Source organism: Oreochromis niloticus, linkage group LG6 (genome assembly GCF_001858045.2).
Source record: "Oreochromis niloticus isolate F11D_XX linkage group LG6, O_niloticus_UMD_NMBU, whole genome shotgun sequence".
Taxonomy (NCBI): Eukaryota; Metazoa; Chordata; class Actinopteri; order Cichliformes; family Cichlidae; genus Oreochromis; species Oreochromis niloticus.
The window spans coordinates 14,789,404-14,859,026 of NC_031971.2; the positions used below are offsets into that span (position 1 = coordinate 14,789,404).

At 40.3% G+C, this 69,623-nt stretch overlaps 5 protein-coding genes across 17 annotated transcripts; 4 read left to right on the forward strand and 1 right to left on the reverse strand.

The window, feature by feature from the left end:
• Positions 1 to 7,797: 7,797 nt before the first annotated feature.
• frg1 (FSHD region gene 1) lies at positions 7,798 to 19,914 on the forward strand. The gene is made up of 9 exons (XM_003449694.5): positions 7,798 to 7,940; positions 8,947 to 9,014; positions 9,282 to 9,404; positions 13,280 to 13,337; positions 13,671 to 13,785; positions 15,930 to 16,034; positions 16,279 to 16,370; positions 18,998 to 19,108; positions 19,763 to 19,914. Exons 1-9 carry the CDS (start codon positions 7,882 to 7,884, stop codon positions 19,797 to 19,799), a joined length of 768 nt encoding a protein of 255 aa, XP_003449742.1. The 5' UTR covers positions 7,798 to 7,881; the 3' UTR covers positions 19,800 to 19,914.
• A 2,069-nt stretch (positions 19,915 to 21,983) lies between these two features.
• On the forward strand, positions 21,984 to 27,035 carry asah1b (N-acylsphingosine amidohydrolase (acid ceramidase) 1b). Its single transcript, XM_003449726.5, has 14 exons — positions 21,984 to 22,159; positions 22,311 to 22,357; positions 23,663 to 23,753; positions 23,848 to 23,934; positions 24,045 to 24,123; positions 24,210 to 24,284; positions 24,387 to 24,432; positions 24,516 to 24,660; positions 24,786 to 24,840; positions 24,922 to 25,003; positions 25,451 to 25,582; positions 26,009 to 26,132; positions 26,250 to 26,306; positions 26,412 to 27,035. The coding sequence occupies exons 1-14, from the start codon at positions 22,091 to 22,093 to the stop codon at positions 26,499 to 26,501; spliced, it is 1,179 nt and encodes a 392-aa protein (XP_003449774.1). The 5' UTR covers positions 21,984 to 22,090; the 3' UTR covers positions 26,502 to 27,035.
• A 1,308-nt stretch (positions 27,036 to 28,343) lies between these two features.
• Positions 28,344 to 50,168, reverse strand: pcm1 (pericentriolar material 1). 9 transcript variants are annotated; one of them, XM_013274109.3, is made up of 40 exons: positions 50,029 to 50,168; positions 48,698 to 48,812; positions 47,999 to 48,247; positions 47,059 to 47,385; positions 45,743 to 45,913; positions 45,168 to 45,287; positions 44,758 to 44,944; positions 44,308 to 44,417; positions 43,799 to 44,072; positions 43,562 to 43,709; positions 43,045 to 43,260; positions 42,694 to 42,860; positions 41,742 to 41,965; positions 40,935 to 41,077; positions 40,717 to 40,846; positions 40,139 to 40,309; positions 39,819 to 39,997; positions 39,426 to 39,638; positions 39,071 to 39,332; positions 38,794 to 38,939; positions 38,510 to 38,712; positions 37,884 to 38,064; positions 37,494 to 37,798; positions 37,124 to 37,285; positions 36,806 to 36,862; positions 36,425 to 36,597; positions 34,546 to 34,677; positions 33,862 to 33,991; positions 33,284 to 33,448; positions 33,059 to 33,156; positions 32,263 to 32,397; positions 31,957 to 32,160; positions 31,799 to 31,858; positions 31,557 to 31,707; positions 30,180 to 30,340; positions 30,027 to 30,090; positions 29,705 to 29,913; positions 29,498 to 29,590; positions 29,228 to 29,351; positions 28,344 to 29,032 (listed from the first exon to the last, which is right to left on the reverse strand). In XM_013274109.3, exons 2-40 carry the CDS (start codon positions 48,791 to 48,793, stop codon positions 29,007 to 29,009), a joined length of 6,366 nt encoding a protein of 2,121 aa, XP_013129563.1. In that variant the 5' UTR covers positions 48,794 to 48,812; positions 50,029 to 50,168; the 3' UTR covers positions 28,344 to 29,006. The 9 variants fall into 9 exon arrangements, with proteins under 9 accessions (XP_013129563.1, XP_013129567.1, XP_025763458.1 ...); XM_013274113.3 differs by having other exon boundaries at positions 39,071 to 39,329; positions 50,001 to 50,149; XM_025907673.1 differs by having other exon boundaries at positions 37,884 to 38,013; positions 50,001 to 50,149.
• Positions 50,169 to 50,248: 80 nt separating this feature from the next.
• On the forward strand, positions 50,249 to 53,085 carry sart1 (spliceosome associated factor 1, recruiter of U4/U6.U5 tri-snRNP). Its single transcript, XM_003449693.4, has 2 exons — positions 50,249 to 50,423; positions 50,588 to 53,085. Exon 2 carries the CDS (start codon positions 50,595 to 50,597, stop codon positions 52,902 to 52,904), a length of 2,310 nt encoding a protein of 769 aa, XP_003449741.1. The 5' UTR covers positions 50,249 to 50,423; positions 50,588 to 50,594; the 3' UTR covers positions 52,905 to 53,085.
• A 1,834-nt stretch (positions 53,086 to 54,919) lies between these two features.
• LOC100694073 (oxysterol-binding protein 1) lies at positions 54,920 to 64,673 on the forward strand. 5 transcript variants are annotated; one of them, XM_005469808.4, is made up of 18 exons: positions 54,920 to 55,070; positions 55,858 to 56,028; positions 56,294 to 56,502; positions 56,638 to 56,800; positions 56,890 to 57,001; positions 57,096 to 57,294; positions 57,407 to 57,521; positions 57,610 to 57,673; positions 57,787 to 57,954; positions 58,045 to 58,290; positions 58,542 to 58,662; positions 58,907 to 59,010; positions 59,147 to 59,242; positions 59,529 to 59,713; positions 59,836 to 60,065; positions 60,246 to 60,284; positions 60,466 to 60,513; positions 61,802 to 64,673. In XM_005469808.4, exons 2-18 carry the CDS (start codon positions 55,895 to 55,897, stop codon positions 61,942 to 61,944), a joined length of 2,376 nt encoding a protein of 791 aa, XP_005469865.1. In that variant the 5' UTR covers positions 54,920 to 55,070; positions 55,858 to 55,894; the 3' UTR covers positions 61,945 to 64,673. The 5 variants fall into 5 exon arrangements, with proteins under 5 accessions (XP_005469865.1, XP_005469867.1, XP_005469868.1 ...); XM_005469810.4 differs by having other exon boundaries at positions 57,610 to 57,667; XM_005469809.4 differs by lacking the exon at positions 54,920 to 55,070 and adding an exon at positions 55,089 to 55,260.
• The last annotated feature ends 4,950 nt before the right edge of the window (positions 64,674 to 69,623 follow it).

Genomic DNA, 69,623 nt, shown 5'->3' on the forward strand with positions numbered 1-69,623 from the left:
TTGTGGGGTGTGCCTTAAACAATGCCTTTTCTATTCACCCCAATCATACATATATATTACTCAAAAATATCTCATTTTGATTCATTATGGGATGTTGCCTGAAATTCTCATCGTCAAATGAGGCAAACAGTGGCGTGTGTGTGTGTGCGAGAGAGAGAGAGAGAGAGGTGCTGGGTGCATGTGTGTATGCTGCCACCTAGTGACAGCACGCAGAACAACGAGAGCAGATGAGTCATTCTTGCAGCCCGGACCGACTGCCTTTCCTCGGCGCTGCTGCAGAGGGACCCGGGTTAGGTCATAAATTAGTCTCTTTTAACATTCACAGCTGATGGAAGGCAATCTCAAGGTGTGTGAAGATGAGGTTGAAAGGATGTGTAGACGGTGAGCACAGAGCGGGGGAAAGCTGGGGAGGGGAGGTGGCAGCGGTGATGGTGACAGAAGGAGTGAAACATGGATATGTGGTGCTGTGAAGCAAGAATAAGAAGGCGTGAGCCAGTAGAGCAGGGCCATGGACAGCTAACCATTCAGAGCAACAAAAAAAAGGAGCTGTCATTGAACGGTCCTGCAGTGTTATTTCTGGAAAGAAAGAAAAACATTAAACCAAGAAGTTTTTTCAGTGGCTTTTTCTGGAAGTTTATAATTAGATAGACGTCAGAGCATTCTTTTTTTTTTTTTTTTTTCTTTTTTTCTTTTTTTAAAGAAACTGAAAGCAATTCTCAAGGCCAAGAGGCTGTAAAAATTTCAGCACCTATCTCTTTTCCCCCTCTATAACCTTGAAGAGCAGCATATGTTTGAAAGAGGTCACTGATAACAGGATTGTTTATGTCTTACAGACTTTTGTCTTCCCAAAGATCAAACTCTGCATAATTTAATATTCGGCATCGTATTTAGAGTACATTTATGTTGACAAAATTGACATTCAAAGCCGCTTTTGGCGCTGTTTAAGCGCACTGTGATTTAATCATGTCCCGAAGCCCCTACGTGCTAAATTAAGTCCCGTCAAAAGCAAATGTGTGTATTGAGGATTAAAGCAACGAAACGGCATAACATAGACGGATTTCCACTCAGAGGAGGCGTTAAAAATCTAGCAATAGAGGAGCAAAAAAGGAAAAAAAAAAAAAAATACCCAGTGTGGAAACAGTTACCTTGAACATTCTGCTGAAAGGAAATGTCACAGGTGTTTATCCATTCGCTGAACTCCTCTCTTCCATAACCTCCAGCGAAATTGCCATAAGACCTCTAAATGACTGTAGACTGTAGTCAATTTCCAGACCCAAAGCCCCATGAAGTCAAGTAATACCACAGTCCAGTCCAGCATGAAAAGTATTAAGGCAGGTGCTGAATTCATGTGAGGATAAATAGCCTTCCCTCCACTTTGTGAGTTAATCTTTTTAATTGTGTCTTTTGTTGATAAATGGTGTTTTTTTTTTTTTTGTTTTTGTTTTTTGTTTTTTTGTTTTTTGCATCCTTCATTTGGTAATACAAGAATAAATATGCATGTTAGGCCAATTTCCTTCTCACTCTGTGTTCAATCACAACTTGAGACACGGCATTCCATCCCATAATTACCACGTGACAGGTAATTTTAGTCAAGTAAAGCCTGGCTGTATTGATATTTTATTAAAAAACTGCTGTAAAGGGATGATGTATGCGGTTTAAAAACTGTCATTAATTACAGTCTGACATCGACCTTTATGTCCTTTTTCGCATCCTACCAAAATGCTGTCATCAATTTCAGTGAAATATAGAGTCACAATAAGCGTGCATTAAATGGCTTAAAGAGGCCATACGTTTAAATTCTCCCCCTGTCCAGCACATCGCTCTCCTCCCTGGAGTCACTCTCAGAAAATTACACCATTACAACATTTTTAACTAAGCAGCCTCGGGCCACCGAGCCACTTGACACATCCTCATCCGTCTCTCTCCCTCAGACGTCGTCCACATCATAAACTCTGGCAGTCTGCACAAACACGCGCCGAGGAAACGCGTCGTGAAGGAGCGGTGACATTGACGGAGTGAGAGCGCGGCCACAGTGCGATGTAACAGCACGCTGCCACTTATGAAAACACCTACTACACACTGTCAGCAACTTAACCTTCTATCACCTGAATCCCCCGCTGGAGGATTAAATGTGGCAGATGTAGGACGGGAGGAGGGGGATCAGGGGAAGGGAGTGACAGGGGTGAGGTGGAAGGTGGGAGTGACTTCATAAGTTTTGGGAGAAAAACAGCTGAAAGGTGGAAAAGAAGGGAAACCGAGCAAAGGTTATACATGAGAAGAATGAGAAAAGGTGGAAGAAGAATTGAAATAAGGCACTTGTTTATATGTGATGCCAAGCAATGGTGCCTGATGTCCACATTATACATATGCCTTTGTAACTAGCTGAGAAAATGTGGGGGCCACCAACAATATCTAAAGCACATTTTGTGCCAGTTCTTCCCGTATTAAGATCATTTTTATATAAAAGTATATTGGTAATAAATGTGAGTAATTAATGAATACATTTCTGATGAAAATCACCATAAACGGCAAATTAATTCATCATCCGTACTGCTTGGTAAACATCTGGACTGCAATCTTTCAAAAAAGCAAATGTAGAAATTTATTCAGTACATCTGTTTATGTTATGTGATAAAATCACAATATCATTATTCACCAGAGTCTTAGTGCATATTTAGAGCTTTAAATATCAATATTATCCTTCGCTTATATAAATTGGATCTGTGATGCTGTAATTAGGATTCATCATCTGGAGATGATGAATATATGTTGTCAAGATACAATATAACCACTTTATTTGGTACACCTTGCTAATACTAGGTTGAAGCCCCTTGCCGTCAGAACTGCATTCATTCTTCGTGGCCTCCAACAAGGTGCTGAAAACATTCCTCAGAGATTTTAGTCCATAGTGTCATGATAGCATCACATATGTCTGCGAATATACAATATACAAATGTCTGCACATGTGTGACTGTGGAGGCCATGCCTGGATCATCGGTTTACAGACCTCTGGGCAAAAATGTTTGGTTTGGTTGTTTTTATGGTCAGGCTTTTCTTTTCTTTTCTCAGTAGTCATACATCTCATACAAGTATGTGTAAACAGAAGGGTTTTATAGAGACTTTTTATGGAGCACTTTAACTTACTGAAAAAAAAGTGGTCAAGGCAGAGCACTGTTCCACTAAAATCTTTAAAGTGTCAGATATGAAATGGAAAATAAAACCTTTGTAAAGGAATAATAATATATCTCATTTAAGTCTATACACACACACACACACACACACACACACACGTTGTTGTCTCATCCCCGTCTCTACGTCTCCCTGACGATTTCCTCCTTTTCTTCCTTTCAGTGGTGCTTGCCAGTACCACTCCACTCCATCTGTTGTGCTTGTTCACAGTCCCACAACTGAATGAGTGCTTAAAAAATAATTAATGTGAAAGTAAATAGATTTGCCTTTTTTCATTTGTCAAAAATGTTTAAATCAAATTAAATAGACTAATGAATGGGCCCCCAACTGTGGTAAGCCCCTGCAGATGTGCCCAGAATGCAGAATCCAGCCCTGAGTACAGTGAACTCATCATGTTCAAGACACCAGTTTGAGATCCTCTGAGCCTTGCAACTTGGCGTGTTGTCCTCGGAGGATGGGTTCACTGTGGTTATTAAAGGATGAACATTACTCAGGTAGTCTGTGGTGTTTTAAATGATGCTCAGTTGGGGCCCAAAGCGTGCCCAGAAAATATCCTTTACACCATTACACCACAAGCAGGCTGGACCATTCATACAAGGCAGGATGGATCCATGTTTTCATGCTGGTTATGGCAAATTATGACCGTACCATCTAAATGTCACAGGAGACACCAAGACTCATCAGACCAGGCAACATTTTTCCTGTCTTTTGTTGTCCAGTGTTGTTTAGCCCATGTGAACTGTAGCCTAATTGCCTGTTCTTAGCGGACAGTAGTGGCACAGGGTGTGGTCTTCTGCTGCTGTGTTGCTTGATCAGAGATACTTCTGCATACTTTGGTGTTAGCAAGTAGTTACTTAAGTTACTTTTGCCTTCCTACCAGCAGGGCAGGGAACAGTAACTCAGAGAACTGCTGCTCACAGGATATTTTTTCCTTTCTTTTTTTTTTTTAGATGACTCTGCATAAAGCCTAGAGATGGTAGTGTGAGAAATTATCAGCAGATCAGCAGTTTCTGAAGTACTCAAACCATCTGACACCAACAACTAAATCGCCTTTCTTCCCCATTCTGATGCTCAGTTTGAACTTCAGCAGGTCATCCTGACCGTGTCTACATGCCTAAATACACTGATTTGCTGCCAAGTGATTGACTGATTAGGTATTCACATTAACTGCATCACTGGGGTGAACATCTATTCATGCAATCAGGCTCTCATAGTGAACATATTTGTGCAAATTTTCATGACACTACTACCACTTTCTGTTTGATCAAAGTGGTAAACAATAACTAATTAACTAAACAGAATAAAATAGGTAGCCTTAAATAAAAAGTAAATGTCCATGTCGGTAGTGTTAGGAGTTTTGTACAGTGCATACAAAGGATGATAAATGTGTCTTTTCACAGTTGAAAGGCAGCTAATGGAGCAAGCAGACTTGTTAGACAAAAGGCACTTTAACAAGGACACGAAAGACACATAAGGACACAGAAATGTGTCTGAATTAACTCATCCTTCACCAGATGAACATCAAAGATTTAGACTGTTATGTTTGTTGTAAAGTTTATTATCTTTAAATTAGTTGCATCATCTTATATATTCAGGAGTTTGAGGATTTTCAATCTTGTCTTGTTGATAGCAAAGCATGCCATCAACTTCCAAGCTGTGATATTGTCATGTATGTCTGAAGCAATAAATATACAGACAACAAATGGGTGACCAATGAGCCTTTTGATGATATTGATTAAGATCCTTTTTTTTTTTCGGACAAAGTTTGGTTGCAAACAAGTGTGGTCTGTGGCAAAAAATCTTTAATCAGCTACTCTGTGACCGCAGTCCTACATTTTCTGTGACTGTTTTGTGGTATAAACCAATTTATGTTTAGTCAATTAAATGTTTTGAATGAAAACCAACAGCACTTAGACTTCCACTTGTTCAGAGTTAAAATGCCAGTCTTCTCCACTAACAGCTAAAAGCCATACTTGAGAGGCAATTACAGAACTGGAACATGGATTTTGCTTTAAACAAGCTTTAAAGCAGGGAAGTGTCTATGGGTGGGCAAGGGTGGACACTGCCCACTAGGTGAAAAGTCTTGCCAACTCAGTAAAATCCTGTGTACATCCACCAAAAATGATACAATCACATGTTGCTAGGGACACATATATATTCACTGACTTGTTAACAGTGTTTCATGGAGGTTTATGACTGTTGCTTGATGAATTCAGTTTCAAAGTAAGTGCTGAACCAAAAACCTCCTTGTGATTCCTTTGGTTGTTAGCAGACTGCCACAGTTGGCTGTAGTTTTTAATGCTTACAAGAATTTGCAAACTACTAGCTCAGCTGTAGTAAAACTTCTCCGTTTCTGGTTTGCATTGCACTTTTCATAGTTTCATTACAGCTCAGAGAGTATCGGGTCAGTCTTTATAGATAAGTCCATCGCTTCCATGCAAACTGTGGGTATCCAGCAATACACTAGTGGTCAAAGCAATCAGAAGGAGACCTTTGATAACAGGTTGGGGAACATACATTTTTTCCCTAGCAACAGGTGATTACCAGGGGATTCCTGACTGGCCTGCAAACCTGCATGATTCGGAAACGAGCAGTCATTTTCCCAGAAACTGCCATCAACCTCCAGTAGCCACCCACAAATAGTTGGGGAATGCTCATGATCAGTGGTTTCCAGATGGTTGCGTACCAGTCTTAGCCTGTATGACTGTGACTGATTCATTTGATCCTACATTATAACGATGATTTTCACATGTTCATGTGAGTGCTGAAGTCTCCAAAGAGCTATGGAGGCCTCAGGCAGACCCTCTTCCAGGAAATTCACCAAAACACTCCAAGAAGGCCAGAAAAGGTCTGAAAAGCTGTTTGGCGTGTATGCACAGACAACAGTCTAAACCTTACCCTCCATGACTCAAAGTCATACAGAAGTGGCTCTCTCGCTGCTTCCGGGTCAGGAAACAGGGGACTCTTTCATAACCTCATTTTTGTTCTTGCCCTCCAAGACAATCCAAATACTCACCAAAAAATAAGATCTCAGCAAAATCTCTGCCCTAAATATTAAAAAACAATCCTAACTAAAAGCTTGATGGTCTGTTGATATGGAAAACACGATAATTCATGTATCTTTAAAAAATGACCACCAGAATGTTCTTCAATCTGGCAACCAAAACGATTTTCTTAATATTAAACTCTTATCAAGCTTTTTAGTGATTTTTTTTTTTTTTTTTTTTATCAAACCCCCCCCCCAAAAAACCCACCCACATATCTTCTTATGTATTAATATGTGGGACATTTGTGTTGCAGCAGCGTGCTGCAACTGGATGTTATTGTTACTTTTATGCTCGGGTCCTAAAGTATCAGTTAGTGTGTTACCATTTCATTTGACATCGTCCTTATTTACTTCATTTTAAGGACTTTAAGCTTAATCACTCAGCTCTCTCAGTACAACTTATGACTGTTTAATCCCATCAGCAGCAGGGATTGCTGTCAGAGTATTACTGAATTTGACAAATGACAGAAGCAGTACAACTGGGATTCACTTCTGGGTAAAATGTTGATTCATGATTTCTGAAAACCCTACTTTCCAACTTCCCTCAAGCTTACAGGACTTTGCTAAACAGATTAATCTTCCACACTCAAAATCAACTTTTCCTCAAGCGCAGCAACACAAGGAGTTTCACTGAGGCATTACAGCCATTTCACTATTGCATCAGTCAACAAGTTTTGTGCCCTGATGGCAAGTTAAGATGGTTGCAGAAGTTGTGTGTTCTACAGAGTTCTTGCCAGCTCAGTTTTATTGCATTAGGCAGATAGCACAAGATACTGTGTAATTTATTTTACTTCTTGACAGTATCCACAAATGATTTATTACTTCCTGTCATGGTCATTCCTGCTAATGAGGCATCATTAGCATACACAGTTACATAAGGACATCTGCCAGAGGTCAGCAGCACCAACCCAGTCAACCACGCCTCCTCCACCTACCCTGATTGGTGTCTTTTTATGAATTTGTGAGAAGGGTCTTATGGGTTTGACTCAGAGACCATTTAACATTTTCGTGTGTGTGTGTGTGTGTGTGTGTAAAAAAAGAGACAAATGCCACTTTTTCAGATCCTGACTGTGTATATAAAATTATATGGCATATAAAAAAAAGAATTTATTACCTAATAAATGACAAAGAGCAAAGTTTATTTAGTGTGATGTGAGTCTGGGAGAGATTTTATTAATGATGTTTCTAAAGTAGTTTAGCCTGACTGATTACTGAACTGTGATTATCTGTCAAAATGCTTCTGTACTAATTTGTATATTTGCAAATGTAGTACAGAATAAAAAAAAAATTATTTCATGTTAAATAATGCAATTTTATATACTAACATTCAAAAATTTTGAATGTCATACCATTACAACAGTATTGCTGTACTAATTGCACATTATATTCTGACCACACTCTACCTTTTTCTACAGAGTACTTATATATACTTAATTTAATTTGTTTTTCTATGATTAGTATTCTTGTACTTTAGATTAGTTGTATATATTTACTACGATAGCAGGTAGAAATATTTCATTCATTTGGATTTACAAGCTGTATGGGCTGAACGGTCAGGTTCAGAATGTTACTTCGCAGCCACCGTACTTTTCTGCACGGGAAACGGCGTTTGTTTGTTGTGTTACCTGTTAACATTAGCTAAAGACATGGCGGAATACACACACGTAAAATCTACCAAACTGGTTTTGAAAGGTCATAATAAAGGGTAAGGGCTATTTTTGCTTTGTGGCATTACCCGATGCCACCTCAACTACTTTTCGGGGCTTATTATGTGCTCTCTTCTCTGCTAGCTTTAATTAATTCGCTAGGCTAGGCTAACAGAAATGCTACAAAGAAGAAACTAACCTCTTAGCCCGTAGTTAACCAACATATCTACAATCTTTAAGGTTGGACAGGAACGTTTTTGAAAAGAGGGCTTTGCAAGTGAAATAATTACCAGTCAAAATAAACGGAAAGATTTAAAGATGGCGTGGTGTTAAACCGCCAACCTGAAGGCTATCCTAAAGCATAAATTAACTGGAGTAACATATACTAATCTGTTAGCAATGTTAAAGAAAGTGTAAGTGAGAGAGAAAGAACTACAAAGAAAAAAAACAAAAACACATTATGCAGCATGACACTACAAAAATATCATATTTATTATAAGGAACATAAATAACTTCATAGACTGAAAGCTCCAAGCTATAGCTAAGACGCACTCAAAAATATTCGGAAACATTTGACTTGTTTGTATTTTGTTACATTTGTAAAACCAAACTCGTTTTTGAATTTGGGTTAAAATTCACTAGAGCTGAATACTTTTATGGAGAAACAGAGTCCTGAAACCCTTTATCCATATTAAATAATAAATGATAATATTTATTTGGTATTGCTTAGTATTTGGTATATAGTATTTAGTATTATTCCAGGAGAATGGAAGTTGCATTTCAAGGAAAATGCTTGGATATTGCAAGGTCTGTTTTGTAATTAAATGTAGCTACTCTACAAATTAAGACATTTTTTATTTTTTTGTGTGGGAAAAAATAATAAAATACTAAAACAAAGCTGTCTGCCTATTTACTTGACACAAACATTTTCTTTACATAGGAATATGTATATATGTATTGTAATAACTTTGTAGCTGGCAGGGTAAAATATACCCACATTAATTTGTCTATTAAGTAGAGCTCATTAAGAAGCTGATCTTTTCCATCTTGATATTAATCTCACAGGAAAAAGAAGAAAAACAAAGATAAGAAAAGAAAAGCCACAGATGAAGAGGAAAGGCTTGATATTGTTGGTATGTATATCTTCTGTATTTTACGTTAGTATTTTGTCCACTAAGCAGTCAGTGTTCTTTGAGCATACAAACAGCTAAGATGATGTGTGTTTCAGATATAAAAAAAGAATAAATTAGAGGGGTCTGCTCAAACTCATTCAAACATTAACATTCGTGTTACATTCATGACTGAAGGAATATATTCTTCCCTACTGTTAATGTCTCTCAAATTCACAGTAGTGCCATGCATTATTTAAGCTCTGACATGGACCTTTTTTTTTTCACTAGGTGGCTGGTGGTCTGTAAGCGGCTTTGGAGAAATTACAGGAACAGTTGCCATAGAGATGCAGAACAACTCATACATCCATGCCCTGGATACCGGTCTCTTCACACTCGGTTCACCACACAGAGGTAAGAGGAGAGACTGGGGTTACATCAAAATTTAACTCAGTTTTTTTCAAAGGTTCAGCTATTTCTGCAGCTCATGGCTTATTCTAGAGACAGTGGAAGTTATCAGCTGATAAATAGTGTAAAACTATTTGAAGTCTATGTTCCTGTGCTGTATCTATACAGCATAGGGCTAAATTTCATTCAAGATTTTTTGGGGGGTTTGTTTGTTTTAAGCGACATGAGACATTATCATGAAATCTGAAGTCAGAATTTAGATTGCTTCCCTCTTTAATTATTACTGCCACCAGCCTGAAATTTTCCAGACATTAGATCAGATTTGATTTACTCCAGAGACAAAGTACATCAGCCATTGTGCAAAGAAACTTGGAAGTGCTTAGTGGATAGCGCTAGGCTAGCGGTAGGCTGCCTGTACTAAGAACTTATGGATGAGGGTTTGGAATTTAATGTGGTTTAAAACAGACAGCAAGCTGGAATTATTTCTTCTCAGTCAGTAAGCAACAACACTTACCTGCTGTTATCCAGCTTTGTTTTCATATGACCTTAGCATGCTATTGAAATGTTATTGTCATTGTTTAAAAGCATATTCTTAGGCTTTTGTAATGCTTTGTACAGTAGCTTATTATTACAGTTAGCCATGTTGCTAATGATTGGCAGTCCAAACGCATGCCAACTAATACAACCGAAAGGTTAGCAAGTAGATCAAGTATCATCCACTAAGGTAATGCCAATATAAACAAAGAATATGTACATGGATACTCTTTTCCATTCTCCTCTTTGTATAAAAAGGAGTGTGTGAATCTAGGATTTAATTTTTAATGATATGATTCTTCCAGTTTGTGCTCATAGTTATTTATTTTGTGTTCATCACTCTGCCTGCTGTGTTCATTGTTGTTTTTATATTAGGAGGAAAACAGGAAAGTTATGTGATGTGGCACAACAGTTCCTGTTGAGTCACAAAAAGGAAAAAAGTTATCTATTGTAGATTTAACTGTAAGATCAGCTCCTAGGAACTGTGATTTAGGTTTCACTGGTGTCTATTTTTTTATTTTGTTTTGGGTCTTGTTTTGTTTTTTCTGGGACTGTATGAAGTCCGAACCAGAAGTTCCACCCTATTCAAGTTTTGTCCATTCCCTTTTGCCTTCCTTACTTTGGGGAAATGGACAAATGAAGCTGAATGTGGTGAGTTGAGTTTGAGGTGATTATGTGGATTTAAAAAAAAAAAAAAAAAAGCAGACATGTGATGGCAGGCCCCTCAGCTCAGGTTATTTGCACCTCAGATGTGGTCATTAAAGTAGAACTCTGCACTGGGAGCCTGACCCTGTCGCTGAATTTTTGGTATATGACCTCTTGACTTGTATGTTCGTGGTGGAGTGGAGCTCTCATCACCCTTAACTAGGGCTGTGCGATATGACGAAATATATCTGATGATGTAATTAAAACGTCTATCGTTTCATATTATAATGCTATCGTTTGTTTTGTGGTGTCGCAAAATACACTGTTTACGGCAATATTTTTAATCGTTTGGATGGTCACTACATGGATGCAGGCACAGAGAATACCAGCATGGCTAGTGGAGATGAAGCAGAACCAGGTTGCTCCAAACAGAAGGACCAGTCAAAACAAATCGAGGACCTTATTTCTAAACAAGGGGGTACATCTGTTCATGGACATGGTTTGGTTATGAAAAGTCTGGCACGGACGAGAAAACTGAACTATACAAATTATGCCACAAACCGGTCCCCACCACAGACAAAATGCAGTCATTTGCAAAGCATGCGGTAAAACTATTGCTGCAAAAGGTAGCAGTACCACAAATTTATTCCACCAGCTGAAAAGTCATCCACTGCAAAATGAAGATTGTTTTAAACTCTGCATGTCAACGTCTCCCCACACACCAAAGAAAACGTTAAATAAATCAGCTGTGATACCTGCGACTATTCCTCGTCAGTTGTTTTCATAGTCACTGTCTACACTTTTGTTTCGGTAATTTGAGGTTTATTGTACAATTTTTATATGTTATAAGCACAAAGGAGCACATTCTTAATTTCAGTTGTTTTATTTTTATGGCACTATATGGTTGAAAATAACATTTGTATACCACGTATACAATGTATATATAGCCAAAAAATGTCATGATATGTCATGTCGTCCAGCCCTACCCCTAACACAAAAATTTGCATCGCCCTCTCTCTGAGGTCTTATATGATCGGATGATAATTGTACATCTACTAACAGATTAAACAGTGATCATATTTTTCTGTATCAGAAAGAAAGCGCATAGTTATTTTTAGAATTGTTGTTTTATAATATATCAGTAGTGCTGCAATAGTCCAAAAGAGCTCCATATCAGCTCACGATGCTTTGCTTTGACAGTCATAATAGTAATAATTAACTGGAAGATTTTTTTTTTCTCAAGTGTCTGGAATTTTATAAACAAAACATTTCCTTATTTGCAACACATTCAGACTATTTTATGTGTATACTTATCTACATGATGTTGATTTCAGGAGAGGAAAATTGAAGAGCAGGATTATACCGGGGGGAGGGGGGGGGCACTGTGTACAGTAGGATATAAGTGGTTCTGCCTTTCATTTTGTTGTTTTAAATGAAGATGTAAAGTCTGCAGCTTTTTTCTTATTCCACGCTCGTACAAACCTGAGAAGCAAAAACCTAATCCGGGGTGAGGTTTACTGTAGGCTCCTGGATTCGCCTTCAGTCCACAAAGCAGTAATTACTTACGCAGTAAATCCAGACACCAGACTGAAAAGGCTGAACAGGGGTTGACTTGAGGAGGAGGATAGAGCCAACTCTGAGTTTTCACCCATTTCTGCCTTCAGGCACTTCTGAGGAAGCGCTTTTCATTGACACAGTCCTCCCAGAACAGAGACACTACTAACAATTAATTCAGACCACATTTATTGAGAACCTGTGAAAATGGCTGGAAGATTGAAAATTCCCTTAGTGGTTCCTCATCCTCTGCATGCGCAAACACCAATTTCCAGTAGATGAAAGAGGACACAAGCTAGAGCACCGAGAGGGAGATGAAAGATTTCATCGTCTTTACTGAGATTTCTCCACTGATGCCACTCTGTGGATGTTACAGCCTTTTAGAAAGCTGAGAAAATGTTCAATCACCCACAGGTCAACGGAAACATGCGGATGTTCTTTTAGCCACCCCACTGGGTCACAGTCAGACATATTCCAAACATAATCAGTGTGTCATATTTGTTTCTGTGTTTCATTAATGCATTCTTTAACATCTCAGACTCTGCTCTTCGTTGACCTGAATGATGGACTGTGAATTCCTCAAAGCTCTGACTGATTGTAAATGTCAGAAAGTAGCCTCATCTCAGGCACTGAGATCAGCGCAGCACTGCATAACCAGAGGGTTTGCATCATTTATGGAAAACATACATAAGTAAAATACGAAGCAGGTTCAAAGATGTTATAGTGTTAGAGGAGATTCTTTTGTTACAGAGTAAATATTTAATACTTAATCATAGTTTTGTTTGACAAATGCGTTGTTTTAAAATAATAAGATCTGTGTCCAGAATCTGATCACAAGTCTAAGATTTTTCCACAAATCCTGTATGTTACCATGTGTGATTATTAATTTGTTTTATTGAAACTTACATAGATTTGTCCTCTGTAATGGCTAGCTTTCAGGACATTAGATAAGGTTTTAAAAAAAAGTCCAACAAATATTGAACGTACAAACTGCAAATATTGAATTAGAATAAACTACATATAGGGTTAAAAAAAATGGAATAAAGCCAAGATTATAATGAGAGCAATAATATAACACTTAAACAGTCTAAAGAGGGCCACTGACACCTGTAAAATCTTTAAAAGGCAAACGTTGCTTTGTGTTTCAGATGATGAAGGACCAGATCCTCCCGAACAGTTTACTGCCATCAAGCTCTCAGACACACGGTGAGTATACAAAGATAAACTGCACATTGTTTTTCATCTTCTCACCAGTAGATTTATTACCCCATTTCTGCATTTTATATTAAGGATCTGTTTCTATTGTCAAGATGTACACAAGTAATTTACCAGCCCATGGGCAATCAATCCTTGAAGATACGCTGCCTGTTACAGAGCTATTTCTTATGCATTAGTTTCAGTGATAGATCTCAGATTCATACACTAATGTTATTGAACTATTCTTTTCACAAAGAAAAATATTGTGTAGGGAACGTGTTTTGAATATTAGATTAGCCTTTCTTACAAATCTGTTTAGTTTTTTCTTTTTTGCTGTTGCAGGATAGCCTTGAAGTCTGGATATGGAAAGTACCTCGGCATCAACTCTGAGGGTGTGGTGATGGGGCGCTCTGATGCCATTGGCTCCAGGGAACAATGGGAACCAGTCTTGCAGGATGTGAGTAAATCTTCTAATCGATGTAGGCCACCAGTTCATTAATGATATGCAGAGCTGCTGTTTGAGTTTCTTTCTAGTCCAGTCAGTTTTTTGCAGAAAACAAACGCCTCTTTTCAAGATTCCAGATTGGTAGCTTGAGTAGTTCCTGGTGGTGATAGAAAATGTGGTTTAATCCCACAGGTCACAAAACTATTGATTTTATTATTAATGTCAATTTCAGTTATTCTGTCAGACTCATGTTGCACATATTTGAGTCTGCCAGCAGCAGGGCTGTGAAAGAAGTTTGTTACCTCATGAAGAGGTGTGTAGCGTGCTGAATGCAGCTCACTGTGGCTTCTGCTCATTGTTTTTTATCTTGTACTTATATAAAACATGCTGAATACTACAGCCATACTGTGATAAATCCTGACACCTATTGAATTTTCTGTCATTATGTCAAAATATAACTCAACCCACCAATTAAATGCTGCAGCTGCCGGGAACGTTCACATTGCATTAGCAGTAAGTTGATACGGCCTTTGTTTGTTTTTGTTTAGTTTTCTTTTTGTTTTTGCTGTTGGCACAGATACCCAGTTTGTATTATTGCAAGTCGTGACTGAACATCTGACATTTATTTTGAAAATTAGAGTGCTTGATCTCACACTACAGCATCAGCATAATAGGCCAAAACAAGCAGGTGCAGCACCCACACTACCCCTCCTCTTCCTTTGTGTTTCATTTACATCCACCTGGAAGCTTGTGACAATCCAACCGAAAACCAACCCGTCGCTATATAATACAATAAATGTCCCTAGCAAGTTGTCGTCAAGTAATTTCACTTGTACAATTGTTTTCCTTTTGTGGCTGAATGCTCTCTGACTTCCTATTTTTTCATTGCCGTGTTAGAAGAGACTCTTTTTAATAAAAGAGACAGTGTTTTCAAAGGAACAAGGTTCATATAGATATGGATGGCCAGGCTGCCGAAACATAGAATAGAAAACCTTAGATACTTTATTCTCTGCTAATGAAGCTATCACTCCACTAAATCTAGTAAATGGTTGTGTTGGGTTTATCGAACCCTTTTAGATAGAGTACACCAGCCAGATTTAACTGCTAAAGGCACTGGATTAAAATAAGAAAAATAATGATTATGTCATAGTTTCTAATTGCCTTCATTATCAAAGTGGCTGCCAACAAACACTGGAGGGACCCTGGCGTCTTACTTTTAATTGGTGTGCAGCCTTTTAGTCCCTTTACTGTCTGACTTTATACTCTGAAGAGATGATTTGGTTAAAAAGGCAGTCGCACAAATTTAATCAGTGCATTTATTAGCCCGCTAGCAGCAGCATCACTGTGCAATGAAGTGCAGAGAACACGTGCATGTGAAGATAGAAATCTAAACAAAGATAACAGGCTAAATAAAGATAAAAATGAAAACATCAGATAATGCTGTGAACACCAAGTTGCTCTACAGATCGCACTTACACAATTAATTGGATAATCAATAAGCTAATCAATAGATAGTACGATAATAGACTAAACAATTAGTGGTCTGATAAGACATTTGAATATATTTACTTGGGTTCTCTCTTTTTTTCATATGTTTTGTATACATTTTTTTTTTACTCAGAATACCATAAACACAAAGGTTTTTAGGAAAAGTTTCTACCTTCAAACTTGCAGAAGAATGATAAATGTTTTTAATAAGAACTTTATATTCCTGAAATTTGTAAATATTTGTCTCCGTGAGTGCCATGTTAGTGTTTGAAACACAACATGCATATTTTATGGTTGTGTCACTTTGTGTAAAAGGATAGTTTATGTTTTAGTTTCTCTGTTTTGTTTTTGTTTAACCAGCCCCAGAGAGCCCTGCTTCATACATGCCTCTCGACTGACATTAAGCCCATGGGAGATGGCATTTACCTGAAGTTATGAGCAACTAGCTCATTATACAGAAAGCATCTACCTTATCACTGTAGCGCGCTGCTTGCCTTCATGCTTTGTTGAAACTATAAACAAGCTGCCCAGCACAACCTTGAAACTCTTTTGCATCAAATATTGGGCAACCTTTCATGCCTGTCACAACAACCAATCCCACTGCAATTCTATCTAATCTACACCCCCCCTCCCCCCATCTCCTGTGTTTTCTTTCTGTTCTGCTTCAGGGCAAAATGGCTCTCCTGGCAGCAAATAGCTGTTTCATTTCCTACAGTGACAACGGGGACATTGTGGCCAAGAGCAAGACAGCAGGGGATGGCGAAATGGTGAAGGTGATGTATAAATAGTGTTCTTCCACAAGGTTGCATGTTAATCCTTTGATTTTAAGCATGCAATCTCTGTAGGGGCCTGACTGTTAAGAGGGAAGGGGGAAAATGTTGTGACCTCACTTCATGGAGTTCAAGGTATTGATATGTAACGCACCACTTCCCCCCTCCTCCGCTCTCTCTCTCTCTCTCCCTCTTTCTTTCTTCTTTCTCTTTGTTTTTTGTTTTTTTCCCACTGGACGAAGAACAGATCCGAACTTGTGCAGAACGAGAGGTCAAGCGTAAAGATGACATTGCAGATGAGGACAGGGGCAACGTGAAGTCCTGCGAGGTCAATTATGTGTACGTAACCTCTGCTGTTTATAAGCGGTGCTTATGAAATGTGTAAGCAGCCCAAACAAAGACTAATGAAGGAAAAACATTGAGTTCTCTTATATTTTCTTTGGATTCTTCTCCATTAAAAAGGTTATCATAAATTAGAATAAGTAAATGTTATAATTACCTGTTATTCTTTGCTAAGTTCGGTAGATGCTTTTGTGCTCCATTAATGTGAAGTTTAACTAGAAGTTTCTGTTCTCTTTCAAAATAGGCCAGTGAAAAAGAGGACGTTGTAGTAGGACGTTGTAGTCCATGTTTCAAAGGTGACCAGAAAAAGTGGCTGCATGTACCACAGCTCACTACTTAAAAAAAAAAAAGCTTGTAACAAGCAGTGAAACACAGATAAGCTGATGTGCTTATGTGAGGTGTTGCAAGATGGTTAAAAAGATAGGAAAAGAGGGATATCTGACCGTTTTTTTTACTCCTGCAGCAAAGCTATAGATATCAGTCAGTATGAATTCTCATTGATAAGCTACTCAAAAAACAATATAGTTAAACTAGTTTCACCTTCAATGTTTACAACGTCATAAAAACATTAAATTTAAAGGCATTCATTAAGAGGTACCAGGTACTTTTTTAGTACCTACTTTGCTGGGTTTCCAAGTGAGTGGAGTCGCAAGCCACTGATTGGCCAGCCAGTGGCATCACTTAACGAGTGAAAGCAACTTTTTCATTTTTGAAACCCAACAACAAGGGAAATAGCAGCACAAAAACCAACACCATGTCCTTGAGTCTGACTAAAAGCTGTAGACCGAGGAGCAGGTGTACCATCGCCTCAACGTTCTCCATTGTTTTGTTGTGTTTGTGTCACATACAAATGACACGAAAAGACTTTTGGCCATGTTGCTACGACGACCTGACACACATTGAGGTGGTACTCAATTGTAATGGAAAACAACCAAAACCGGATCGAGCCGAGTAGGTACTAGTGGAAAACAGGGATAACATTTCTTTTATATGACATATCATTTAGAATATTTCAGCGTAAGTAAATCATCTGAACCCCGACCACACTGCTGGTCACAACTTCTCGATGTTCCAAACAGTGAGCTGCATCTACACATGATGCTTCAGTTTCAGAGGTTAGAAGACTGAAAAATGCCCAATTTAAAATTGTTATGTTAGAAAAGGCCAAAGCTTAATCCCCTTTGGGTTAATCCCCTCTGCATCCACACAGGAAACGATTCGTGGCAATGTCACGATCAGAGATCATAGAAAACCACTGCTTTCGGTTTGGTGATGATGTCACTACAGTGGAAACACACTAGCAACCAGAGGTTGGGAGCTCTCAAGATAAACTTTAGCACAGGATACTGGTGATTGGCATATGGCAGGGTAGTAAATACATTCAGAGGGTTGCCTAGACAACCCGAGCCTGGACCAACCATCAGCTTTAAAATGATCATCATCTTCTTCCGTGCCATTTTCTGTAAATCATAAAATCTGCTTTGATACGCTTTCTTTGTAAAAATTCATACTGCTAATAGAATTTGTCTTACAAGCTCTTGATGCTTCCTGTCAGTAATTCAATTTTATATTTTGCAAGAATTTGACATTTTACAGTTTCAGCAGAGCACCATCTGCCTCCCCAAAACCAGGGAGGAAAATAAAAGAAAACAAACAGTAATTTTTTTATCCTCACAATTATCTTCATGTGTCAGTCTCTACTGACAAGATTTGGACAGCAGAAACACTTGCCTGGGTGTGAGGAAGATCACGCCTTAAAGGATCTGCCTCATCAATCCAATGCCTTTAAAGGCGCAATTGATAGTCTGCTGTAAAAGCGTGATGAGAAGGCAGGCAGTGGCGCATTTTCGCTTCCAATGCTTCAAGTGTTTTATATACAGCCTGTCTGTGGCCTATTAAGTTCCGGGCAATATGTCTGAAGCTGTGTTTTTTTTTGGTTTTTTGCTTGGCATGCTTTGGCTTTCGTTGGCCACTCTATTATTTGTTTTAGATGAATGCGGGGGAAATGGACTCATCTTGCTGACATGTTGATAATGGCTGCCCTTGAGCCTGTGTCTTGATGTAGTGTTTAGCGTCTGAAATGCTTTTCAGGATGGAGTGCGCCTTGGGAACGGCAAAATGCAGGCAGAAGGGGAGAGAAAGTAAATATCAGAGAGGTTTCCGACACACTGCCGCGCTTGTTTATGAAGGTTTTGTCTGAGATATTTAAGTATGTTGTTAAGGTGGCTTATGTTAAAATGAGGGATTATTTGAAGCTTTTTTCCAGGGACTTTATGATATTCAGGTGAAGCTTATTCAGATGCACAGCAAAATGTATTAATTAGAGGGGAAATCCTACTACCCACTTTAACGCTTCCAGCCGCTGAGTATTTAAATAAGAGCACTGTATGTGTGGTCGCTGGTGGCAGCTGGTAGGCTTAACCACTCAGCCTTTTGCCTTTTAGGTGCCACTGTCAACATTTAGATAATACCTGGGAGCATTATTTGGAATTATTTTTTAAGGTTTTAGCTGCTTATAAATCCTTGATGTCATTGAACATTTCTGTGTGTGTGTGTGTGTGTTAATTAGTGAGTTTTTTTTTCTAATACCATTATTAATGTGTGTGTGTGTATGTGACTTACAGGAAGAAGTTTCAGAGTTTTCAAGATCGAAGGCTCAGGGTTAATGAGGGCGACGCCACTGTCCTAAAGAAAGCCAGGACGGATGGAAAATTTCACGAAGCTTTGCTCGACAGGTGTGAAAATAAGTGTATTATATCCTTACTGTCAGCCACTTACGCTTCTTTTAATGAGTGCTCTCTGTTAAGGGATCTTCTTTCTCAAACGAGTGTTTATACAAGAAGTTATTAAATTCAAAGTGCCAGAGGAGTGTTTTATGTAAAAAGAAAGCGCTCAGGTACTGCAGAGGCCTGTGTGTTCACACACTGTGTAATACAAAGCAATGAAAAGGTGGCATTCAAGATCAGCATGTGTGCATTCAAAATCCACTTTATACCTGCACTTCACTTCTTTTTGTGATTCCCTTTCAAAGATAAAGCTGATAGCAGTTTTAGATCTCTAAATGAAGATTTGCTTTGGAAAAAATCTCAGTTGAAAAATTCAAGTGGGATTCAAGGGTTTAGAAAAAAACTGGAGAGTATTGATATGTTTGTTTCTTTTCTGATTTAGTTTTTTTACACTGAAATTTTCTGAGGTTTTATCCTACTTTGGTGTGTTGGTGTAATCTATATCTACTCTTATAGTATATAAAGTCTTACACAAATCAGTTCTCTATAGTTACCATTTAGAGCTGTTTTTAAATTCAGTGTATTCTAACCAATGAATTAATACACATATTATTTGCACTGACTGTAACCCTGAATATAACATGTCCTTTTTTTTTATTGCAGGCGAAGCAAAATGAAAGCAGACAGGTACTGCAAGTGAAGAATGTGGATTGCTGTCATGCCTTTGTAAATGTATGCATTTTATAGATTTGATCATATGACATGGGATTATGACTGTGACTGTTTTATGTATTTTGAATAAACTTTTAATGTTTTGTTTTGTGTCCTTTTTTACAGCCATGTTCATCTTTGTGAGATCCTTTGCTTTGCTCTGGAGTAAAAATTGTGTCTAATGTTTGTGGAATGCTTTTGCAACCTTTGATAGGAATCAAATGGCCTGTATAGTGATATTTAATATATGAACTATGAAGATTATTTAGTGGGAAATTAACTACAGGCTGATGTTTAACTAAGCTTTAATGAAAGGCAGCAATACCTAATTTGTTAATCCATAACTTAGTTTGACAGTACTCTGTGTGCTTCAGTATTTGCAATGACTTTATGCAACAAGGTTACATGAATGCAACTCAAAAGAGGTAGTGAATTCACTTACACAACTCAGCATGTGTTTTACCCTCCACTGCGGGCATTTATCCTTTTGGCCTATTGATGCGTTACTAAATGGGTGCACTGGGCACATGCCCAAGGATTATGGGGGGATAGACATTACACGTTTTCACCTGCAAAATATTGGTGTGAATGAAACTTAGTCTAGAATGAGCTATAAAATGAATACAAACTGTTTCAAAATCAAACAAAGATGCTTAAGTACCAAAAAGACAGAACACTACAAGGGGATGCAAATCAGTTACAAAATACTTCTTTTGTATCAGGGCAGTTCTGGTGCTGTCACTGTTCTAGGATCTGTATTCATTTCAGTTCACCCCCCATAGTTAGACACATTAGTGGCCAGATATTTTCTTAAATGTATCCTCGCTTGTTGAGTTAGCCACAACCTGATTGTTATCCATAGTCCCTACCTGTAGTCAGAATTATAAACAACCTTTAGAAAAAAAACTGTCAGCATTACAAAGATGAAAAGAAAGCAAAACAACAGACATATAAAACAGAAACCATAGAAGGATAAAATCAATGGTGACAAAACTGTTTATCAGTCAAGCATCTTTTTAACTGTGTTTAAAAGCTGTAGCTGGTCTGCTGTCTAATACTGATTTGTATAGAGCTCCACTGTTGCACAACCTTTACAGAAAATGCACAGCGACCACAAGAGCTCTGCCTCAAAGGAATAATACAGGCCTGTTAAACGTCTTTGATTCCTGTTTACACTGGCAATGAAGTAACTAAATGTTGAAGAAGCCACATTAGGTAATTTTCTTATAAATAGGACATGACCATATATATAAGTACATATATATATACATATGTATACATACATATATGCAGTCAGGGGTTGTTTCCATACGGAAGTGAAAAAGGACACGTGTGATGATTTGCATTTATTTTTCTCATGTGACAGCCACTTATGAATAGAGATGGGTAGTAATGCGTTACTGTAATCCGATTACTTTTTTCAAGTACTTTGTAAAGTAAGGGTTTACTATTGCAGGTGAAAATAGACTTAAGAGCGACAGGACTTAGTGATCCTGAATTTTTGACTTTATTTATGTTTTGCTGTGTAAAATTTTTTATTTTGTATGCTGGAATATGGAGAAAATAGGTTTAAATGTTAAACAAATTTCTTCAAGTCAGAGAATGTTTCATATAATTTCATTTTTACTTGATGCAAAAAAGTTAAAAGATTCAAATTAATAAAACAAGTTTTAAAAAGACTTTTTCATTTGATTTAATTGTATATAAAGGTTTATGCAGAAAAAATAGAATTGGGCTGAAAGGTCTACTGCTATATAACGTTTTCAGGTTGTGCATCACGTTTTTAGAAAGTAACAAAGTAATGAAGTAACTAAATACTTTTAAAAATAAGTAATCATGAAAGTAACGGGATTTTTTAATATATACATATATATATAAGTGTATCATAACTGGCTGTCACATGAGAAAGATAAATGCAAATCATCACGGGTGTCCCTTTTCGCTTCCGTATGGAAACAACCACTGTCCTGTCATAGGGGGGGTGTTTTATAGCACTTTAATTATTCTGTAATTGCTTTGTTCACGTCTCTCGCTTGGCAACCAAAAGCCATTTTAATTGTGCTGTTTTTATCCACACAGAAGACGTGTGGGATTCGTGTTTCCCTGCATTTATTAATGGAAAGGGTGTTTAATACATTCTCGAGCTTTTCCTGTTTCCCCTCGGCTGTGCAAAAGTCAGTTCGCCGTCATGGGATAAACAGCAGGAACTTCCGCAGTAAACTTAACGAAACAACAAACCGAGCTGGACATTAGAAAGCGGTTTGAGGTAGATCTTCTGAAATGGGTCCCGGTGTGCTTCTCGTTTTAGCGGCTTCGTTCTGTGTCGTATGGACACAGTATGTGCCTCCGGTAAGCGACATTTCTCTAACCACACTAACACGCTGTGTTATCAAAGCTCGACTGTTGTCTGACTGCATTGTTTTCAATAATGTTTGAACCATAAGACACAGTGTCCTTCTCTCCCGCATATTTACTGCTGTTACTTTTCGTGTGTTTGCAGTATACAGAAGACTGTCGGGCGGACATGTATCCACCGAAAGGCCCCACGTATGTCGCATTATTGTGTAGCTGTCATGTAAATGTTTTTGAGTTGTTACAGAAACTCCGTGATTCGCCTGGTAGCTGAGTCACTGCTGTGTTTGATAACAGCCCTGCTTCGTAATGAGCTCTGCTGCTTTCACTTACTCCTCGTAAATTTGTTAGCCGCACATGAATCCGTAGACAATACTTTGTATTATTTGTTTATGCAATTTTATTACTGCCACTGGTCCTAAGTGAGCTGTGGGCGAGCTTTCTTCCCTTTTTGTGTATGTGTCTTAACAGTACACTAAAGCTAAAACTGCCAATAATGAATATAGATAGCAGCGATCAGGACAACACATGCATCAGATACTTCACCTTTGAAACTTTATCCACAGAGTTTTAAAGGTCTGGCTATAAGGGAAGTGTAAGAATTATTGTTCTTTGCCACCATTCTTCAGTAATCAGGTCCAACAAGTTTTGATGAGGACCCCCTTAGATGTGTGGATACCCCTACCCAGGAATTTAAAAAGACAATTCAATTCACTAATATTTATACAGCGCCAAATCACAACTGCAGTCACCTAAAGGTGCCTAAAGGTGCTTTAATTCTAACAATCAAACCTTTAGGGAAGCACTTAATGACAGTGGGAAGGAAAAACTCCCTTTTAACAGGAAGAAACCTTTGGCAGAACCAGGGAGGGGCAGCCATCTTCCATTACTGGTTTGGAGTGAGGGGAGGGAGACGGGGCAAAAAAACACAAGACAACAACAATAGCAAAATGGATGTACAAGTTAACAGATACCAAATGGTAGTTTATTTTCCCCTAAAGCCTTAAGCTCATCCTGAAATTTCCAGCAGTACATCTTGAGGCACATTTGCCAACTTCAGAGATCAAACAAATGATGCAAAAATGACCCTTTACCCTTCAAATGAATCTGATTTTAAACCCAACCACGTGAGGGGTACCACAAGCCAGTGTACTCGTAGTGTCGATACCAAGGCCAGATAAATGGGGAGAGTTGGATCAGGAAGGACAAAATCTTTGTCAAATCACTCATGATGGCAAGGATAGAGTGAGGTGGAGGAAGATGATCCACTGTGGCGAACTGTAAAGGGACTAACCGAAAGAAGAAGTAGTTTTATCCAGCCATTTATCATTTATGTCATCATATCTTCAACTAGTTTTTCACTCACTTTATTAATTCTTAACCAAATCATTAATGTATTAGAACCCGCTTAGCTGCAATGAACAATAATGCTGTGAATGGAGGCTTACCACTAAAAGCAGGGGAGTAGTGTCGTTTTTAAATCTTTTGCTTTCTAATCAGGTTCAAAGGAGCCGTCAGCTGGTACACAGTGGACCTCGACTTACCGCCCAGGAAGAGATGGTCGGCTGTGATTACTGACAAAAAAACTGATGTAAGAGCGTTGGAAAACATTTCACAATATTGCTCCGAGTCCCAGGAAAAAAAAAAAAAAAAGCACATTAAACTCGTGATCTTATTCTCTTCAGCTGGTCAACATGATTGAAGCCATCAAAGAGTTGGCTGACGCTTTAGTGCCGAGCGGAAAGCTGATAGAGATGGTCGACATTGCACTGGTGAGTGCTGTCTTCTCTTCTCCCACTTCCCTGATATATACTCTGTTTTTTCTTTTTTTTTAAATTTCATCTCAAGTGTTTCTGATTGAATCCTTTGCAATGTTTCACAGCCTTTAATGGTGGACACACTTCCAAGCCCGTTCAATGAAGAAATCAGAGGAATTGCAGCCGCTTCAGGGGTTCCTCTTGGTAAATAAATGAATTGAAGAAAAGTAGTCGTCTCTCTAGTAAGCGAAAAATAAAATCCAAATAATCTCTGTTTTCGTCATTCTTAGGTGAAGTCGTCTTGTTTAACATCTTCTACGAGGTGTTCACCGTGTGCACGTCGATTGTTGCAGAAGACAAAAAGGGTAAGTGGGCTGATTTTTGGAGTTGAAGTGATTTTTTTTTTTTTTTTTTTTTTTTTGTTTAATAATTTACTGAAACACTGTTGGGCTTTGGCTTTTTTTCAGGTAACCTCATTCATGGCAGAAACTTAGACTTTGGTCTATTTATGGGGTAAGTTTATCAGTTTCACAGTTTTCAAATTTTAAGCCAAGTCTTGCCTCAGATGGGTTAAAAGAGCGTGTTCTTCTTGAAAGCTGGGACGTGAAGAACAAGTCGTGGATCATTAGCGAAAAGCTGAAGCCTCTCGTGGTCAACCTCGACTTCAAGAGAAACAACCAGACGGTCTTCAAGTCGACAAACTTTGCCGGTTATGTTGGCATGCTCACCGGCATCAAGCCTGTGAGTCATTTAGTAGCACATCTGAGGACTCAATCGGCATAAAACATTATTTAAGGCAGCAGAGTTGCCTATGCTCTTTGTAGCTGTGGAAGTACAGAAGATTAAAAGGAAAGTTTCTGTTGCAGAACATCTTCACCCTGACTATGAACGAGCGCTTCAGCCTCGATGGAGGATATATTGGTGAGCTTTTGGGGTTGTACACATGTTCAAGATAAGATGTTTTGTGATTGTTTGTCAAGGTGTTGATCTGCTCTCATGCAGGAATCCTGGAGTGGATCTTGGGACAAAGAGATGGGATGTGGATGAGCTTTCTCACTCGATCAGTCCTAGAAAATGCAACCAGGTATTCTTTGATACTTAAAGCAGTTTTTTTTGGCCACTAATGAGCACCAAGTGTAGAAGTGGGAGGCAGTGAAACACTGCAGTGCCCGACTATAACAAGACAAAAGTAGATTTAAGTAGAAGATTAAGTTTTGCTGTTATTTGGTACGCAGTGCATCCACTGTTTGATACATCTTAAGGATTTCGATGGCACTGTTAGTAATAAATTAGTTTTTTAGCGATGACCTCTCCTTTTGAGTTTTTGAAAAATAAAGCATAAGAACACCAGAATATCATAGATTATAAATCAATGAAAGAAATCCTATTAAAATCATTAGAAAATAAAATTCTTTCATTGGAAAGAAAGTTTCACTACAACATAAGAATTGAGTTAAAGCGCATTGTAGTTTCTTTGTGGTGAATCCGTTTCTGCGAAACAATATTTATTTTGTATTTTTTCCATCTCCAGCTACGAGGAAGCTAAAAGTCGGCTGGCTCAGACCAAGCTGCTCGCTCCAGCCTATTTCATCCTTGGAGGAAACAGCACAGGACAGGGCTGCATCATCACCAGGTCTAGGCTGCTCAGCATTGATATCTTGGAGTAAGTACTGTTGCCTAGATCAAGGCCAATTAATATTAAGTGTGTTGAACAACACAGAACCTTGTATTCTTGGATAAAGGGATGATAGATCACCCTCATGAAGTCCTGCAAAATCTCACTGATCGATATATGACCTACTGATAAATACATTAGAGGGTCACTGAGGTACCCAGATCCTGATCTGCAAGCAACGGGCTGGCAGCTTTAAAGCAATGCATGACAACGCAACGCTTCCTGTTTGTACACCGCTTAAGGCGCTAAAATCCAACACACAGCAAAAGTACTGGATCATGAGTCAGTGACGCTGCTTTCCTCATGCTCTCATGATTGTTGCTTAACTAGCAGCTGAGGTCGGATGGTAAACAGTCCAGTTACTTGCTGTAATTGCGTGTCACACACTGAAGTTTTGATCAACTTATTCCTCAGGATTGATCTGAAGCTGGGCCGGTGGTACGTCCTGGAGACAAACTACGACCACTGGAAGGACCCTTTTTTCCTGGATGACCGCAGGACTCCGGGCATGAAGTGCATGAATCAGACCACACAGACTGTGAGTACTGAAGACGCCCACTTCCTGTCCAGAACTGACAAAATTCTGTCAGAAACCTGGCTTTAGGTCTGAGTCTCTTACCACCTTTTGATCATTTCTTTTGTTTTATTTAAATAGAACCTCTCAGTGAAGACTATGTATGATGTGCTGTCAACCAAACCAGTGCTGAATAAGGTGAGCATTTTATGATTGCCGGGACTTATAAAATTAAAGACTACTGTACTTTGATCGGCTGTAACGACTTTTTCCTCCTCCCTCCTTGATTTACTTTCTTTCCAGTTGACCACATACACGACACTGATGCAGGTCTCTCAAGGCAAGCTGGAGTCCTACATCAGGGACTGCCCCAACCCATGCATGCCGTGGTGATCCTCTAGATACTGAATCCTGATCAGTTTGGAAGTGCTTCCTGGCACAGAGACACTCAACTGATCCTTTGGATAAAACTCTAAGCTTTTGTACAGCGACCAGTCACCTGATCCAGTTTCATGTCACTCCGGCATTTGTTTTCCAAGCAGTTTAGTAATACTTTCAACTCCAAGAATCCCAAATCCTTTTTTTCCCTCTTCTAATATAAAAGAGAATCGTGCCTCATTTTGTTTTTCCACTGTAATTATTTGTATTTTAGGAGGAGACTAAGTGTGTGTGTGTGTGTGTGTGTGTATATGTATATGTGTGTGTATGTATGTAACACAACCAAAATGTCAGTTTATTTGTTAAATGTGTCAATTCCAGCTCACTCTTGTCAAATACTTCAATAACAGTTAAGTTAGAGGAACTTAAGGATCTGCCACCACATGACTGACATGTTAGACACTGACAATGACAAACGTGCATCGGTACTGAACTACTTCCTTTTTCACTGTTTTAAATGATGAGTATTAAAAGAATTCTAACAATGAATGCTCTCCTGTTTTTAATTTAAAGGACAGTCCAACCTCTAGTGCTACTTATCCACCTAAATTGTTTTGATGTTAACTGTCCACTCTTGGAGATACTGGCTATAAATGTTTCTTCTGACTATAACTGAATTAGAGGGCCCTTAGTTGTTAATGCAACAAACCAAACAAAAAAAAAAAAGGCATTTCAGGCAGGCAAAGTTTTGTCTTGTCTAAATCCACCAACCAGGGAAAAAAAAAGTCTAGATGGCCAACAGCTCAGCTCATTACATTATTACATCCTGTCACACTTTCATGAGCAGACCTCCTCCTGCAGAATAATACAACTCAGTATTTTAGAGAAGGCAAACATCCCGAACTGGAAACTTCATGCTCAAACAATCTGCATGAATAAACTCTAAAACAGGCTGGAGAAACAATATTTCTGTATGACTGGGTGAACTGTGCCTTTGATCTTCTATTTTTTTTCTCCAATGAATCCACTTCTTGTTTTGCCAGCAAAATTGAAGCAAAGGGATTCAGCTTATTCTCATACACAACAGAGAAAAAGCCATGAATCCTTACAAGTTGATGATGATGATTGATAATCACAACTTTGTTAGGTGCTAGTTCTTGTTTGGATCCCATTTTGCCTTTAGAACTACCTCGATTCTGCAGGAAGCAGTCATCAGAAGATGGGTACACTGTATCTATATAAAAGGGACAAAAGTTCTGACCATTCTACCATCCAAATGTAACAACACAACACAACTCAAGACTCAAGCTTTAGTAAACCTGTTAAATCCAGCTTTAAATCTGCATAGGTCGATTGTAAAAAGTGGAGAACTCAGAACTGCAACACACGGTATATTTTCTATTTTTCCAGACTCTTTAAGCCTCAGAGATGGTTGTGTGGGAAAATCCCAGCAAATTAGCAATTTCTGAAATCCAGTCCATCTGATCCCCAAAACCACGCAACGTTCAAAGTCTCTTAAAATTGCCTTTCTCAATCTCAGAGCCTGCTGAAGTTCAAACTAAGTGTGTAGACGTGGTCAATAAAATCCATAGAGTGGCTGACCTTTAGTCGGCTAAGTAGATATTTATGTTACTGACCAGTTGAAGTGGCATACCTTATATTTACCTACATTCACCGACCACTTTATAAAGTGATATATACATACATGTTTTTAGATATAATTATATTTGTTCAGTAAACTATGCAGGTGACAGTTCATTCAAATTTAGTGGTATCAACAAGTAGAGCAAACAATCAACGAGCAGTAATGGAGATTTATAGTTATGATATATGTAGTAACCACATGACAAAACCATGTTTGAAAGTTCCAGCATTTTATTAATTAAAACTTATTACTGTAGCCAACATTTTAAATACATGGAAAGACTAACCATTAACTGAAACAGTATATAAAGAGGAGTGTGAAGGGACAGAAGCTGAGTTGGAGCTTAAAGGTGTGTTCAAGCTAAAGAAACATTTAGCTGAAGTCAGCTGTCATCTCTTTGTAAATAGGAACCAACGTCAGAAAAAGTGAGATGTACAGTAACAGTAAGGCCAGAGCAAGACAAATAAAACATTAAAAACAAAAACAACAAAAAAACGAAACATCAAAACTGATATCAAACTGATCCCAGAACCATGGGAAAAAAAAATCTAAGGCGGATCTGAACAGGAGTATCAGCACTATAGCGATTCAAGCAGACGATTAACTGTTGTGATCCAGAGCATAGAAAAAATTCTCTGCTCCAGATTATCCATAAATCACATTAAATATTCAGGGATAAAATGAACCCAAAAGTGTTGTTGTATAGGAGTACAAGTCTTAGTATTATCTGTTGCACATGTGTTTGTGAGAGAGTCGCAAATGATTTGCAACTTTAAACTATCAGATTAAGAGTTAACAATCCTACAACCAGAACAGGTTTTAGGGTTTTAAAGTATAGTGTTGCTAAAAAACAAACAAAACATCTGTATAATTCTTTAAGCATCCTGGGCAGCAGCGGTTTCTGAAAAATAAAAGAGAAAAAAAAGGTACAATTTACTGTCACAAAAAAAGCTTCACAGTTTGTTTATGTATCGACTTGAAAGCTGCTCGGGTCTGCAGATGTCTGCCGAGAGACGGCGGCTTTGCTTTTGGCGAAACGTGTGACATCCGCACAAACAAAACTGTGATCTTGACTGACAGAGACTGTAATCCATACCTGGTTCCTTCAGTGCCTGCGCGTTTCCCACCAGCCCAGTCAGCAATTCAGTGTTCCCGTTGAGGATCTCTACCGACAGGTTGTTATTCTGCTGCTCCTCCACGATCCTCTTCTGCAGCTCCTCCTGATGTTTACAGCACACAGACACACTGTACAATCAGACACCTTTTACCACGGGGGTGGGGGTCATGCCTCGGCTTTTAAAATGCTTGCAGTTAACTGAGCGTTTTGGGGTTTGTTTGGTTTTTTTTACTGGTAGTCTTTACGCACCTCACACATGACTGTGAGCTGTAGCGGTAAGTCGTCCACCTTAACAAAGTCGTCTTCATCAGACTTTTGGCTCGTGTTACCAGATCCCACCTCCTGAGCACAGTCCAAAAAAAAAAAAAAAAAATAAACAGCAAATTAAGGTTTGACAATATTTGTACAACAGGAAGGGGGGAAAAAAAGTCACATATAGGTCATATTTGGACTTACATCCACGCTGATCATGACAGGCGAGTCTGTGTCTGGGCTGCTTGTGGTCGGTGCCTCCTTGGTGACATCCTGACCTTGGTACATGGTGGACTCCCTCTCTGAGGCAACAGCAGAAGCCCCAGCTTTGCTCTCCTCCTCGGGGCTCTGGCACTCCACCCTCTCGTGCTCCTCCACTCCAGAATCCACAGTCTCAACTGACCTCACAATTTCTGCAAGACAAAGTTTGTGAGTGTGCCAAGAGAGTCCTACAATATTCCTGACAAGTTTATCGCGCACTGGCCGGGATCAAATCCAGCTGCTGAATACGTAGAAAAAGCCTCACCATCGTCATTCTCCGAACTCCTCTGTTCAGTTCTTATCTCTTCAGCTTCGCTGGCTGCTGTACCCTGGAGTACAACACAATTACACAGTCAGACTAAGAAGAAGCTGCTTAATAATGTAAGCTACAGCTGTTGCACACATCTCCGTGGCTGACCGCGGCTGTGCTCTCCTGCTCCGCCTGTCCGTCTGCAGAAGCCTGTAAGGATGTTTGGACGTCTACGGGTCCTGCTTCAAACTCCTCGATTTCCTCCTCCTCGTTCTCATCCTCCCCGCTGCCATAGTTAGTCAGCGCCTGCGTCTCTGCTTTGGAGAGACCTGAAAAGCAAAAACAAGTGAAAATGAGACGGCAAAGTGGTCGGGGTGCAGGTTCTAGTGAGCAGCGATTCTCTGTTTTGATTCCCAGCTGGTTGGCCATTTTCCAGGTCGTTTCCACTGTTTGTTCTTGAATAAAGGCGTAAAATCCCAAAAGTATGTGCTTAAAAAAAACCTTTAAAAAGAAAAAAAGATAATGACCTTTGGGTTTAAAACTGTAAGAACATTTGAAGATTCAAAAACATTTGAACTCAAATTATGATTACAGATAAAGAGCAGTTGAAATATTTGCACAATTTCAAGGGCACCAATCACACTGCAGATAACTTTTTATTATTCTGTACTCAGGGTCCGATATCTTTCAACTTGTACGCCTTTTACTGAAGCAGCCTTTCAGATCTACTAAACAGCAGCTCATTTAACATGCAGCCTCTGTTTACCTGTTAAAGACGTGGCTGCGATTAAAGTTTTTTAGAATAATGGTGTTTACTGAGCAGCTTTGTAATTGCAGGAAACACGGCATCAGAATTAGACACCTGCACTGAAACGACTCCACTTCAGCCAGTGAGCAGAGACACTCAATTTTCCAGAGATGTGCTCCCCCCTCTGGTTTGCACCACACTGCAGTGGAATAATGAGCACACATACACCTAAAAGGTAAAGAACTACTTGAAGATCAAAGAAGACCAAGAAGTGCTGACTCTCGTGGTCAGTTACCTGACCTCAAACTCCACCTGTGGGGTGGAAGAAAAGACTGAGAAGAAAGCGGAACTTTCTTAACACGACAAGAAGATTTTTGGAGCATCGTAGGGTCACGCGGGGATAACGCAGGCCGTCACACCTCGAGTGATGCAGTTATTAAATCAAAACTGAGGCGTGATCAGACACCACAAGAAAAAGTTGCCAATTTTGTGTCATAAATACTACAAAACAGAGTAAAGAGCAAGAAAGTGAGGCTGAAAGAAACCTTTAATGTAAAGTTCCTATCAGAGTGGTTACTGACCATTTCAAATTACAGGATCATAATTTGAATGTTTTTTGTTTGCATTTTTAAATATTTAGACTCTTATCACCTCTGAAACAACCTGCCTGACAAGTAACCTAATTTGCTGTTTGTAAATTACAGCAAAGGGCTGAATTCTGTTTACTGAACATTTTTAGCTTGAGGACCTAAAGTTATTCACAAGAACCACCTCTTCTTTCTCCACTTTTCACTCACTGATTGACAGAGGCACTTCCCGTCCACCTTCTTCATCCTCATTATCCTCTTCAGCCTCCGAAGCCTCACTGCTCCTGCTGTTCTTCATCTGCGTCTGCAGGTAAAGCTCCTGGGAAGCAGAGGCACCTTCCTGCTCAGCTTCATCTTGGTCCTGGAAGACAGTGAGAGACGTTGTTGTTACAAAGATTCATTACTGACAGTATTACCCAAAAAAAACAGTCATCAGTGTGAAGATTACCTACCTTGTCTTCATCTGTGTATGCTGGAGAAAGAGATTTATCGCCGCCACCGGCTGTATTATTCTAATACAGAGGAATAAATAAACACAGCATTAAAATTAGGATCATTCAAGCTAACATTGCATTACAAATGCTTGGAGAAAGAAAACAAAAGATGTAACCTTCTGACTGTGTTTGGCTTTACTATTCTGCTCAGCCCTGTTCTTATTTTTGTGTTTGGCTGCCAAAGCGATGCCGGTGCTGTTGTCCAAATCCTGCATGAGCCTGAAGAAGGCCAGTTCATTGAAGAGGATCTCTGAAATCTCCACAAGCAGGTCCTCCCCGCAATCCTTCAGAGTACGGCCGACAAATTTACTGAGAGAGTCCTGGAAGAAAAACAAAGAGCGAACCGTCAGAAAGGCAACTTTTCATGTGATCCAGCTGCGCTCGTTGAGGCAAATTTAGAGCAAGGCTGGCACCGGTCCTACCTGCAGTATGCCTCCCAGCTGTCTGTGGAAAAAACGGACAAACTCTTTGCTCTCGTCGTTTTGCTGGGTGAGAGTGAGGACCATGCGCCGGACAGAAGTCAAGAGCTGGATGGAGCACACCTCGTCCATGTTCTCCTGTGAGAAGAAAGACGGACAATAATGAGTCATTTTAGTCTTCAGTAACTGCTCAGCAGCGCAACCTTTACTGACAACCGAACGCACATTAAAGCAGTGTGTGGAGAGCTATCGTTCTCATTTCCAACTCCATATTTTATTCTTGGACTTTGCATGAGTCCTAGTTGAAATTAATCCCTGTTTCTCTTACATTTGGTGCAAACCTTCAGTTCAGCCTCTGTGCTCAATGCTATACACCTGAAATACACACCTTATTAAAGATCTTACACACCTTATTAAAGATCTTACACACCTTATTAAAGATCTTACACACCTTATTAAAGATCTTACACACCTTATTAAAGACTGAAAAACAAAAAACTCTGGAACTGAGGGATTAGAGCTTATAGAGATTTCTTGCAGCCATGTACATTTTTGAAACCTTGGAAGAGTTTAATCTAATCATCTGACATTTGCAAAGTATATAGGACAGAAAATATTGAATAGGTTAATAGGTCCCACTTAAAGGCTCATTTGTTCAATGCACATTTAGTTGAAAGTTCAGTAAGTAATTACTAACAAACCACAATGTGTTTCGTTTCTGTTAAGCATAGAAAATTCACGTCACTCGCATATTAGCAAAAAGCCACAACTCTATTTCACTGTCTGTGGTTTATCCTACCTTAAGGAAGGGAATGACTTCTGTCATGATGGCTTTTATCTGACGATCCAACTGCTGGGTGTCGATCTGAGGGCAGTGCACTTCGCCTCCTGCAGCTCCTGATCATAGAGAAATATATATATGTTCATTCAAAACGTCATCTATTTATAATAAACAGCCATAAGGACAACAATTAGCCAGCCACAGGTCTTCGTTGTACACATGCAGGGTCTTGTGATTAGGTACCTTCGAGGTGCTCAGCAGGGTTAGCAGGACGTTCAGCATTTGAGACATCAGAAGTGCCTGCACCTGCAGTGCTGGCGCTGCAGGGGTTAAACTCAGCTTTAAGCTTCATGCGCTCATATTCCCTAATCCTTGCCAGAGCTTTGTCTAAATGAATCACCGTGTTGCCTGTCAGAGCCGCACAGAAAGAAGAGCGAAAAGAGGAAAAAAAGGGGGGGGGCACACCAAAAATTTTACAATCAGTGAAGCAAGAGAAAAAGAAAAGAATAATAGATATTTTTTGCATCTGTAAACAGGTTTACACCATAGGATCAAACAATGTATGGCAGCTTTGCTCTCAAGTTATGATAGCAGGCCAGCAAGTCAAAGTTTTACATTGCCAAAAAATCCTGTTGTTTACTTATTGATCCTGACGTGTAAACTGATTGGTTTACCCAAACAAGGACCAACAAGCCCAGCTGAAAAAAAGCAGGGGGAGGTACCCGATTTGTAGTTCAAGGCAGAAGGAAAAGCGTTTCGGATGAATACCTCCATGTGGAACTTTAAAAAAAGACATTTTCCCCAAATACATTTATACATACCCAGGTCATCATTAGCAAAAGGTTCCAGGTTGGAGGAGGTTGACATGGTGCTGTCATTGTCCACAGAATCTGCATCATCCCTCTTCTTCATCGTGTCTTGCGTGATCCTCAGATTTTTCTCCACCACCTCCTGAAAAAAAAGCCATAGTTCAGATTTGAGGCACATACGCTGTGGTCGCCATTTTTTTAGCATAGAAAATTAGACATTTCATCCATCACTCCTGAACGAAGCCATTATTTAGACAGACGAAAGCCTTGGCTCCCAATTAGTACAACTCTGGGGACCTTGGAGGAGAACAAAGACCACATGTCTGATCTGGCAACAGACACAGGCAGAAGAGGGTCATTTTTTTCCTTTCTCTATTTCCTTTTTTGAAAAAATACTTCTGACACGTGCCGTCAAGTTAAACTCAAAGACAATGAAGATCGGGGAGGGAAAATTAAAATCAGAAAATAAAGAGGGACATGGAAGGATGAAAAGAGACAAGACGAGGCGGGATGAAAGGAGATGAGGCCGAGAGAGAAATTAACGAAAGGTGTAATGAAATGTAAGAAAGAAAGCGAAGGGGAAGGATGACAATGAGGGATGAAAGGCTTCAGAAGGACCAAAGCAACATGGAAACAAGAGAAAGGAGAAAAAAAGTGTGAGAATGCCATGCTGGGAAGCAATAATGTTTCTCTTACTGCATCACTGGTAGTCAGGCTCTCGCTGGGTGTGAGCTCAGACTGAGAGCCGGCAGCCCAAACTGCAGGACCAAGACGGGGCATCTGGTCTTCGGTTGCGCTCCTCTCGGCTAGATGCCTGCTTACTATGTCCTGTAAGAAACACACAGAGAGGGTATCATAACTGTTAGATCAAGTGTTTCAGTGTCTTTATCTGCCCATGCCATGTCACACACATATAAACATTACAGTGCATGCAAAGACACAAGCTAGAGATATGAAGTCCATGAAAAAGGAAGTCCATCAGCAAAAACAAAAACTGAAGCACTAACAAACACACACACATAGGGATGGGTACCGGTGTCCGGTGCCGTTCTGACATAAACGGTAGTAACCAGACTGAAAAGCAGCGCACATTTCGGTGCTTTTTTTTTCCTGAGCCAATTCTAGCCAATCATTTTACGTTTCCGAGGATAGTAGGCGGGGCCAGGTACGTACGTTCTTTTAGAGCAGAGCTACAGATTAAAAATGCCCAAGGCGAAGCGATCAAAAGTCTGGCTGTACTTCACAGCAAAAGATGCAAACTCAGCAGCCTGCAACAAGTGCTTTAAGCTGATACTGTGATACTGTCAAAGGAGGTAACACCTCAAATCTGATGAAACACCTGGCGACGCATAGCGTTTTTTTTTTAAAGCCGAGAAATGCGCCGTGTTTGATAGCTTGCTGCGAGACCTCACACCGTGCACATCTACTGCGGCTGTGGTGCCTGTTATCGTTAGCAACATCCCCCAAAAACTCGAAGAGTAGAGTCCTGGCCCCTAGCCCTGTCAGCGTAGCAGAAATGATGACGGATGATGATGGCAGCAGCAGCCGTTCTCCTCTGCGTGAGTAGCTTCATGTTGTTCGTGTGTAATTTACGTTGAGTACGCTAACCACATTATTACATTAATGCATGTAAGGTGAACTAGCAAACACCATCGTAGTTACATGCAGCTGTCTTCTTGTTTGATGGCAGATACTCCCTTCACCCTGGCCAAAAAGGCTAAAATGACCAGTGGAAAACAGTTAAACGAGAGGTTTTTGGACAAGAGGTTTGTGTTTTTTCCATTGTTTAAGCACTGCTTCCAGCCAAGAGTGAGACCATATATGCCCTATAACTGCAGAAAAGGCTAACATTGTTATCTTGTTACAAAAAAAACAGCTGAACATGAGAGGTTTTTGGACCAAAACAGCAACACTTACTAACAGAAAAGTTCAGGATCTCCTCAACAACTGTCCTCAGTATCACTTATCTGACAGAAGTTAGCTTCACAGGCTCATCAACTCATATCGGACTCCTTTCACAACAAGTTTTACAGCCTCCTCTAGAGTAAATAGACTTGGACACATGCTGACAGCTAAAGTCAACCACAGACTGACAGCCTAGACTCACTATACATGAATTATTACAGTGAGATTCCATTATTTCGGTTTCAGAAGCCAAAATCACACGATTAAAAATTTGATCAATCTACCTAGTGGAAATGCAGCCAGATATAGCTCTAAAAACAAACAAAAAAAAACTAATTTTGAAAAATAAAACATAAAAAATATGATCTGTAGCCATTGTCAGCTGTAGCTCTAGTCTCAACAAAAAAGCAGAGATACTTCAAACCTCTTTCAAAGAGGTGTTCCTAGATATTTTCAGACGATTGTAAAAATCTGGAAAAGTCAGTGATCAAAGTTATATCTTTAATATTTGACAGACCGATTTACAGATGTTCATTGCCACATTCTCACACCGAATCCTCTTTTCAGCCAGATGAAGAAAAAAAAAAATCAACCCAAAAATCTTATTATGTGTACCCAGGACATTGGATTTAAACAGCAGTTGAACATGTTCTGAACATTTTGAGCCTACCTGTAGGGAATACAGTGCCCTCTGGCGCAAGTAGTCCGTGTTGAGCAGCTGCAGTTCGTGGAAGAGCTCAATGAGAAAGTGTGGCCGGGACTCATTCTGGGATATCAAAGTAGCTACTTCAGAGTAAATGGTCTCCCTCAGCGTTTCAAACAGTGAGAAGTCACTGCTTGCATCTGAAATTTAAAGATGTGACACCATTACAGACAGATATTTGCAAACTGCCACAAACAACAGAAAATAACATACAAAAAACTACTGACTATTTTCACAGCTAAAGATTTATCCTGCACACAACTTTAGTTAAGCCAAAAAGGAGAAGAAAACAAAAAAGCCCATGCATGGGATAGTTAAGTAATGCTAAGATCTGCATGGTGACTTTACCTGGTGCTTCAGTGCATGCAATTCTGTTAGAGAGGAAGGGTGTTCTCCAAGCATAGGCTGTGAGTAAGATAAATTAAAATTGACAAAAAAAAGGAAATTAACCCAAAATTAAAATGAAATCTGTGGTCATGACGAATGTGCCAAGTCAATTATATATATATTAAAATAAAAAGACAGGGTGTTATTATGAAAGAAAAAGAATAAACATTCTGCAATAAAATAATGTGGATCATAAATAAAAGAAAACACACACACACAGAGAAATAACAGAGGAAAAGGAGGGTGCATTGATTTTACTACAGGCAGCTTCAGCCATACCAGAGGAGAGGTCGTTCCGTTTGCTCCCAAGCTTAGCCTTGCTGTCCAGCTTCTCTTGAGTAAGTTTGTCTAAAAGACTCTGATTGTGCTCCTTCTGATGGCACGTGTCTGCCCTCTCCTGGACAGAGTCTGCAGTGCTGCCAACACTGTCACTCTCATGACCTGAGGGAGCCACCACAAATGAAAAGACACATACTGATAATGTTTCTCATATCAATAATTTGACACTTAGGTAAGGAAATGCAGAAAAATGCCCCTGAAGATAAACTCACAATACAATGGAACTGAATTCAACAGCTTTTAAAAGGAGCTCCCTGCATAAAATATTTAATTGGCCTCTCAGCAGGGTGCGGCATTCCACTTTTAATACCTTCACTGTTCTTGCCGTGCCCTTTGCTCCTCCTGCGGCGGCTCTTGGGAGTCTTGCTTCGGGAGGCCAGGTTGGCTTGTGCGGAGGCCTTGCGCCCGGTTTTAAAAGTCTTTGTGATGGTGGTGGGATCGACCGGCTCGGGCATGCTGCTTAAGCTTTCCTGCGACCCCTTGTCAAAGTCACGATGTCTTGATTGGCGGTTGGCAAAAATGGGAGAGGAGGAAGGAGACTCTCGGGCTTCAGCGTTAGCCAGTTGATGGCGAGTGATATTGTTTGTGTAGGAGGTGTTAAGCCAACCTGCCGCCCTAAGGTAGGGAAAAAAGGAGGTATTGATAACAATGTTCCACAAAGAAATACATATGAGTTTTCAGGCAACATCGATGGACATACCCTCTCTCTGTAGAAGTGTTAAGAGGAGAACGCTGCAGCGGTGGAGGGAAACTCATGTATTCTGTTTTAATTGAAGTGTTGGGATCTGAGTGCTGCTTCTGATGTTCAGGAGTAGCCTGACCTACTGCACCTTGAGGAAAGTCACCCATGGAACCAGGGAACAGGGGATATAAATTAAAGCCTTCAGACAGAAAGAAAAAACAAAACAACTTAGATTAAGCTGGCAATTAAGCAATTAAGTCATTGCAGTCAGATTTTTTACATTTCACACCTACTGAAGGTCCCCTTTGAATGTATTAACCATTTCTAAATCAAATGCACTGACTGAAAATGTGTATCCACACCAATAATAACATTTTTTCAACAGTGTTTATGCCAGAGCAGTCACTGGAGGTTATACTTTTAATTTTAGAGTGGAAAATAGAATTTCTGGCACAGTGTAAAATTTGGCTTTTATAGTACATCATAATCAATAATTCTGGTTAAAAAGTGAAAATCCTTGTGCAAACTTCCTGTCTTTTGAGACTCAAAAATGTTTGCCCGGTCTGTCATTTTTATTACACAAAAATTCAAAAATTATTTAGAGAGAATTAAACCCAAAAAGCTGATAAATTTGCATATCATACCGGGTGGAAATGGGGATGTCATGTTGTTGGCTGAAGGATGTAGTGTAGAGGAGAAGGGGAGGAAGAAACCAGGAGAGGCTGGAGGGCCGGAGCTGGATTCCTGGGATGATCCCTGCTTCTGTGTTTGCCAACCTGCTGATGAAGAGGAAGGCATAGGCTGCTGCTGCTGCTGGCGAAGAAGGTCATTGAGGACCTGCTTTAGTCTGAAAGAAAAGTGACATCATGTAGTTTCTGTACTTCATAGCCATAAAGTGAAAAATACTTCTTGAAGTTGCCGTTTTCACCTCTGGATATTGTTCTGTTGCCAGGCCAGCTGGGTGTAGCACTGGTGTAACTGGTGCATGATGAGTTGAACCTGTGGTGATGACAGGTTGTTGGGCAACATGCTGTACTGACCCGTCAGCAGAGTTTGTAGCATGTATGATAGTGTCTGTGGAAACAGGTGAGACACAAAAAGAATGCCTTTCACTTGTTGACAGCGGTTTTAATCCAAACACTGGACACAAACTGCAACCAAAGAGCGTTTCAGCATCTGTGCATGCATGTGCTGAGTGCACTAACCTGCTGGTCCTGCAGGAGTGTCTGACACATGCTGGTGCTGTAGTCCAACTGTCTCTGTAGCTGGCTGACCTGTTCCTGCCAGTGATACGAGCCCTCGGTGAAGGAGAGCTCCGAGGCCCAGCGCAGGTTCTCTTGTCGCCGTGTGCCCCCCTGCTGGCTTCCAGACTGGTTCAAACTTCTTGACTGCTGCTTGGCCTTAGTCTTGTTATGAAGAAGCCCGCCACTGTCACTGGAAAAGGCTGCCGGAGGCTTCAGATTGCTGCTGACAAAAAGAAAAAAAAGCATATAAATTTGTAAATTACTGATCTCGTCACTAGACAGTGACATAAATCCTTCTTCTCCCACTTGGTCTGACCTTCCTTGATTCTTCCTGTTACTGTAGGAGCACAGGTTCCTGCTTGGTGAGTAGAGATGAATGTCATCATCTGAGGTGCTATCTGTACATTCTTCCTGCTCTTCTTCTTCCTCTGCGCCCATCTCCGAGCAATATTCCTCCTCCTCATCATCGTCGTCGCCATCATCGTCATCATTCAGATGGCATGGAGAGGAACCCCAGGTGGCCATTGTTCTAATAACAAATCATGAACAATGGTTCAAAACGTTTGTGAAACAATGACAAATGACTACCTGGCAGGGGAAATGCTCTGCATCCAAAAAAGAGAGCACGTGTTACACACTTTAGCTGCTATTCATCTTCAAAAGATTATTATCTCATGAGACAGACCCCCTAGAACAGAATCTCTCCTACCTTTCATCCCTGCTGACAGGCTGCGAGGGTGTAGCGATGCCCTCTTGGTCTTCAATCTGGCAGGCAGAGTCTCCAAGACCACTACGCCTCTGTTGTTCAGCCATCAATGACTCTAAGTGCTTTCTTCGCTGTCTCAGTTCTTCGCGCAAAATTTGATGGCGACGCATTTCTGACCAAAGCTGCCATTTCAAAGCAAGAAAACAGAGACAATCAGTGGATGTGGATTATATTCAAAGTGTAAAGTGTGTTCGATATATCACAAGAGTTGGTTTAAATAGTTAGCTAGCGGGTGTTCTGACGTCTATGGTGGAGTCTGTCACCTCATTGTCAGTGACTGAAGAAGTAGCTGCTTCTGGGGCCGTGGCTTTGAGTACGGCTGAGTTTGTTTTGGCTCCAGACGATGGAGGAGCCGGGGCGGGTGCAGGAGTGGAAACTGCAAGTGGAACCTTCCTCAGCAAACCCTGCTGACTCACCGTGCTGGACACAGATGACTGGAAGGAACACCAACAGAAATACTGTTTACATCTGAAACCACCCGTAACACCTGACTTATAAGCACAATGACAACATGACATGGCCAACTGTGTTGGAATAAATCTGTGGTTACAGTTACACCGGATGAAAATTCAATTTGTCATATAACAAAGCCATGTCAAAGCCATTAGTTGGCTTTGACATAACCGAGCTGCCTCCAGTCACTTATGTGTAAACAACAACACAGGTGGACATGAACTGAATCCACAAAATTCAATTTCAAGTACAAAGAATCAGAAATAAAAAGCATTACTTATTACATTCTTAAAGCGTTAACATGTCAGTTTTTATACACTGAGACTGTTCCCTTTGTCACCAGTCCTACATATAGCTGCATGTATGTGTGTTAATATGAGTGAAGTACCTGAAGGTCAGGACAAGCCCACTGCAAGTCCTGGATCTTGCCTTGGATTTCAATGAGCTTTTGACGCTCTTCATGAAGCATCTTCAGCTCCTGCTTCTGCTGACGTAGCTTCTCCTCATACAGCTTTTCTCTGTCAGAAGAATAGGGTGGGACTGATGTGATGCAAATTCAAAGTCAAATAAAGGGTTTTCAAAAAGAATCTTTTTACAGTACTGTACCTGGCTTTGCTGGAGAGGGTAATTTCTCTGGGACTCTGTTTAGATCCTGCTCCTAATGTCCCCGGCACAGAAGCCCTGGTGTTATTTGGCTGCTGGCGTAAAGCTTCATCCTCATTAGCTGTTGTTCCATCTGTGTCATCACTCTGGATACACACAGATTGGGTCAGTGCTTCTTCACTAAAATAATAAGTCATTTATGATCTAAAGGAACAGTTCAACTGACTGCTTTAAGTGTCTTTAAGAGTCTTTTCCTATTTTTCTTGCAGTTGCAGGTTTGTTTGTTTTTTCATTTTTGTTTTCTCATATTCCAACAAACTAATGTCTCATGTTTATTTAAAACATAAGTAAAAGTAATGGTGGTTGAATTTGTCTCCAAAAATCCAAAACAGTTCTACATGTCTACTCATGTCTATGTACTCTTACTGAATTCCACTTAAAAGCTTTGGCACAGTATCAGTGGTTTGTCAGCTACAGCTGGCAGGGTTAGCATTTAAAGCTTGGAACACTCTGTAATCTGTAAGTCGCTTCGTATTTCAATAGTGAACCTAAACATAAGTCCCATTAAAGTGTATATAAGCAATGGATTCCTCAGTACTGAAATAAAATGATTAATTTTACACACATTTACAGAATCAGAGCCTCGTGATGGTTTACAGTGGTTGTTGCTGTTTTTTTTTTAATGACAGTTTAATCTGGAGTGTCTTTGCTGTTTACAGGTAGTTTGGATTAAAAAAAAAACTCATTTTGTTAAGCTACGCCCAACTCATGACCACAGAACTTTGAGCATTGTCCTCTCATCTTTCTCACCTGAACCATGGCCACCAGCTCCTGCAGCTGCCACAGCTTTTGCTTCGCAGTCTGTCGATGGACCTTCTGACCAAAACCAGCTTCATTCCCAAGGCTGCTCCTCCGACTAGACTCCGATGCCTCGCTGTCTGGAGCCACAGCCTGCGCCCCTCCCTCATTATCAAGACCATCTTCATCTTCATCCTTCAACAAATTATAGGGGATGTCCCTGTTGTACTGGCAGTCTAAATCAAAGCAAAGTTACAGGAGTATCACTTACAGATCACAGAAAAACCAAACAAAACAAAACATTGGTCTGACTTTGACTTGAAGTGGCTGTTCAAGTCAAAGAAATAAAAAAGGTTAACATTATTTTATACAATGGTCAAAACACAGCAGAAGACAACACATATAATGAGTTTCTCATACATAGATTTTATTTGGGCATGCCACCAGGTATTTTAACAATCTCTCAAGAATGTTTGCTGCAGCCTGACGCCGGTTATCTGGCACCGCTTTAGGCTACAGGAAGGATTTTTCAAGATTTGACATGGGTTGTCAAACAAGTGGCAGACTAACGCCATTCACACCAGCATTACAGATTTTCTCTCAGACTGTACTATAGTCTCTCAAGAATGTTTGGTGCGCAATTTTTACAAATTTTTCTGCAGCAGTTTAGCAGCAGTCAACCTTTTGCTTTTATTTTGAAAGTTTAAACCCCAAATGGTAGATAGCCCTACAAGTCCTTCCCATGTCATATTTTCCCTACTGGCTAGCTCAATCTGTTATGTAATTCAGGTGCCGTACTCCAACTACACCATCTTGGACTCAAACTGGAAATTAAATGCAATACATATAAGCCTATTATGACTAACTCTGTTACTTTCAAGAAGTTTTTTTACCAACTCACATATTTTTATTTATAAAATAACACTAACACCATCAAGTGTGTGTCAGTCTGTGCAGTGTGTACCTATGGCTGAGGGGATGTTGAGGCTTCGAAGGTTTGCTGCTGACCGGTTGTTGATCTCACATTCAGTGTTGAGTCTGCCATCCCGGTTGTTTGTGGCGCCACTCCTGGGGCTGCGCCCGTTGGTCAGGCTGTTCAGGTCTGCCCAGTTCCCACCGCGCTGTGGGTTCCTAAACAGATAAGGCACAGTGACCGTTGCGGTGTAGAATTACTTACACACAATCACCTAATTACTAATGCTATCATATTGCAACTTGGAACCAGTGACAATAATAACCATTTTAACAAAAGATACTGAACTTGTTAACAAAGATTAAGAAATTCAAAAACCATTTTATTCATTAAGTTGCCCACCTGATGTTAGTTACAGGCTGGCGGTTCTCCTGCTCCGAGTCAAACATGGCCTCAAACATCGAGCCATCTTCCGTCTCATCTTCCTCGTCCTCCTCCTCGTCATCGTCGTCTTTCACGTTTTCATTTACTGCGTCTACCATCATATCAGAAGTCTGCTCGTAGTACTGGACCAGCTCTCGCAGTTCATTCAAGCGCTTGTGGACCTCCTTCAGCTTCCTGCAGGAGGCAAATGTGAGTATATGCTAGGTTTAATCATTCAAAATTAAGTGACAGGCCAGGAAAATATTTTCACATTTCTGTTCCTTTTCAAATGCTAAAGTATAGAAAAAAGAAAATAAAGACTGCTATAAAAGAGGAGGTCTAGTGTCTTGTTGAAGAGCGCTTTAGAAAAGGCCGTGTAGAAGGTTTTGTGACGTCAATGTTATACTATATCCCCACTCCCTGTACAACAACCTACTGTTGATATTTGACCTGCCTATTCAACTGCTTCAAGCTGTGTTTTTGTTTGCGTACGCACCTGAGCTTATCTGCTGAGTTGGAGCTGTCCTGCTGTTGTGTAACTGAAGGATGAAAGGAAGTTGAGGCTGAGGCCCCAGAGGTCAGAGTGGATGGAAACTCTGAAGATCCCCCCATACTCAGACTGTACTGTGCTGACAAGCCACGACCTGAGTGAATCCACACGCAATTCATCAACAACTTTAGAAGAACAAAAGCCACGTAATGGTTGAAAAGAATGCCTTAAAAATACTCATACGCGAGTTATTATTGAGTGTCTGGTCTCTGAGTGAATGCAGCTCCTGCAGGATCTTGTCCATGGTCTGCTTTTTGTCTTGGAGTTCCTGGAGTTTGGTGAGTTTGGCACTGGCAGCTGTTGCTCCAGTATCTAGACCAGTGTGTGGGCCAGAGGCAGAGTGGAGGAGCGGCCTGTGTTGAGGGGGGCCAACAGGCTGCGGAGTCCTAGACCAGCACACCTCTCTGGAGAGGGAAAGACTCTCTGCCTGACGCCGGTTATCTGGCACCGCTTTAGTCTACAGGAAGGATTTTTCAAGATTTGACATGGGTTGTCAAACGAGTGGCAGACTAACGCCATTCACACCAGCATTACAGATTTTCTCCCAGACCGTACTAAACAAATAGTCTGACATGATTGGCACCGATGGAACTGATACGAATCTAAAGTCAGTAGACTGATGACTCACACAGAGGGGATAAAATTATATGATTTATGGACATGAGAGAGTTGATTTACAGTTTCTACTATACCTGAGAGTCATGAAGCTGGTTGTGGAACCGCTGGATCAAATCGTTTAACTCATCATTGAGTTCTGAGGTGATGCTCAGACCAGAAACACTGCCTGTGGTTTCTGTGACAACTAATAACAACAAAGACATTAAGAAAAAAAACACCCAACAGATTTATTTGTGTCAGTCACTGAATATAAATTTGTGGTGGTGCAAACTCTTAACACCTTTACCAGAGAGTACTGATTAATGTTTGTAAATACATGACCTCTGCTGAATAAATATTTCCTGAGAATATTCCATCTAAGATGTCAGGAATGCATAACCGACCGTTTGTGAGACAAATCTTTTTTTTAATTTTTCCTCTAAAACTACTTTACACAAGATGTGATGTGAATGATCATTCTAACCCTACACACTAATAGTCTGTACACAGTGATTATGCCTGTCACTTTTTAGTGTATATCTCACCGGTGTCTTCAATCACAGCGAGTGCCTGCTCTGCACTGTACTGCATGGCCATTAGAGCTTCCTGTCGGCCCTGCAGGGCCCTGAGCTGCTCCTGCTGCTCCAGCATCTTCTTCAGCAACTCGTGCTGCTTACGCAAATTCTCCAATTCTTCTTTCTGGTCAGCACGCATGGCTTCTGGCCTTCCTCCCTACAAAATGCACACCCACAGACAGTTAGAATTATTGGCTTTACCAAAAGCCATGTTAACAATAATGTACTGCTACTGAACAAGAAGGTTAGAAGAGATAAATAGGACAAGATTAAAGCCAGAGGAGGGACAAAATGTTTAGTTTCCATTTTCTCATTACAGAACTCAAAGACAACACCGAGTGTGTAAATACTGTACATATGTACATAACAGGTGTACATACTGTTGCATTTGAAGCATCTGAAGATCGAACTTCTGTGTTAAGAGAAGTGCTCTCTGCCACTGAACCTGAGCCAACTGCAGAGTCCAGCGTCCCCACATCATCTTCCTCATTCTCCTGCGCCTATAAAAGCAGCAGAGAGAACAATTAGTGACTGAAAAAATAAAAGTATGAAAATCGAAAAAACTGGCATGTCTATAAACTCCCTCTCTACTGCAATAGATGGTGATAATAATTCATTTGTAGACTATAAGACTTAAGACCAAAATGTATCTTTCTAGAAATGTTAATTTCTTAGAGAAAATCCTAAATGAAACTTCAAAAAAAAAATTAGCAATAAAAAGAAAAATCACAGGACAATAAAAAATGGAAATTACAGTTTTTACAGCATATCAAAGCTTAAAACATGATCAAACTATTAAAATCAGAATGATGAATAGTCCAAAGACAACAACAAACTACTTTAGTTACGAAGAGGGCAAATCTTTTTAAAAACTGATTTCCAAACGATGTGAAAAGCATGAAGTAGATTCTAAAAGACGTACGGGTGGAGCTGGAAAAACAAATATCAGATTTACCAGCATTTTCTGCAGGAACCGTAAATAGGACTTCTCCTGCTCCTTGAGGTGGTCGATGAGATGAGAAAGACGCTCCACGTTGGCCGGCACGTCATTCTTTTCCACCAGGTCATCCCGCATGGAGCTGGCCTTACTGATGTACTCGCGGATCTGTACCAATTTGCTCACCACCTGAGACCAGAGAAAGAGAGGAGGGTGGTGTAAGGGTGTGGGTTTCAGAATGGAAATAAAGAGTAGACAGAGAAAGACTGTAGGATAGGTGAGCAAGCATCCGTAAGAAAGGCTCAGACTGGGCTAAACAAGGGCAAGAAAGGGGGTTGGGCGGAAACTCACTGGGCACCGAGGGTGGCATATTTATAAAGTGCCCTAAATACAGCCTCACTTCGGCTGCACTGCCTCTCCCTCACTTTCATCCTAGTTCTTGTTTCTCAGAGTAGAGTGCAGTAACACACAGACGATGACACATATACGTACGGTTAGGTTATTTCACTTGCATAAAATATAAATATCAAGAAAAGATCAAAAATTTTCATTGCATCTCAGTCAAATTAACTATAAACACAAATGTGTGTGTTTTTGGTAAGTGCCATTTACCTCTGACACTTCAGCCGGTCAGGACAGTCCACAGTCTGTCTTTGCTGGAGGTCTTGTACCTGCCCCATAAACTAACTATAATTGCTATTCACCAAGTGTAGTTCTAAGAAGTTGGTTTTAGGCCTTGTTCCTTGCTTGCAAACATTTCTTTGCAGTATCTGAGTGTTAATATTATAGACCACATTATAACAATATAACCCCTTTTTTGCAATTTTACATTGAGTAACATTCTTAAACTTTTAAAGTAGGCATTCATAGCAACTAAGCATCCACTCAGCCACTGCAAACTAATATTAACTTATTGTTAGATGTTCCAAAGTTTTTTTCCCTGAAGTTTTTCCATCTTATGAATTATTCAAATGATATTGGTGGCATCCACTTCAAACATAGTGTTGCATTTAAAAATAACAAGCAAGTTATCAGTTTTAATACTTCACGTGTCATCTTTGTCCTGTTTTGATCAATACAAGGTTTCAATGATGTGCAAACATGTTTAACACACTGTTAAAGATTCAAGTTCCAGAATAGATCTCCTCTAACTGCTTTAAAAATTCTTATTTTCCTCATAGCACCATAGGCTGGTCAGAGTTTTTAATCATTAAAAATCCCATCTACTCAATGGATTGATATGTCTGCAACCTGCTCTCCACTTAATCCTCAAAACTCCAAGACATCAAGCAGACATCAAACAACAGATCAAATTAGTAACAACAAAACATTACCTGGCTGCTGTCTACTCTCGGCTCTCCTCTGCCATGTTCCCTGTGCGACGAGGGCAATCTGTCTGTGCTGCCATGACCGAGCCTCGGAGGTTCCTTGGTAGGAACCACAGGAGTTAATGTGTCTCTGAGTCCTTGGCTCTGCTTCTTAGTTTCCTTGGTGATCGCTGGAGTAGCCGGGGCAGAGGAGGAGGGAGGGAGCAGCTCCTTGCTTTTGTTAGTGTTTACATGCAGAGGTAGGAAGTTGTAGGGCTTCTTGTTCTCGCCAGCTAACTGGCGCTGGTTGTTGGCAGCTGTGACGCGCCCCTGGGAGTCACTGCCGATGCTCCGCTGAGTAAGAAAAGTCATCCCAAATCAGACAAATCACCACTCAAAGTTCTGGGTATTTATTTTTTAATGACTCTGACTACTAAATATTTTTGTTCCCAACAGGCAACAAAAACAGTCAAATTTTTTAAGTGAAACAAAGAAATGCGAAGGCTGGGACACCTGAAGCTGAAAAATAAACTGTCCTTGACTCTGGTAGCCAAGCTATAACATTTTTTGTGTCATTTCCCAGATGAAATTTATACCGATGATATGTCTGCTACCGGCTCTCATGAGCCAGTATGACTTGTAAGCCTTACTCCATTCCTGTGGCATGCATGTGCATTCCTGTAATTGCAGTAGTAATAGACCTGTTCACCAGACACATTTTTTTCCTAAAAGACAGCAGTCATATTCATCCAGTCACAGGACGCACTGTCAGATTATAAATGCTGTATTGTGTTACTGCACAGCAGCTCTTTGAACAGAAATCAAAAGCAGCAAATGAAGCCAGTTAACATTTTAATACAACACCACCACCTGAGACGGGACATAGGTGTCATATCACTAACAGTAAGTCATGCAAGCCACTTTTTGACAAGTAATCTATCACAGAACAAAAAGCAAAGCATTTTACCTCATCCAGGTCTGTAAAATTGATCCTCTGCCGGAGTTTGTCTAGTTCAGCCTGGTCCGGTACAGACATCTGGGTGGTGTACTTCATATGGGGGAAGGAATGAGGAGTGCGTGCTCTCCTGCGACCTGCCCCAGGAGTGGACTCTGGCGAAATATCATTAGTGAGGCGGCTTTCCACCACCACAGCTGACAGCTTTTTCTTGTTTTTCTCTGACGATCGGTTGGCTTTCTTCTGCTGTACACCCCAATCCTTAGGAAAGCACACAAAAAAACAACAACACTTTTAAGGTTAATTATTATTCAAGGTAAAATCAATGGAATTTATTTATTTTAAGCGAGAGTGCAGTTTAACATAGTTCCAATATGGAACATGATCAGAATCAGAATGAGAGAAGCTTTATTAATCCTGTAGGGAAATTGATTGACAATTAATTACATAATAACATAATACTATAAATACAAAACTAAAATACAAACTAAAATACACAGTGTAAATAGCGTACAAAGGAAAGTAGGATAGACGGCTATAAATGGGAGTTACCATAGCGTTTATATTGCTTGCTAGAAAAAAAAAGATAATGAGCTGTACTTCAAAAAGAAGAGAGTACAGGATAGAAAAGCCCTTTATTGTCATTGTACATGTACAATGAAATTATGGAGCTTCTACAATTCTGACATTCAACATTGGGCCAGCCCTTACCATGTTGTTGAGCCTATCTTCCAGACTGCAATTGCTTACAGTCCAGTTGTGCAGCTCTTCTGCACTGTCATCAAAAGGTGTGCCTCCAGTTGCCATGCTACCCTCCTACAGCTTGCTGAAATTCACAACAATGGTCATGCTGGTCAGCACAGAAAAAGCACTCAAAATAAGTAAGTACAAAAAAGTAACACACAACTATATCAAAATGACACCCGGTGCGGTTAAGCAAACGCTTCTTAAAAGCTTGCTGGAATCCACAACAGAAAGACACCACACTGAACCACGGACTGAATTAAATCAATTTCTTCAATGACAAACAGGGCATTACGCAGTTCATTAAAACGAATTTGACCTTGTTCATAATTTAACTTTATGACTAAAGTCACTTGGCTAATCGTATTTAGCTATTAATAACAAAGTACGGTTAATTAAACAGGCTCTGAATAAAACTTCATCGACGCTTCATATGATGGACGGTCACAGTTAACGGTAAAGCTAAATATGCATCAGTTCTTACCACCAGAGTTTAATTAGCGGCTTTCTTTTTAAGCTCGAAAGCATCAGTACCTCTGCGCTGATCACATAAACGTGCCGTCTGTTTTGGTACCCTGTCTCTCAGCGCTAGCTACCGTTTGGTTATTTTATGTGGCCCGCTCGGATTCCCGGGGAAAGCTAAGCTATGACATACTCCCCCCAGCGCGCGACGGCTTTTAGCGTGAGCTTCATTTCTGTACTCCGCAGGGGAATTTATACTATTACCAACAAGAGGTCCACGGACGATTATTGCAGCAGCTGGTGTTGGCTATAAACACAGACGCTAGTATCAGCGTACACATCATATTTGCTAAACTTCACTAGCGCAACACTTGTGACCTAGTTCCGTCCCGCAATCGCCATGGCAACCCCGACTAACCCGTACCAGCTAACCCGGTGTTTAACGTTTACGCTGGTCTACAAAAGAATGAGAAAACTAGTGTCGTTAGCGAGTGGCTAAAGTTGTCAAGCTTGCCGATGCAGCTGGCTAGTACTAACCAGCTCCCAGGATCGTCGTAGCAGCTGCTCGCAGTGCAGCTAACTTTAAATGCATCGGTAAAAGTTCAGTCTCACAAATATCTCGCATAACGACAGCTGAACTACACTTAAAAGCTGAAAATTCGGTTATTTATGTGGATAAGTTAAGGTCTGAATAACTTCTGTGCCACCGCACATTAGCATCAACGTAGCTATACCACAAACGTATCATGTTAAGTGATGGCTTTTGGTCATTTTGTTAGGACTGCACTTGCTAAGGTAGCTAGCTTACGTTCCAAGATAAGCAACTGTGTTGTCACCGTTCAGAGCCAGAAACGGACAGAGATGTTGTTGCCCGTCGTTGCTCTTCATATACGCCAGAAAGAGCTTCACAGATTCTCTCTTCGTCCGGTGAAATCCATTTAATTATTAGCAACGTTTCCGAGACGAACCAACTAATGGACGCGTCCCTAGCGTGACATATACACTCCCGCACGGCAGGCGGCGACGTCAGCCTCTGGCTGATGTTCGATCGCAGGAAGTGTGTTTTAAGGAAACAGCAAGGCTGTTGTTCGCTTTATGTTTGTTCTTAAACTTGGAAGAACGTGGAGTGATGTTATTTTCGCTGGCCTGAAGAAAACGTACAGCCGACTACTCTAGTGCCTGACTGAGATTGGATTTTTAACGCAAAGTTCAATCTTTGCCTTCGAACTACGTAAGTTGTGGCTTCGGTTAATGACGTAGATTTCGTAGCTAATGTAAGCTAGTTAGCACGGGAAAGCTAACTACTTTCCCTTCATCAATCAAATCTTAAAATTGTCAAAGCCAGCGGTTTTATTTTTCAGTGTTTGCATTTTTAATTGTTGTTGTAATTTGCAGATAAACGATGGGTTCGTCTAAGAAACACAAGGAAAAGAGCCGCGATAAGGACACAGAGGAGCGTCGTCGTGAACATAAGAAACATCGCCACAAGGAGCGCGACAGAGACACTTCGGACCGAGACAAGGAGAAAAGAAAGCGCTCCAGGTCCAGGGAAAGAAGCAGACGGGAGAGCCGTGGGAAGGGTGAAAGGAGCAGCGGGGAACCACGAGTGAAGAAGGAGAAAGTAGATGCGGGATATGAGGAAAGCAATACTGAAGTGCAGCCTCAATCTGCGAGCGGAGATGCATCTCTCAGCATCGAGGAAACAAACAAACTCAGGGCAAAGTTGGGTCTGAAGCCTCTGGAACTGAATGAGAACAAGAAGGAGCTTGGGACCAAAGAGGAACCCATGGTTGCAGAGACCATCAACCCTGTGGTCATCCAGCAGCAGAAAGAGATGAGAGAGAAGCTTGCAGCTTTGAAGGAAAAACGCAAACTCAACCAGAAACTGGGGAAAGTCAAAACCCTAGCTGAGGATGACTGGCTGGATGACACATCCTCCTGGGTCGAGAGAAGCAGAAAGCTGGCAAAAGAAAAAGAAATGGCAGAGAAAAGAGCCAAACTTCTGGAAGAGATGGATGAAGAGTTTGGTGTCAGCAATCTGGTAGAGGAGGAATTTGCCCAGATTAAACAGGATGCGTACACATCTCGAGATTTAAAGGGACTCAAAGTGCAGCACAAAGTCGAGTCTTTCTCTGAGGGCCAGACTGTCATCCTGACCCTAGAAGACAAAGGTGTTTTGGAAGAGGAGGAAGATGTGCTGGTAAACGTAGGACTGGTGGACAAGGAAAAAGCAGAAAAGAATGTGGAATTAAAAAAGAAAAAGCCAGATTACAAACCTTACGAAGAAGAGGAGAGTGTTGACGACATGGTTTCGTTTAAATCTCGCTCTGTTCTGTCAAAGTATGATGAGGAAATTGAAGGTGAGAAGAAAAAGAGCTTCCGGTTGAATACAGGTGGTTTCGCCGATGGAGAGCGAGAGCGCGAGCTCCAGGCCATGAAAGAAATGCTGCGAAATCAGGCCCAGTCCTTGGAAATGCCTGCGCTCTCTATCGCCTCAGAGTACTACACACCACAGGAAATGGTGGGCTTTAAAAAGACAAAACGTCGAGTGAAGAAGATCAGGAAGAAGGAGAAGACATCCACTGCAGATGACCTTCACCTCGATGACACCCGCAGCTCTGACTTTGGCTCCAGGACACGTGGCCGAGGCCGCAAACAGGAGGATGATGAAGACCAAGAAGTAAAGAAAGAGGAGAAGGTGGTGACGCATGAAATCCCCCTGCTGTCTGACGACATCAGGATGGCAGAAATGGACATAAGCGACGATGAGGAATTTACCCCTCCTGAGCCAGCTGTAATTGAGGAGGATGAGGCAGAGCAGGAGCTGCAGAAGCAGTTGGAGAAGCAGAGGAAGCTGAAGCAAATGCAGCTCCTGAAAGACTCTGGGGCGAAGGTGGCAGAGCAGGTTAAGAAGCTTGTTAAAGATGACAACGAAGACGATCCTGACAAGAGGAACAACATTGTTTTCAATGCTACCTCAGAGTTTTGCAGAACCCTGGGTGATATCCCAACATACGGACTGTCAGGCAACAGAGAGGACCAGGAAGACATTATGGACTTTGAACAGGAGGAGGAAAAAGATGATGCTGGAGGTTCAGACTCTGATATGGATGAGAATGTTGGATGGAGCACAGTTAACCTGGATGAGGAACAAAAACAACCAGATTTCGCCACAGCCTCTGCCACCATTTTGGACGAGGAGCCCATCGTCAACTCCGGCCTCGCTGCTGCCCTGTTGCTGTGCAAAAATAAGGGTCTGTTGGAGACTCAAATGCAGAAAGTAGCACGTGTCAAAGCGCCAAAAGGCGCCCTGCCCAATGGTGACTACTGCATTGAGGACAAGATGGGCTTTGATGACAAGTACAGCCGCAGAGAAGAATACAGAGGCTTCACGCAAGACTTCAAGGAGAAGGATGGCTACAAGCCTGACGTCAAGATTGAGTACGTGGACGAGTCTGGGCGGAAACTCACTCCAAAAGAAGCTTTTAGGCAGCTCTCCCATCGATTCCACGGAAAGGGGTCTGGAAAAATGAAGACCGAGAGGAGGATGAAAAAGCTAGAGGAAGAGGCGTTGCTGAAGAAGATGAGCAGCAGCGATACCCCTCTGGGAACTGTGGCTTTACTGCAGGAGAAGCAAAAATCCCAGAAAACACCATATATTGTGCTTAGTGGGAGTGGAAAGAGTATGAATGCAAACACCATTACTAAATAAACATTAGGGGAGAAGTGTATTATAATTGTGTATAATTAACGTAGAAACATTCACGTGCATAGATAAAATACACCACACACATACACATCTTTTAATTAATGTCTACAATTTAATGTCGTAGTTTATAGAAGCTGCATTGTTGTGTTGAAGAATTGTTCAATAAAATCAGTACAATTCAGAGGAAGTGTTTGGTTTTTCCCTGTGTTTGGAATTTACATGATTAATTCAGATCACAGCTATATTAAGTCATAAAAACAAAATTATTTCTCTAATATTGTAGGTTATTTACCTTACCATAAAAAAGACTACTGTAGCTGTGAACTAGTGCTATATAAAAACCTGGATATATTGAATTGAGCACTGTGTGTTTAAAATGCCTTTTAGTTTCATGAAAGCTGTTTGATTAGGGCCTGTAATTGTGGCCTGGCAAATATAGGCGGTGCATTTAATTTCAATATTTTTAATGGAAACAACATGACAGGAATTAATGCAAACATAAGAATGCATTATGGGTGCACACATTGAGTATCTTCCCAAAATATAACAATATAAACTCAATGGCCACTTCTTTTCAAATGCTTGTTAATAAAAAATGTCTAATAAACCAATCAGATGGTGTAGACATACTTAAGATAACTTCCTGAATTTGAAAATGAGCACCAGAAAAAGGATGAAGGGTGATTTCAGTGGCCAAATGTGGCACTGGTGTTGGTACAAGACAGGCTGGCATGAGTACTTCAGAAACTGCTGATCTACTGTGAGCTAGATGCAAGACCACATCTTTGGAATAGTGGTGTAGTAGGAGATTCACAAAGTGGATGTGCAGCCAGCAAATCTGCAGCAATGAAGATGCTGTCATGTCAATATGGACCAAACTCTGAGGAATGTTTTAAGCACTTTGCTCAATCTATGCTTCAAAGAATTAAAGTAGTTCTGAAGGCAAAAAAGGCTCCAACCTGGAGGACTAAACTCTTATTTATACGTTAATACATAATCTCTAAATTCTCATATAAACTGGGCTGAAAGTCATGCTATACATACACCAATGTAGTTTGGATTTTTTTCAAAGGAAAAGCAGATAAATGAACATATTTTTACATGCATAATACCATTCATATTTATTTACACTGTAAACCAGAACAATACTAATGGGGCATAGCCAGTTGATTCAGATGTAAAGGTATTTATGAATATACATACCTTCTTTGAATTAGTATAAGAATGAGTATGGACATTAAGCTTGTTTTCTTTACACTGATATAGCCTGCTTCTTTTTTGTCTTTGGTTCTCCAGCTCCTCTGCAGAACCACAGACATTATTAGAGAGACAAAGACCCCTGAACTGAAACGTATGGGAGAATTCTACAATAGCAAAGATAGTATACATAGATGCAGACATTCATACACTACGATAATTATAGTATAATAGTAATTATTTTTTGCATTACGTGATAACATTTTTCAAATAAGGGATAAATAAAGTTTTTTCTCATGATCAAAAACGTCAGCAAACCGTTTGTATTTTGTTATTAAGTGTGTGAATGTGTGTGTGAATGGGTGAATGACTGGATATGTAAAGCGCTTTGGGGTCCTTAGGGACTAGAAAAGCGCTATATAAATACAGGCCATTTATTAAGTAGTGAAGATAATTTATGGGCTGGTTAATTTTCAACTATAGAGTCTTACCAAATAACTTTGAGTCGTTTTTCCATCAATTTAGATCACGATTAACTTTGAAAAATTTCCATTTGTATTTGTGAATCAAAAAAATCACAAGTAAAGTTAAATTGTCGAAATAAAATCGTTTTGAAGATTCGAAATGTAAATATAGTCAATAGGTCGTCAATTCAAAAGGTACTGTAGTACTGTACTCTACTGTGCTCATTTTCACTGCAGGTGACATGTATGTGTAACATTGCATGTGACAAATAAAGGCTTGATGGATTGTATTACACTGAAAAAAAGAAAAGAATATCTGGATCTTCACAGGGCGTACAACCATTTACATCAACTGCCGAGAGGCGTTTAATTGACTGGCGGAACTAAAGCGCACGGTTTAGATGCTGGTCGAACCCTATTTTGTTGCACAACCTGTAGCAAAGTGGTTAGCGAAGCGAAAACTAGCGAGCTAACGTCGCATCATCAAGCTCGATATGCCCGCCCATCGGTGAGTCTTGCAGCTATATTACATTAAGTTATGCACCGGATGGATGCATAGTGAGAGGGCTGCACGGTTTAAAACGATAATTGTCAACGTCTGCGGCGTGTCAGCTTTTCCAAAGCTTCCTGTTGTTTAGCTAACCGCAAGCTTAGTGACAGCGGGCACAGTTTTAAGTAGCTTTGATGTGGTATTCGGGGTAAGTTGACTATCAGTGTCCATGCTGTTAATTTGACACTTCCATGTAATCCTACCAGACCAAGGGAACGGTTGAGCTCGCTGTTATCGTCGCTGAGCTGTGTTTTCTGGATGTTTATCAGTTTCCTTCAAACGCGATAAAACTGTAGCGAAGCAGGTTATTGGAGTCGTGTCAGCGTCCCTCAGCTCGTTTTGTTTTCACTGGAAGGTGCTACGACAAGCCTAAAAGTTTCACGGAGCCAAAGCTAGTGCCAGTGTCGAGTCATATTTTTTTTTTACATTTGACAAGCGTGGCTATGTAGGTTTAATTTTGATAACTCGGTAAACTTAAACATAAGTGATTGCAGCCGATCTTAGTGGCGCAGGTTGAATCTGCTTCCGTTACCCATAACGCATTGTGTCTTATATAGCCAAAGATTGATGAATTATATGGTTATAAGATGGTATAAAACTTTAGGATGTAGTTAAAATGTGTCTTGAGTTACTGTAAGTGTGATGTCTTTATAGTGAGCTTGTATCATGCACATCATGTATCAAATGTGATGTGCATGACACAAACTTTACAGTAATGCACCTGTAAATGTTTTTCTCTCCACAGCCTGTAACATCACTCAGTGAAAGCACAGGCTGTTGTGATGTCAGAGGCAAAGTCCCCTACTCCGACCCCTGGAGACACATACAAGGGTTGGCTCTTCAAATGGACAAACTACATAAAAGGTTACCAAAGACGCTGGTTTGTTCTCAGCAATGGCTTGCTTTCTTACTACAGGTAAGTTATATGAAAAATACTGAAGCTATAATAATTTGTAATGAATTTACTCTATTTCAAGCTCAAAAAGAAATGGTAAAAGTGTAGCTTAAAGAGGATCCATGCATTAAAATTTTATTATAAGTATGCCTTGTAATAAAGGCCTTTTTACAGGACAGCAACAGAACCACAATAACACCACAAAGCTCTCTGAGCAGTACACATCCATTAATGTAAGTGATATGCAAACTGCAGATTTGACTGCTGTTGTCATCTCTGTCTTCAGGACTCAGGCTGAGATGGGTCACACATGCAGAGGCACCATTAACTTGGCCACAGCCAACATTGCTGTGGAAGATTCGTGCAATTTTGTGATTTCTAATGGAGGGGCACAGACCTATCACCTGAAGGCCAGCTCCGAAGTAGAGCGCCAGCGATGGATCACTGCTTTGGAACTTGCAAAGGCAAAGGCTGTCCAAATGCAGGCGGAATCTGGTAAGAGGGACTCTTACCAGAGGATAATGCAGGGGACTCCATAGAGAAAGCTTACAAAGCACCCAGAAGCAAACTCTTTCACTGAATCTTATTGTGTTTGTGTTGACTAATGACACTCTCTGTTTTCTTCCTCAGATGACTCAGGTGATGATTTCCCTGCAGTCTCGCCAAACTCAGGACAGGGCGGAGACTGCCGTAACACAGAAATCCAGTCTACATTACGCACACTCAACAGCAAAGTGGAGGATCTTGCCACCTGCAATGATCTCATTGTCAAGCATGGGTCTGCTCTCCAAAGGTAGTACTTACTAACAGACTATTATCCATTAACTAATCTTTTTTTTTAAATTACTCTTACCCATTAAAATCTTTATTTCACAATTTTAGGTCTTTATCAGAACTTGAAGGACTTCGTGTCGCAGTGGACATGGGAGAAAAGGTCAAACAAGTCACAGAGAGAGCCACGCTGTTCCGAATCACCTCCAATGCCATGATCAACGTAAGTCAATCAAGCTAGGTAAAAGTTGAGCAAACAGCTCTCCCCCCTGAGTGGGTTACTGATATGTCACTATTCTTTTTGCGTGATCCCCTAGGCATGTAGAGACTTCCTTTCCATGGCTCAGAGCCACAGTAAGCGCTGGCAGAAGGCCTTACAGACTGAAAGAGAACAGAGGATACGTCTGGAGGAGACTCTGGAGCAGTTAGCCAAACAGCACAACCACCTAGAAAGGGCTTTCAGAGGAGCAACAGTTCTCCCCCCGTCATTCAGTAATCCTGCCTTAGGAAACAAAGGTAAGGGTCTTTTCATCATTGGAAATTCTTACTCTGGCACCTTCGTTACCGATCTGCTGAAGTCTGTTGAACCGTTAAGTCATTCAGTCTTCCAACTCTTTCTTCATTTCAGGGGCTGTTTCAGGGAAAGCCGATGCCAGTGACGAGGATGATGACAATGAGTTCTTTGATGCTATGGAGGAGCCAGCAGAGTTTATTACTGTCCCCGCTGACCCCAAATATCACAGGTACAAACTGATATTTTTTATTGTCAGACTTTTTTTTTTTCCTCCACATGTGTTTTGTTTTATACTTGACTCTTCTCCTCTTCTACAGGAGATCTGGTAGCAACATCAGTGGGATCAGCAGTGAGACTGGAACGGATGATCAGTCGGTAAATGTGTGTTAAATTTTGATATTTTGCAAGTGAGATCTGATTATTTTTTTGTATTAACTGCATTACCATATCAAAGCCACCTAACTCCTGATGATATTTTCTTTATCTTCCATCAGTTTGATGAACTTTCTTTGGCATCTAACCCGGAGTCTCCACAGCCGCTGGAGCTGGAGCCAGTTAGGCAAAGGCGAACTCGTATCCCGGACAAACCAAACTATTACCTCAATCTGTGGAGCATCATGAAGAATTGTATTGGAAAGGAGCTCTCAAAAATACCAATGCCTGTAAGAAATCTGTGCACACAACAGCATCAAGGTGACTTTTCCATTTAAAAATAATCAGAAGTGATGAGATGTCTCTCTGTGAATTTTTAGGTGAATTTTAATGAGCCCCTGTCAATGTTGCAACGTCTGTCTGAAGACCTGGAGTACTACGAACTCCTTGATAAGGCTGCCAAGTGTCATAGCTCTCTAGAGCAGATGTGTTATGTGGCAGCCTTCACAGTGTCTTCCTACTCCACCACAGTCCACCGCACAGGAAAGCCCTTCAACCCTCTGCTCGGAGAAACCTTTGAGCTCGATCGGCACAGAGAGTGCGGTTATCGCTCTCTTTGTGAACAGGTAGTTAAAAAAAAACAAAAAACAAAACATTGTAAAACACAGCAATGGTCTACATTGCATTGTTTTTTCAAAAATTATAGTCATTTTGATTCAGGTTTTACCTGTTTCCATTGCAAACATGCTTTATTTGCTCATGTAGTATTTTGTCCTAGTCATGTTTGTTTTCTTAATGCACTCAAAGCCATTATATAATTACAGTGACCATATGTTAAGCTTCCTGACTCTTCTCTCTCTTTGTTACCTCTTCTTAGGTCAGTCACCACCCACCTGCCGCAGCTCACCACGCCTTCTCTGAAAAGGGCTGGACCCTCAGACAGGAGATAACACTAGCCAGCAAGTTTAGAGGGAAATATCTCTCTATCATGCCTTTGGGTGAGTGTGTGTGAGTGTGTGTGTGTGTGTGTGTGTGTTTGTATAGCTGCAAACAAAGACACAGCATGCAAGACAAATACACCTGCTAAGCCTGAGGTGACATGTTTTTATCCAGTGAACACCGTCTGTGTTACACTACTGTAATTCACTATTTCAGTGTTGTATTTCATTTGTCACTTTAGTTCATGGGATATGTGGGATATGTTTCCATCACATGCAACATTATTCCCTTTTCTCTCTCCAGGTTCTATTCAGTGTATATTTGAAAAGAGCAACAATCACTATTCTTGGAAAAAAGTGACCACAACAGTTCACAACATTATTGTTGGGAAATTGTGGATCGATCAGGTAATGCCAAAATGTTATAGCTTATACATTATTACAAAGTGATGACACAGATGTTTTCATATGATGTTTTTGATTTTAATCTGCTAGAGTAGAAAACACTCAGAACATTTTCTTTCTTTATTTTGTCCTGTGCCAGTCAGGAGAGATAGACGTGGTGAACCACAAGACAGGAGATCGCTGCCACCTCAAGTTCGCTCCCTACAGTTATTTTTCCAGAGATGTACCGAGAAAGGTGGGCTCCTTTTTTTTTTCTTTTTCTTTTTTTGTGATTGTTTAAGTAAGATAATTTGAGTCGGGTTTCCTCAGGCAGTAGTTTCCTTTCAAGATGATGATATTACATCCACTAGTACGTCAGTTGATTTTGTCGAGTCATCCTCATCCTCTTTCCTTCTGCATTTGAGCCGTCATTTTCCCAGCAAACGTATAGGAAGTCTTTAATGGCAATGGTTTTATTATTTTCTCTCCTCCACAACCTGCAATCAACATATCTTAATTAATTAATTAATTTCTCCTCCTAGGTAACAGGAGTCGTAACAGATAAGGATGGAAAAGCGCATTATGTCCTGTCAGGAACATGGGATGAGAAAATGGAGTTTTCCAAAATTATGCAGAGCAGTAAAGGTGAAAACGGCACTGAAGGCAAACAGAGGACTGTGTATCAGACACTCAAAGCCAAAGAAATCTGGAGAAAGAACCCGTTACCGTAAGTGTTTTTAGTCTTAAAGACTGGCGACGTTCAGAATGCGTTCTTAAACGTTTGAAGCTGAGCTGTTGTAAATACTGCTGCTCTTTACTTTTAATGTTTTTATATTGTTGAATTTGCAGGGAGGGAGCAGAGAACATGTACTACTTCTCCTCTTTGGCTTTGACTCTCAATGAACCCGAAGAGGGAGTTGCGCCAACAGACAGTCGGCGGCGACCTGACCAGCGGTTAATGGAGGAAGGCCACTGGGACGAGGCCAACGCAGAGAAACAGCGTCTAGAAGAAAAACAACGCAGCGCCCGTCGAGAAAGAGAGAAAGAAGCAGTGAAAGCAGCCAGCTCACCTGAGGAAGGTAGGAAGACGGAGAGCGAGATTGTGTTTTGCATGGGTTTGATTTTTGTTTTGTTTTGTTTGTATTTGTCTTACGTTTCTGTCTGATGTTGTGTCCATTCATCTTTTACCCATTTTTGTCTGTCTTGGTATTTCTTGTCTTTCCTTTTTTCTGTTTTCCCCCTCCTCTCTTAATGCTAAGCTGTCACTGAGGCTTCGATCAATGACTCGCCTTTGAAAAGCAAGTACTCTGCTTAGTTTCTTCTCACCTTTGGTGTGAACTTCAGACTGCAAAATCAAAAGTGCACGCACGAAATGTTTGTGCGTTCAGTATTAAGGTGCTCAGCATCTTCTTCTCTTAATAACAGCTTATTTATATTTATGTGTCCCCCCCCTCCCCCGTTCCTTTCTGTTCCATTTAGCTGATGCAAAAGAGCCTGGTCCCGCTTCAAGTGAGATTTCTGATGAAAGCAAGTATCATTTTATAGTTTTATACAAAGTGTACTTTTAAAGGTGCTTTGTGTGGCTTTTTTACTGAGCAAGTACCGTTTCTGTCCACAAGGTGGTTGCTGGGCGCGTTTGTCGCTATCAGTGAGTTCACAGCTCGTATGTGTCATTTTGGATGGACCAGTGATTTTCAGTTCCTGGTTATAATGAACAAAACTACAAGTGTAAAGAGATTTTCACTCATTGTTAACTCGTGTGTGTGGATATCATTTTCTTTAACGTTTTAGACCAGCAAAGAGAAGATCTATAATCTAACCCTCTATAGAACCATCTAATCGGGTCAAATCTAAATTACCCATCAGTTCTTAAAGCACCGTCGTAATCGGTTTATTACACAAATCAACTTATTTCTTTGTTACGATTAGTCTGTTGGGCTTTTGTTAAATTTTTGAGCAGAAAATAATGCCTTAGATGCGACACATGGCACTTTTAAAATGTGAAGAAATCTTTTTTTTATGTGGATTTTGGATGTGTCTGAGTTGTGGATTTACCTCTTTATGTTTGTGCTGGGTTTTGCTCAGCTGACACTGAGGATTCCCCCCCTCATACACCTGTTGCATGCAAGTAGTCCCTTTCGTTTTCACTTACTGTCATTTCCAAATCACAGCAGTTCTGTTATGTCTCAACTTCCAAAGAAGAGTCATCCTTTTTTTCTTTTTTTTAATAGCCCCGTATGAACCATCACTCTTCCCTTATATAAGCAAGTATTCTGATCTTGATTTAATGCATAGCACCAATATATCACATTTTCTAGTAATGTAGTTGAATCCTAATGACCAGAAAACCGTCCAACTTCCACCATTTTCCTCTTTACAATTTGCTCTCTTAGTGGAAGGCAGGGAAGGCCCTTATGGAGCTCCAGCCAAAAGCAAGTAACATTCGTTTTGCCTGTTGTCCCATCTCTTAGATCCTCTTAGAGTAGCTGTATACAGCTCTAGAGGCCTCATAACATTGTAGAGCGTCAGTTTGTCTGTGATAGACCAGTGTCCTCTGACTCTGGGGCAGCTACTGTGTTATTTGTGAGCCTTGTCCTCTCCAAGTACTTTTACCGAAAGAGCCCCCTAATTTTCGTTTGAATAAGGTGCATCTGAAGATTAAGGTAATGGTAACATTTATTTGTTTCTCATGGTCAGAACTCTGAATGCATATCGGCTTAATTTAAGCAGGATATGTAATCCTGGCTGAGTGGGGTTTTTTTTTTTTTATCTTTACTTTAGCTTCTAAATTAAAATGTTCTTTCTTTTCCAACAGGTGCCCATCCAGACACCTACCAAGCACTGTGGTTTGAGAAGATAGATGATCCTGTGTCTGGAGAGACGTTGCACATCTACAAGGGGGGTTACTGGGAAGCTAAGGAGCAAGGGAACTGGGATCTGTGCTCTGACATCTTCTGAGCACAGCTGAACAATTTCCCCACTGCGGTGTACAAATGCCACGATCGTTAGAGGGACCCCTTTTTCCTATCACATTAATTGGGAAATCCAGTTTGACATCAGCCTAGCCCGTCTTCTGACCAACCTCCTTCAGCCCCTCAGTTCAGCAGGATCAAGGTCAGCTGGACTTCGCGTTCAAGTACACCTGATTACCTGTGTGGCATTGTAGTCACCCTGCAGCTGGTTGGTGTTCCTCTCACTGCCTCTCAAACCCTGAAGTTTAGCTTGGTTTTGGTCCACAGCTTCTTCCCAGTCCAGGGTTTTCTGATCCAGCCTTGAGGTTGCAGTTTGCAACAGCTCTTTCTGGAAATGTCATTCTGCATTTTCTTTGGATGTGCTATTGTTGGAAGGGTTATTGACCCAAATGGTCCCTTTCGATATGGAAGGCTTGCTCTGATAGGTTGAGGTACTACCTAACGTGATTAATGTATGTTTTTCTGGCACATTCCTGTTTGTTTTCCAAATACTCCAAAGCCTCCTCAGCACAAAACCACAGCAAGTCAAAGTTAAATCACATCCTTTTGAAATTCCCACAGTAATATCCACGTTACCATTTTCAGGCCACAAGTTTAGCTTTTGTCATTTTGGAGATAAATGAACATACATTCGATACAGAGATACAGAGCCAGACTGATATAGGATTTTTAAGACTAATATACTGTCCTACATTTGACACAGTGACCTTTTAATTTTCTTTTTGGGCACATAAACACACTTTCTTAACATTTGTTACATGTATTTATTTATCTACTCGTTTACGCTCTGCCTGACTCTGCTCAGAGCACCTGGTTGTGTTTCAAACACAGTGTAGCCAACAGGGAAGTGGACAAAGCGTAACATCAACAATCAGAATGTCCCTTACGTTTCTGCGCTCCGTTTTTCATTCTCATTTATAGGTCATTATAAATGCCAATACTGAGAAATCGGCAAATAGCCGATGTATCAGTCGGCCTCTAATGCAGAGTTTGCCTTTGAATTTATAGTGATTTGTGGTGCTGCTTTAACCCCTGAAACAACAACTATGGAGGTATAATATAGTTATATACTAAGACTTTTTAAAAATTATTTGAACTTTCTATTTTCCCCATTCTAATACTCCTCCTATGCCCTGTAAATACACAGCAAAGATCTAGAAGTATTTATTATAACTGTGCTGTCCCGCATATTGGTGGAGTTACTCATATAAAACCTGAATATGGCTTCATACATCATTCATTTCATACTACAGGAGTAGTAGAGTACTACTGAAATGGCAGTTACTGTTGCAGAGGCATTTTTAGGTTGTCTGTGGTCAATGGTCACAGTCACTTTTTTTTTTTTTTTTTTTGGCCTTTGCTCAAGAATTGAAACAAAAGCTATGACATTTGCGTTTGTGACATTTGCATTAGGGAAAACTGCCCCACTTCTCAAAGTTGATAAATTTCAGATGTATTTTTCTAATTTAGCTTTAAAAGTTTCACTCCTGGTTTCACAGTAGATGTCGAGGCTATCCACGTGAATTTGTGACTAAATTTAAATCAGCAGATCTGCACTCTGAGTCGTCACGGAACTGCGTGGAGTTTACTGCTAACTCGAGGATTTGCAAACTGAGGGCATTTGAAGCGAGTGGTTTGGCCTTTGTGGTTAACTTCAGACTTAGCGATCATAGCTTTAATCTTGATTACAAATATTTGTGTGCTGTGAATGTAGATTTTGTTTTTTGTTTTTTTTTAAAATAGCAATAAGAGTGCCTCTGCTCCTACAAGAGGCACAAACTGAAATGCGGGGCTAGCGTTGAGCAAGAACACTAAAGCTGCACAAACCGATTTTTGTCTCGGTCTTTGCTGTTGTTTGTCTCGAGGTGGAGGACTGTTCAAGTGATAGAAAGTTTTAATTAATGTCATATTAAAGTGTACTTAAAATAAACTATGAACGAAGACGACAAAAACAGCGCTAGAAAATGATTTCTGTGTAAATACACCAAATAGTGAAATAACTGTGATCATAAGTAGTTGTGTTGATGAAGAATATAAAAAGAGTGATGCACTTTTAAAGTTTTGTTTTGCGTTTTTTTGGGTTTCATTATCGTTGTTTACTCCATATGAACATAGTTTCATTTTCTGAAGCGAGGGCACCGTGTTACAACATGTAGCTCTTTAGCAACCAAGTTAGCTTTCAGTTTGAAATATTCGTCTTTACTTGTTTGCTGCCACCTTCATCTTCATCGAGGCTCTGCAAGCCATTTAAAAACACTTCTTTATAGAATAGGTTTACAGATTTGCGTCCTCTGTTGTTTTTATTACATGTAACATTTCTGTTTCTGTGTTCGTTTGAATTGTGTGGTTCTGTCATTTCATCTTTATGTTTCTAGATTTTTTTTTCTGTCTGTTTCCACCAGTTTCATCACTTTGTTCTAGTGTTTTTTTCCTCCCTTTTTTCTGACTGTCCCTGTCTACAGTTGTCCAAAGCTCCAGAAAATTGAACTCTAACTTAATTCAGACTGAATTTTATTACTAAATGGTCAGATTTTGATGTTGGCTATTGAAATATTTGTGTGAGCTTGTTCTGGGAACTTTTCCTGAACCATGTTCAATAAAATATGAAATGAATTACAATTCTGAGCAAACTTTTCACCTTTTTCTGTCCTTTTGATGGAGTTTTTAGAAGGATTGTTTTAGAGATTGTGGCTGGATTAAAGTCTGAATTGAGATGAACTGCTTATCTGTGGTATTAATTTTATCAACCGTCTCAACAAAGCGGTTTTACTAGTATAACGTATATGTGTAATTTCAAAGCAGATGACTACTTTTTATTTCAACCTGTTTGAATTGCTGTACCCCTTGAAAACAACATACCAAAAATGAAAGGGTTACAAGTATTTTTATGTTATTTAATAATGTAGTGTCTGTGTAAATAAGCTCCACTTCTAGTTAAAGGTGGAACTTGGTCTTTTATAAACAAGTTATAGACTCCTGGATGTGCGAAGGTTTAATTCATTTTAGAGATGAAACTATACTTTCAAATGTTTACACCCTGGACTCCATATTATCGTGGCTCAAGAGTTGGGAGTTTACCTTGTAATCGGAAGGTTGCCGGTTCAAGCCCCGGCTTGGACAGTCACGGTCGTTGTGTCCTTGGGCAAGACACTTCACCCGTTGCCTACTGGTGGTGGTCAGAGGGCCCGGTGGCGCCAGTGTCCGGCAGCCTCGCCTCTGTCAGTGCACCCCCAGGGTGGCTGTGGCTACAATGTAGCTTGCCATCACCAGTTTGTGAATGTGTGTGTGAATGGGTGGATGACTGGTTGTGTAAAGCCCTGGGGGTCCTTAGGGACTAGGCACTATACAAATACAGGCCATTTACCTTACTGATACAAGGTAAGGTAAATGGCCCTTTTGCCTTTAGAGGTGCATTAATTACTTGTGGCATAGATTCAGCAGGGTGCTGGAAACGGTGAGGTGAGATTTTGGTCCATATTGACATGATAACATCACACAGTTGCTGCAGATTAGTTGACTGCGCATCCTGTTATATCTCCTGTTCCACCACATTCCAAAGGTTCTTTCTTGGATTGGGCTCTCTGTAAGCCCTAAAGATGACTGCTTGGAAAAAATCCCAGTAAGTCAGTAGTTTCTGAAATGTAAATTTACAATGTCTTCATTTAAAATGGGTCCACAAGAAAAAAGAACATTTTATATGAATTAACAAAGAAAGATTTATTTCATAATTACGGGACAGCAAGCTACCACAATTTTTCTGTAATTTTACACATTTACAATGTAAACCCCGAAAACTGTGCTGATAGATTTCTTTCTTTTCAGTTACTAAAGATGAAAAACTTCCTCATAGAAGAACTAATTTGTACGGTGGCCCCTAGAGACAAAGCACTTGCAAACTCCAAAACACTTGCAAACTCCAAAACACTTGCAAACTCCAAAGCACTTGCAAACTCCGGTGGCCCCTAGAGACAAAGCACTTGCAAACTCCAAAACACTTGCAAACTCCAAAACACTTGCAAAATCCAAAACACTTGCAAACTCCAAAACACATGCAAACTCCAAAACACTTGCAAAATCCAAAACACTTGCAAACTCCAAAACACTTGCAAATTCCAAAACACTTGCAAATTCCAAAACACTTGCAAACTCCAAAACACATGCAAACTCCAAAACACTTGCAAACTCCAAAACACAACGGAAGTGCTCCAGGACGCTAGGGGCAGTGTTGAGCTTTTGTTACCTAGTAACTACACAAGCCAGGAAGTACCAATGACCGGATTTGGGCTGTCTGCAGCCTTAAAGGCCGCATTTTAAGGCCGATTACGTCACAGCGACACGACGAAGGCTGTCCCAATTCAAAGGCTGCTCGAAATGCGGCCCTCAAATGCGTCCTTAATTTCCCTGAATTTTAAGGATGGGTCGGTGTAGCCTTCATGGCCCAACATATCCCAGATGTCATAGCGCGGCGGTGGTGTGGATAATTTTGCCGAAAAAAAACGTGGAGCGGCCGAAGAGTAAACTTTCAAAAGTAAGTACTGAATATCATGTCACTTATTTATGCGCAAATGTTTTTATAATGAAGAACATTAAAACATTACTGTTGGCCACATGTCGGGAAAGTTATGTGACATTAGCGATGTTTGTACTGACTTGGTTTTAAAGCCTTTACTTCAAAATATACGCCGTTCAATAGTTGACATTAATCTTACAGAGAATGTGATGATTTTATGGATAATTAAAGTCAGTCATATATCCACAAACACAACAAGCTGAAAGTCAGTGATGCTGCTCGGTTTGCAGTCCTGAATATCACAGCACAAGCAGGATTCACTGCACTGTTAATGTTAGCTATGTTATATTGCTGCCTCTGTTCGGTGGTGTCGAGCCAAACGGACTTTAACGTGCGTTTGAACGAGCTGACGGTTCAATCGTTAAGCTGAAAGAAAGATGCTTTAATCACAGGAGTCACACATGTGTCCACTGTACCATCTGGGAACTCTTCTTGTTTAGCACTCGTAATAACACAAACACTAAATCCTCCTTCTCTTGTGCTGTTTTGTAGCAGTCTGTACACCTGAGACTGTCACCTGTCTGTCTGTCCTGCACTCCCTCTCTTTTTCTTTCTCTCTGATTGTGGAATAAAAGTATGAACATGTATTTATAAGTTACACTTGTGTTTGAATCCTGCAGCTTATCACACATTTGATTTCCATGTGTGACGACTGCAAGTGTCCAGAGTGAGGACAGACTGAGGGACCCACTGCTGCACATCATCTGTGAGGCTTTGCACCCCTGATGATCCACCAGGACAAACTCAGCAGTGTGTGAGGAAGAGGAGGAGGAAGAGCCAGCAGCAGCTGACAGATGGGGAGAATAGACAGACTGTTCCTGTTTGTGAAGGACTGCTAGGAAAGTTGAACATAACTAATTGTCTGTCCTGAATCAGTCTTATTAGGTAATGTTCAGATAATGTTATCATTCCAGTGTTTTCAGTGTGGGAGAAAGTACTCAGGGCCTTCAAGTTACACACTATGAAAGGCAGCAACAAGTTTAATATTCAGAAACCTAAAGTATGTATCAGCAGCAGAATGGAGCTAAAAATAAATGTTTGTTTCAGTTCTATGAAGCTTTGAGTATTTTGGATTAGTAGCACTGCTGTGTTTGTTGCATCATATTGCTGTAATTGGTTATATGCTTTATATATTCTGAGGTAAGTTGATCTATAGTGTTACATCATATTCTATAAGGATGTTATGTGTTTGTTTACTTTCTGCCCAGTTTGACCCATTTAGCAGAAGTCAGCCTGTTTAAGGCTCTGATATCAGTGGCGTGTCTAGAAAATTTTTGTTGGGGGGGCCAGGTAGGGGCACAGATTTGGAGAAGGGTGGCAGATGTAATTGGCAGATAATGTTAAAAAAAATTCTACCAACAGTTAACCATCATTCAATAACCCTGTAAACCTAATAACTGAATTTGCTTTTGACTCTTATTAGAATGAGGTTTTAACCACTACGGTGCAAAGTTTTTAGATACTGCGTTGGTGAAGTACAAGAGATACAATCAGTGCTTTGTCAGTGTTTACTCAGCATTCAAGGACAGCAATATTTGCATAGTATTTTTACTGACATATAGGGCACATATGTTTTGGGCAAAAACATTTTTGAATATTAAAATACAAACATTTTTAACATACAATTGGCAAATTAGCCAATGCAAAACTTTATCTGCCTATTAAAAAAAGAAGATAATCTTCTCACAAACTGGTGTTTGATTTTGAAACAGGAAAAAAGTGGGGAAACAAATGAAAAGACTAACATTTGAATGAAACCTGAAAGCAAGTAAATACTTTCTATGCTGCCTTATGGTAAACTTTGGTAATATTGATGTATAAAGAACAACACTGGCTGATGATGAAATACAGTCAGCTGGCATGGTGAAACTGCCAGTATTAACCTGCAGGGCTGGACTGGGACAAAAAATTGGGCATTTTGACTACAGACCGGCCCACCAGGTATTAAAGCCATAAAGCCTTTGAATGAAAACAAACGCTGTTGTGACAGTGATGTACACTGTCTTGTTGGTTTATGTATGATTTCTATCAATTTTACGTCAGATAAAAACTTTGTTCGCAAGATTCAGATAGTTATTTAATAAAAGCGAGATATTTTAAATGAGAATAAGTAAGAAAAGTATTTCCTTGTGGCCCCCTTTCCCTGTTAATGCCCTACCTGGCCCCCTGGCATAACTTTGCTAGACCTGCCCCTGCACAGTTACCAGCTGTCAGCTACATAAAAAAAAGGATGCTGGTGTTATTTGTCTCTCAGAAACAGTTCATAACTTCAACTCATTCATGTCACCTAAAAGGTAAACCTGTTTCTCCATCAGCTGTTCAGCTCTGATGATTCAGTAAGGACATCTCCTGGTTTCATCTGCATGTTTCCCTCTCACCACATATCCAAACCGACATCATGACCAGCAGCTTTTACAGCTGTGGCTCCAGCAAACATCAGCTGATACTAGAAATTAATATTAAATAAATTCTAACAACAGCTGATCAAGCTTAAACGTGCTGCTGTTGTTTAACGCGACATCCAGCAGTTTCCTCTTTCTGGTGCAAAGTGGGCGATAAACAAACAAGAGAGAAAAGCCGATCAGCTGATCATTGATCAGTTTCATGATAGAAGTAGCAACAGGAGAGAGAGGGGAGAGAATGAGAGAAGAAGAGGAAGCTGTGCCAGGTAAAGACACAGAATAACTCCAGCTTTGTGTCTTTTTCATTATAGTTAAAGTACGGGACAAACTGCGTCTCTTCTCAGCTCAATACAAAACCTGTAATATTTTCTCTGAATGAGGGACCATTCCATTTTTTAAGGAGCCGTTGGAAACTCTACAAACTAACCTTATGAATAAAATAAAGTTCACCATCAGTAACATCACAGCACCCACCCAGCTGTATAGAAACTCTGTCATGCTAGCTAGTACGCAGTACTAGTTATTGTAACTGAGTGTAAAAAGTCAGCACAACGAAAATAAACTCCACCTAAACTTGGTCTGACCCAGATAGACTCCAGGTCATAACTTCTTACCTGAAGTTCAGTTCACCTGACACTCGGACCAGCAGCCGCCTCGGGTCTCTCCTCCTCCTGCCTACCCTTCCCTCATCCA

Bases quoted from the DNA above. Each gene is read 5' to 3' on its own strand.
- frg1 (XM_003449694.5), top strand. From the start codon at position 7,882: ATGGCGGAATACACACACGTAAAATCTACCAAACTGGTTTTGAAAGGT. The intron at 13,338-13,670 runs GTGAGTATACAA...TTGCTGTTGCAG, and splicing joins ATCAAGCTCTCAGACACACG to GATAGCCTTGAAGTCTGGAT. The intron at 16,035-16,278 runs GTGATGTATAAA...GACGAAGAACAG, and splicing joins GGGATGGCGAAATGGTGAAG to ATCCGAACTTGTGCAGAACG.
- asah1b (XM_003449726.5), top strand. From the start codon at position 22,091: ATGGGTCCCGGTGTGCTTCTCGTTTTAGCGGCTTCGTTCTGTGTCGTA. The intron at 25,004-25,450 runs GTATTCTTTGAT...TTCCATCTCCAG, and splicing joins GTCCTAGAAAATGCAACCAG to CTACGAGGAAGCTAAAAGTC. The intron at 25,583-26,008 runs GTAAGTACTGTT...CTTATTCCTCAG, and splicing joins CTCAGCATTGATATCTTGGA to GATTGATCTGAAGCTGGGCC.
- pcm1 (XM_013274109.3), bottom strand. From the start codon at position 48,793: ATGGCAACTGGAGGCACACCTTTTGATGACAGTGCAGAAGAGCTGCAC. The intron at 39,639-39,818 runs GTAGGAGAGATT...ATTTGTTATTAG, and splicing joins CCTGTCAGCAGGGATGAAAG to AACAATGGCCACCTGGGGTT. The intron at 29,352-29,497 runs GTGCGTAAAGAC...TGTAAACATCAG, and splicing joins AGCTCACAGTCATGTGTGAG to GAGGAGCTGCAGAAGAGGAT.
- sart1 (XM_003449693.4), top strand. From the start codon at position 50,595: ATGGGTTCGTCTAAGAAACACAAGGAAAAGAGCCGCGATAAGGACACA.
- LOC100694073 (XM_005469808.4), top strand. From the start codon at position 55,895: ATGTCAGAGGCAAAGTCCCCTACTCCGACCCCTGGAGACACATACAAG. The intron at 57,002-57,095 runs GTAAGTCAATCA...GTGATCCCCTAG, and splicing joins CCTCCAATGCCATGATCAAC to GCATGTAGAGACTTCCTTTC. The intron at 60,066-60,245 runs GTAGGAAGACGG...CTTAATGCTAAG, and splicing joins AGCCAGCTCACCTGAGGAAG to CTGTCACTGAGGCTTCGATC.